Source organism: Gobius niger (genome assembly GCF_951799975.1).
Source record: "Gobius niger genome assembly, chromosome: 10".
NCBI classification, from domain to species: Eukaryota; Metazoa; Chordata; class Actinopteri; order Gobiiformes; family Gobiidae; genus Gobius; species Gobius niger.
In genome coordinates this window covers 10846163-10907427 of record NC_136861.1, presented here as the reverse complement: position 1 = coordinate 10907427, position 61265 = coordinate 10846163, and the positions used below count along the sequence as shown (strand labels likewise).

Here is a 61265-nt window from a genome sequence, read left to right as displayed (position 1 = left end):
TGCATACTTCAGTAGGGAGAATTAAAGTGTGAACTCAACTTTTTGCTAATATTAATGCTATAAATATTACAGGACTCTAATGCAGTAGTTTTCAAACTTTTCACATTCCTATGTAAAAGGCCTGGATCAAAATAACATCAGGACTAAACTGGCTCTAAAATAGTCTAAAACTGACAATATAACTGAAAATATGTGTAAAATACATAAAGAACAGTTTGAGAACCACTGTTCTTGTGTAAAAAAAAAAAATGAAAACCTTTCGATAGCAGATGATGCTCTGGAGCATGACTTAGCAGGACCATTGTAGATCTAGTTTAAAGGGACTAGATGCAAGTTTGCCATTTTTATACTCACTACTGCCACCTCAGGTCTTACGTGGTAACTGCAGCTTCTATATTCAGCTCGTGGCGGCACTGCTGACCCACAGTAACAGTAATCTACACATTAGGACATTACTGGAACATGTAGGGGGAGGAAAACACAACATTTTAACATTTTTACACTCTGTATAGTCCCTTTAATTCTTGGATAAAATTAGTACCATATATAAAATGGTGTAGAAAATGATCCTTATGTTAATTCTTCTGTTTCATGGGCCTGTCCACCTCTGCCCTGGTGCAACGTGGCTTCAGCCTTTTTACTGATAATAACTTGGTATCATGTCACGTTATTATCACTCATGATGTAGATTGGGACACATTTACTCCAAAACAAAATGTAATCTGCTCTTTGTTTCCACAGTTTTTAATTCTTTCTGGGTTCTAAATGGACTAAACCCAGCAAGACTCGGGGAGAACATGAAAAGGAACGAGAAATGGACCTTCCCAGCTCGAGTGGCTTTGTGGGTGAAGTGTCTTGCCCAAGATCACACTGACCCGGCCTCCTTATCATCTCCCAAACTAATCTTGAAAACTAATCTCTCTTTTACGCCTGCCGGGCCCGTTGCCTGTTTAAACACTTCTTATCCAGAGGGAGGAGTAGCTTCACACAAACACATACATACAGCTGTTTGGTAATTTTCCCCGTATATAACGAAAGACGCTGCTGGAGGAGCAACAACACGTCACGTTCTGAAACCATAACACCCTGACAACGCGCTTCCTTCGCAGCAGCTGGTTTTTTTGAAGTCGGACCGAGGGGAAGAGCGGGATCTGGCTGCGGGACTCGAAAAGGGAGGGAGCAGAGGGAGGGAGGGAGGGAGGGAACAAGGGCAGAGGAGGGAGGAAAAAAGAAAGGAGCCAACTCATCTGACACAACTGCGGCTGGAGAGAGAGAACGAACGAGGGGTTTCGGAGTCGCCCCTGGACAAAAGTTTGCACAAAGTTAGGAACTTATCGGAAACAACTGCATAGGAGGTGAGTAGATTCCCTTTTCTTCCCCCCCCCCCCCGCTGCTGCAACCCGGCTGAACTTAGTGAACACTGGCTTTGCACTGGGGAGAGTTTTATGTGACAGAAAGAAATGGGGTCGAGGAGGGGAGGGAGGGAGTGACGTATGGGGCCAAAGCATTACTGTATTAGGGGGCGAGTTTGTGAGAGCTGGAGTGAGTTTCAGACATATTTTTTGAAGATCTCAACTTGAATGGACTGGAAAGTTGGAAAGGATTGTTGAAAGGCATTTGCAAGGTTTCGAGGTGCGGCTTTCCCCGAGATAAAAGGGTGCGATAGGCTTGAGCTGTCTATGAGTGAATGCAGAATGTATTAACGCTCGAGCCGTGCAATCGGATCGTGCGGTCTTGCGTGGTAGTATAGGTCTGACAGCCAGGCGGCAAAGCAATGGTTAAAGTCCCTCCACTGCTCCTTGGCTGGGCTTGGGTTGCACGGCCCCTGCAGCCCAGTCTATACAGTTAAATGCAATGACATGTAGTACACAGTTAGAGCACAAAAGGCACATTGTTCCTCATTCAGGAGGCCTCAGTTTCTGTCTTTGGGAAGCGCTTTATCCGTAGTTAGGGGTTGTCTATATGTGCAGTGAGTGTGTGGCCCTCAGAGTAATAGTAACCCTGTGCATGTATGAAATAGCAGTTGCGTCTGAGTGAACTGGATTTCACCCTGGGCTTGGGTTTGCATTAGGCTTTACTTCTGTATAAAGGGATTCAGCCTTTGCAGGTTGTTGAGATTCTGTGCATAGCTGAAGTGATAAAAAGCACTAAAGAGCAGTGTTTCCCACAGAGTGATGCAGGCGCCACTATCGATTTTCACTACCTGGCGTCACTCAGAGAAATCAATAGTTTTTGTTAAAATTGGAATTGATTGTATTCACCTTTTTGTCCTCAGCTGTGTTAGCCCTTTATGAGAACTACTTTAGTCACGGTGTGGCCCAGTTTCGTCAATAGTCTCATTATTAATGTGGTTTAGATCTGGTGGCGCTCAAAAACTCCACGTGAAGCAAAAAAGGTGTGAGAACTATTGCTAGTGCAGACCATTTTATATTGACTTTGAACTTTAAAAGCCTTACAATGGAGTTATCCTCTCAAAATAATCATTGACTTTAATCAAATTTCTTCTTTATAAGTGCCAAAAAAGATAGGTAAAAGTATCCCAGTAACCCAATAACATGAGGATGGAAATAGCTTTGTAACACAACATAAGAAAATGCTATCATTGTTTTCTTGCAATTTACAATCTTTATGGGTTAAAGAGTAAGAGATTATCAATAATTCTAGAGCACTGGGGTTAGGATTATCCATTATTACACTTTTAGGCTCCATTTCAATCTTCCTGCGCTGTAAAGCAGTGGTTCCCATCCTTTTTTGTCTCTTGTGGACCCCCTGAACCCAAAGATCTTTCATAAAACTCTAGATAGGACATGGCCATGGTAATACATTGGAGCCAATGGCGGCCATCTTGTGACTGGCCCTCGTAACCCAGTGCAACGTAGTCAAATGAGAATCACCACTTATTTCGTTGATAGGCTACTGTTTTTATCTATTTTAAGTTATTTCATGACTCTTTGATCCTCACTGAACTCTGGGAATGAATGGAGTAAATAATACGGCTAAACAAAATTAAATCCTGACTGAGATTCCTCAATTTAAAGGAAATGAACCAATCACAAACAATGAGTGTTTCTCACATTCTGCCGGTGAATCAATGAAAAATGTAGCTCCTGGTTTTGCATTGGTTGCTATACAGTTTGGGAAATTCCACAGTTACCATGGAAATCCGCCATCTTTGCAGCTCTTAGCATACATTTCCATTGACTAACATTAGCTAAAAACAGTATAAAAACAGAAAAAAGCAGTGGAACAACTCCGTTAGCTGCTGAGTTACTGCTGGTAAATACATCAAACTCACTGTGGTGTCCAAGTGTTTTAATGTGAACAATAACTCCTGTATTTTAACTTTAAAAATCTCCATTAGTTTACAAAAGCGATATGACGCCACATTCCCGAACTCCATACGTTTGTTAAGTGGTAACGTCACAGCGCAACTTCCGGGTCCCGAGATGTGCAAGAAACTACAAAAAACTCTTTAATACCACAATCAATATTTCTGAAACTCAAGAGAGAGTTACTGAACATACTTATTTATCAGGCCTATTAGCCAAAAATGCTGTACCTAATGCTATAAAAGTGATATTTACCAAAATCGCAAAAACGGCGCAGCAGCTACGCTAACCCCGGAAGTAGTGACTTTAGTAAATATTACTTTTTTAGCAGTAGCTGCGGCATGAGTATATTGTAGTATTTGAGTATATAAGTAGGCTCAATAACTCTCCGTTGAGTTTCAGAAATATTGATGGTTGTTTTAAAGAGTTTTTTATGTTTTTTTCTTGCATATTTGCCGGTCTGCTAGCACCCGGAAGTGGAAGTCGTGACATCACAATTAACAAACGTTATATATAGGGGTTAGCATCGCTGGCCAGTCACAAGATGGCCGACACGTTTGTCACATCAAGGAGCGCCATGTCTGATCGAAAATTTTATTCAATATCTTTCCATGAACCCTTTAGTGGTAGCCTCAACCGTGTACTTTAGATTTGGCTTTTAGATTTGGGTAAAACTGAACTGGAGGAAATGTGCTTGGTTAAGGCGGTGGTTAAGAGGTTAACACTTCTCTCCATCACTAAAAAGACAATGCTGTGTGTCCAAAACAGTGTCTTTTTAGTCTTTCCAAAATAATGTTCTAAAAGTATTCAGTTTCCCCACTGCTGTAAAAAGCTTCTGTTTAATGTAGTTTTTAATTCCTTGAACTGGTCTGGGAACGCCTCAAGTTATTTTGCCAAATATAATTGCAGTTTTTGCCACTAAAGTCTTTCCCCAGTCCTTTCCTGACAACAGCTCCGCACGTCACTGACGGCAGCGCTAAAGGAAATGCTCGTCGTTATTAATTCTCTGCTGGGGACATCGCTGCTCCCCTGCATCCGCGTTCCCTGGAAACTGGCGGCCATGTTGAGGGGACAGGAAGACGGGGTCAGGGGTCGCACAGGGGAGGCTGTGGGGATGTTATCGTGACATTTCGTTAGCGTGTGGCACAGGCCTGGGAGAGGACAGGGGATGTGCTGTTAGCGGTTAGCGTTAGCCCGAGCATGTGACGCCTTGTGAGCAGGGAATCTAATTGTAAAAGAGAGAGAGAGAGAGAGAGAGAGAGAGAGAGAGAGAGAGAGAGAGAGAGATGGCTCGGGGGAGAGACGAGTCTGTCTACGGCTGCTCTAGAGACGATAAATGTTTGGGTGGACGGCAAAAGGAGTGTTTGTTGTCGATGAAATGGGTTTGACAGAGCACTGATTCGTTTTACTTAGTGATACACAAACATGTCTCTCTACACTGTAAGTACCACCTTTAGGCATTGGTACTGTATTAAAAGTATCTCATAAACAGGTCAAAACCAGGACTAATCAAAATTAAACAAAGATCAATGACTCACCAGAGCAAGACTGAAACACATCATCATAGCCGATAACCAACATTTTTCAGATGTTTGGTTTGGTTAATGGCTTAGATATAGTGTATGGTTTGTACTGATCTCGAGTTGTCGTTTAAAAAGGGACATATGTAAAATGGACTTTTGGTGCCTACACCTACCAGGAGCAGTATTTTTACTTCATTCACAGCTTTGAGTAATCCTGTTTACTCTCTGGATTATGTTGTTTCATACAGTGCAGTCACATGAACATGGGAACCCGAGAAGTTCAATTGGGCGTCCTGTCAGGGCCGATGGTGGTCAGATTAGAGCTGCATGTAACATCCATATCAAAGCCGCATTTTAACATTGGGCCTCATTTCATTTCCTATTTGAAGAGTTTAGTGGTGTTAGGCTAGTGCTAGGCTAGCGCATGTCTATGGTAACTAGTAGCCTGCATTAAAAACAGTCTGACCCAAGCACAGTGCACCTGAGGCAAATCACTTATAACACCAGACTACCCATATAATGTCTGTGTTGACTGAATAATGTTTTAAATTTTGAATAGATCGCTCTGGATGACTTGGAAATGAGGCCCTATGTCACAAATCCTGAAATTTCCCTTTAATGCATATTTGACCTTTCAGTGACCCAACAGCTGTGTGGGTGGTTAACATGGCGCCTTTACTTTCCATCCTTGAAGGTGCCCCAGGACCCAGGACCAATTGTTTAGTTGGGTTTCTGTAGCTTTTCACTGTTGATGGACCTGTCTCCATGGTTACGTATACATTCCATCTAGAAAACCTACCAGAAACCCTAAAATAAGTGTCCTAGAGGCCACTGGGATAGAAAGCAAAAGTGCCACCCAAGCAGCCACGGAGTCACTGAAAGATCAAATACACGCAAATTTCATCACATGAAAAGTTGCAAACAGTTCTCTTCATTGATTTGTTAGCATGCTGTCGGGTAGAAATTAAGTCTTGTATATTGTTTTTAGCATGTTTAATTCCTCTTGCTGTCAGCGGCAGGTGCTTGAACCATATTTAGAGGCGGAAACCAACATACCCTTGTGATAAAGTCTCCTTTTCCATTGGATTTTTTTTTTTTGCTTTATCAATAGATGAAAAAGCTTGTGGGATGAATGAATGATCTTATTACTTTGCTTTTTGAATCCCAAACTCAAATCTGTTGCTTCCTATGCCAGACTTCATGCTCACTAATCCCCTTAATATTGCAATCCGATAAGTTGTGCTGTTGTGGGAAAATATGCGTTAATAGTCCCCGTGTTTTTGGGTGATCTTTTGCCTCTGGTTATCTCAGCGCAGCTCGTGTTTCGAAGCCGGGAATTCTGGGAGGGCGCGGACTGAGCGTGCTCGGACATGCCTCCCCCCGGTGCAGAGGCAGGGCAGCTGGTTCGGATCGACTGCACCGTATCATACAGTCAAGAGCCGAAACTCGAACTGGAGACAGCACGATGACAGGGCTCTGCAGCTGCTGCTTCAGATCTAACCATTGATCATATTCAGAGCTGATGTAAACGGGGAGAGAAGCCAAACTATGGACTCAAGTAGGTTTACAATGATTATAAACAAGTAGAAGGAAACCACCGGGCCGAGTAAATAAAGTATTTGTGAATATATACTGTGCAACATGTGTTTAAAGGAAGAATTTAATTGCAATAACAGATCATCTTTGTTTGAAAAACTGTAGAGACTGCAGCTACATGTATGACCTAAGGTGGCAGTAGTGAGCATAAAATGACCAGCTTGCATCTAGTCTCTTTAAGCTGCAAAACATTCAAAATCTGGTATAACCCCTTAACCCCCGCCTCAACCAAGTGCAGTTCAGCTTTACCCAAATCTCCTATAGGCCAGAGTAACGCCTCATTTGAAAGCTAAGACCATAGCTAAGACCTACAAAACTCATCTAAACGGATCTATTTCCTCACGTTTTTGCCATGTTTTTGTCACATTTATGTAGCTTTTTCATCACTTTTTTGGCACTTTTCTGTTGCTTTTATCGCTCTTTAGTTGCATTTTCATCCTCATTTTTGCCTCATTTTTGTCGCTTTTGTCACTTTTATCTGAAGCTTCTGGATTTGGGTAAAGCCAAGTTTGGATACTGTATTTGGATAAATGGCTTAATTAAATGTAGAAAATAATGTCACAAAATCATCCCGCGACCAGCACTTTGGGAACCACTGCTATAGATGAAACCAGTTAAACTAAGGAGTGATTCAAATAGTCCGAAGTTTGCCGTAATATTAAAGGCGCATTATGCAACTTGATCTTTGTAATTTGCCTTTTTGTGGCCCATTGGCTGTATGGGTGGTTAGCATTGCGCCTTTACTTTCCATCACGATTGCCTCTACAATGCTCCATGATCAATTGTTTTTGTAGGTTTTCTGATGAGAGGGGCCGTCAGCAGTGAAAACCTACCAGAAACTCTGAAAATAGTTGATCCTGGAGTATCACAGACACCACGGTAATGGAAAATAAATGCACAATGCAATTCGCAGTCGGAAAAAAGCTTATTTTTTTCACATTAAAAGTTCCATAATGCCATAATGTAAGTTCAACTTTTTTCTAAAGTCCCTCCTCCCTCTATTTAAGCAACAATTGAGAATCCCCAGGCTGACCAATGAGATGAGCTTTCCTGTTTACCGATCTGTCGGGTCCAATCAAGAGAGAAAGGGGAGGGAGTTTGATCTTTTACTTTTGAAGGTTTGTTCTTGCTCTCCTCATTTTGCAAACTAGTCGTGGTTTTCTTTCCAATCAGGAGGTTATAACTTCTGATTTAACTCTCACACTCTCTCCTCACTTTGGAATCTTACAAACTATCACTTTAATATTCCTATTACCCTAAAATAGCACTGGGCATTAACAATTCTGCTACACCGAGAAAATGGCGAGCATACTTTTAATGATATTGTATTAACTACAAGTTGCAGAAACGAGAGCCCAAGCTAAACCTGGTGTAGAACATCTTTTATTATTGCTTTTGCAAACTGAACCTGTTAAATAAACTAATAAGGCCGTGACCGAAACCCCACGGTGCGTCACTGATAATGATGATGATTAAAAATAAGTGGCACTTATCTGTGTTTGTAATAGAACTCAATACAGTTTTTAGGACTGACAAATTTGTGAAAAATGTGATGTGTCCATAAAAATCATATTCTGGTACAAGATACTCATATTTTCTATATTTTTCTGCAGATTTCAACTTTTGTTTCAGATTTACTCACAGTGGAAAGAGAGACAAAACTTTTTCTCAAGAAAGAGTTGTGCGGACATGTTGAACGAAGGGAGAGGGAAAGTTGTTTTAAGTCTGGGGTCATAGACGGATTGTTAATGGAGCAGTAGTTTAGACTTTTGCTTTCATCTCTCGACTGAACTCGGCTTTATCTGAAGTTGGCATGTTCTCTCTGGATCGGATTCCCTGCTCCCTCCAAAAACTTGCAGATACACGATTGGCCCTTTGTGGCAGTTTCAATCTGTAATATTGTTGTGCAACTTGTTGGTGTGATGACAGATTAAGTAATTGACTTTATATGTTAAGTGGTTCCAATCGATTTCAAGTGCAACTATCATGCTAAGTAAAATAGAATAGTTGGTAGTTGAATCGCAGGATGTCCATGCAGCCAGGGGTTTCTTTTTTCCGAAACAACAACAAACCAAGCGGTGACCGGTTTGACATCTGCTTTCTCATTTACGAAGTCGAGGAAATCCTTTGGAACTTCAAAGTTGTGCTGTGAGGTTGTGTGTTTTGTCTGCAGGACGACACTCTTTTCAGTTGCATTGACGACAGTGTTGACCTCTCACCCCCCGCCTGAACCGAGCGTTATCTCAGGTTCAGCTTTACCCAAATCTAAAAGGTTACAGTGTAATGCCTCATTTGAAAGACCATCAAAAGTGATCATAACTTTGCTGTCACTTTTTTTCCTGTTGTGTTTTTTGTTGCTTATCTGTCCTGTTTTTGACAGTTCTAGCTACTTTTTCATTGCTTTTTGTTGCGTTTTCATTGCTTTTTAGTCATTTTTTGTTGCTTTTTGATCGATTTTTTTTGTTGCTTTTTCATAATATTTTTCATTGCTTTTTTATGATGTTTTGTCACTTTTTGTTGCTTTTTCATCGTTTTTTTCATCGCTTTTTTGTCATGTTTTCACCTAGTTATTGTCACTTTTTGGTTGCTTTTTCGTCGTTTTTTCATTGCTTTTTTGTCAGGTTTTCACCTAGTTTTTGTCACTTTTTTGTTGCTTTTTCGTCGTTTTTTCATTGCTTTTTTGTCAGGTTTTCACCTAGTTTTTGTCACTTTTTTGTTGCTTTTTGTCTTTCTTTTTCATTGCTTTTTTGTCATGTTCTCGCCTCGTTTTGTCACTTTTTTGTTGCTTTTTCAGCGTTTTTTCATTGCTTTTTTGTCATGTTTCACCTAGTTTTCGTCACTTTTTTGTTGCTTTTTGTCATTTTTTTCATTACGTTTTGTCATGTTTTTGCCTCGTTTTTGTCACTTTTTTGTTGCATTTTTGTTGCTTTTCCTCCACGTTTTTTTGTCGCTCTTTTGTTGCGTTTTCATCTTCGTTTTCATTGCTATTTTGCAGTTTTTTCCAAGAAGCTTTCAGATTTGGGTGAAGCCAAATATGAGTAAATATGCTCAGTTCAGATGGGCGTAAAGTGGTTAATACATTTTCCCCACATAATCGCACCTCCATATTCCTAAGTGTAGTTGGTGATTCCATGATTTCTGTTTGTTTTTGCAGAGACCAGCATGTCGACCGAACAGTCCGAGACCAGCCCTGAAGATGTGAATAACCGCAGCTTCTGGATGGTAAGAAAACGGCAAGAACGTTTGTGAAATAAATAAAAGTAAACACATAATAGATGCCAGAAAGCCACAGTCAGTGCTGGGGTTTTCAAAGCCTCACCACACCCACAACGTGACAGCAGCGCGGTTTGATAATTGGCCTCAAATCCTCCTCAACTGAGCCATAGAGCGTTTTACAAGAACTGTCACCAAAGAGCCGCCCCGACCGCAGCCGTTAAAACACGGGTATTCCCCGCTCACTGACAACCAGCACATGTTGGCATGACGAATTACCTTTGGCATAAATACATTTCAAGGTGTTGATGAGCTTTGTTGGAAAAGAAGCAAAACATTCTCATTTTATCTGATTAGTCGAGACTTGTTTGAATATGTTTTTATGTGGTGGACAGAGAGTTCCTTGGTTGGTTCTACTCGCTGCGTGTTAAGTACTTGATGTAGGACGGAGGAGACTCTATGTTTGTGAATGTTGGTGAGACTTATGGCCCTGTGAAGTCGTGCATCGATCCTTATGTCCATGTTTTTACGAAGGCTTTGCTGCCTGGTTTCTGACCCCATTGACTCCAGTCTGTCCCCCCAAGAAGTCGCCACAAAAACTGGTCACATGCTCTAGTAGTTGGTTGGACCACCTGTTTCAATAAGCTTCTGAAGTGGCTTAAGATCCAGTGTTGCATTAACATTCGTCATAAATCTAAAATCTAAAAGCTTCTGGAAAAAAGCGACGGAAACGAGAATGAAAACACAACAAAAACAAGTGACAAAAACTCAACAAAAACGTGATGAAAACTCAACCAAAAAGCAACAGAAAAGCAACAAAAAAGTTACAAAAACTCAAAAAAGAATGTTACAAAAACTCAAAAAAGAATGTTACAAAAACTCAACAAAAAAAGTGATGAAAACTCAACAAAAAAGTAACGAAAACTCAACAAAAAAAATGATGAAAACTCAACAAAAAAGTGATGAAAGCTCAACAAAAAGTAACAAAAACTCAACAAAAAAAAGTGATAAAAACTCAACAAAAAATGATGAAAACTCAACAAAAAAGCAACAGAAAAGCAACAAAAAGTTACGAAAACTCAAAAAAGAAAGTAACGAAAACTCAACAAAAAAGTAACGAAAACTCAAAAAAGAAAGTAACGAAAACTCAACAAAAAAAGTGACAAAATTGTAGCGAAGACACAGCAAAAAGGGAACAAAATGCATGAAAACCCATCAAAAAAGTGACAAAAATATGACATAATAGCGAAGAAAAAAAGATGTTATAGCAACAAAAAACACCTAAGAAATCAGGACAATCAGGTTTGTTGGTCAATTCAAATGAGGCTTGGCCTTGGTATTTAGGCTGTGAGCTCCGAGAAGCTTTTACTGTAGATTCGGGTTAACCCAAATTGCGCTCAGTTAAGGCGGGGGGGTAAGAGCCGGGGTTAACCTTTCACCAAGATCTTGTCTTGATGATGGGAGAGCGTGACCACTGCGCCTTCTCCAGCACATCACAAAGATTCTCAATGGGGTTCAGATCTGGACTCGACCAATTCATGTGTGAAAATTATATCTCAAATGATGAACCCTTGCGTTGTCGTCTTGGAATAAGTGCCATCAGGGAAGAAGAAATCCATTGATGGAATAACCCGGTCATTCAGCTGATCTCGTTCTTTGGGGTCATAGTTTTGCTGAACCTAGACCTGACCAACTGCAGCAACTCGCGACTATTTTATGGTCAGGCAGTGTGTTTCAACATAGACTAGACAGCATTTTTCCCTCTATGAATGCTTCCTGTTGTGTTTTCTGCAATGCCTGAATCAGCTGACTCTTATCAAAGGCTTTGTGTATTGGCTAAAGACTCTATGATCGGCCCAGAAAGTCTCTATTACTGAATCCATTACTTGTCTATTTTTTGACATTCGGAAAGCTCCTTGTTTCATCCTCGCTGCATAAAATCCCTCATTGCTGCATGTCGGGGGGGCTGGAGGGTATTAGCTCAGTGGCTGTTTGCTAAATAAAAGTTGTTGAGGTTGCAGAACAAAGCGCTGCAGAGTGTAGCTCACGCAGCGGGAGGTGAGGCTCGTAAAGCGCTCAGATTTACCAGCAGCCACGTCGGGTTCCTGTCAACATTCAGCAAAGCAGTTTTTCAGCCTTTGAACCAGCCAGGTGTCCAGACCCGACTCCCCCGAGGTTTGAGCAAAGCATTAATAAGGAACGGGTGAACCCCTCCCCCCCCCTCACTGATTAGCAGATTAGCATTTTTACATGTCTCTGTTTGAGTGTTGCTCTTGGACTTCCGCTCTGGTCACCGGAACTCAGAGAAAGAAGAAGGGCATCCTCTTGGAACAATCATAAAACTAAAGGGGGGTCAGGGGCCAATACAACTCTATGGGAGAAATACAGTTATAGTAAAAAATGTCCAAAAAGAAAGTTGACATCGAAACTTTCCTCATCGGTATTTGACAGTGATTGGATTTGTATATTATTTTTATGTCTGAAAGTCTTTTCTACTGGACAACATCACGCTCATGTTTTTTTTATATTGTCTCCACTTTCGGGCGCCTTTCAGGGGAAACTAATTGGACATCGGTTTATATGAGCTGACAGAGGAGACAATGAACTTTGAGATAGTTTCATGTGGATTCTACCAGTAATGACAAAAATAAAGACAAAAAAAATCTGCTGTTTGCCGGTTACCATAGTTACCATCATGGAATTTTCTGCTGCCCTCCACCTCAATTTTAAACTGTTATGATGTTACGTGAACACAACCTATAGGCCAAAGTGAATGTAGTGAGTGAGTGGTTGGTGGTGGTCGGAGGGGCCGATGGCACAGACTGGTTGCCTCGCTTCCGTCAATCTACCCCAGGGGCAGCTGTGGCTTCAACAGTAGCTTTCCACCACCAGGTATGGAGTGAATGAATAATGACGACAGTGTATAAAGCGCAATACAAGTGTACGCCATTATTATTATTATTATTATTAATTGCTAAGGCAACAAAATTATGTTTTTAAGTCTATGTTTAAGCCCCATATGCATGATATGTCCACTTTAAGTAAGCAAAAAATAACATAGTGCATTGTTATTACTTTGTTGCCATCTTACTAGATCTATTATGTTCTTATGGTGCGTTCATGTGATCCTCGGGAACTCGGGCGAACGACTTCTCCAGTTGGGGAATTCACGTGAACGCTTGAACAACTGGGCAAAACGAGCTTCCCGACTTCCGCACCTGACTGCGGAAATCAGCTGATTTGTTCTTTTATCGTCTAAAGTGAGCTTTTAGTTAAACACTGCTACTTTTTTGAGTTTAGTGTTAACTGTCGTCATCCTCGTAGTAACAAAATTGCGTGTGAAATGCCTGGCAGCGAGTGTATTTTTCCTAGGATAGTTGGTAAATGGTGGACAATCATCATCCAATCAGAGACTAACTTAAGATTAGGCGCCAGCCCACTACCCCTAAGGTTATTGGCCAGGGCAGGGTCAGGGTTAAGCTGACTGGTTGATATATGTGTGACGTTTCACTCTCATGACTTGTGACTGGTTGATCTACCATCCTAGGAAAAATAAACTCGCTCAACGTTAGCAAAAAGTGAATTTAATCAAGCTAATCAATGATAAAAGACCGTTTTTATTTGATGACATCACTTTCCCAAAACCACATGAACACAAACCAACTGGGGACGACGACGTCACATCTCAGGAAAACGAGCTCCCCAGTCCACATGAATGCACCATTAATACGACTGGTTTCTTACACACTAAGAAGCAAGGATATGGTTCATACACTGACAAAATAATCCCAAAATGTATGTGTAAAGAAAGCTCGGTTTGTTCTTTGTTTTCTTGAGGCGACAGAATCAGATTGAATTGCTCCATGTTTTCATTTAGACACTTTACCTCAGCATTGATATTTATACAATGTCTGTATAAAAGAAGAGAATTAGCTGGTTAGCATTTCAAATTGACCTGGTTATTCCCTCTGCAGGCAGTAGTGGGAATGATGTGTTAAAATAAACTGTGAAAAACAGCTTTCAGTTTACGTCATGCTAGCAAATCAATGGTGCTGTGATGAACACACGCTGAGTACAGAACTGCTCAGAATCAATCCACTGATGAAAAACACAGATCCGAGCAGTGGTAGAAGCAATCAAAGTGAACAGGTTTCAGTGTGTGACTGAAATATGTGTTAGGCGAGGGCACCGTGCTATAATAAGGTTGTGGTCTCAGTTAATACTATTGTTTGACTATTTGGAGCAACGTGTCAGAGTCTTCCCCCAGCTTCCATTCCAATGCGTCATGTTACAATACGCGAGCCTCATATTAGAGATTCCTCACTTCCCCACATTCGGTCATGCCGCGTCCAGCAGTGATTTGAAGCAGCGTTTTATCAGATATAGGGCAGATTCTGAATGGATAAAGCCTTATAGCGTGCTGTGCTAACCTTTAGGGAACACTCGTGTCTTTCATGGCTCGACTGTGGATCAGTTTGACCCAGATTTCAGACCGTCCCAGCTCCATCTGATTTTTCCATTCTGTGACCCGCACCATCTGTATTTACAAGAGGCCATTTTGTTTTGCCACATTTCAAAGCTTCGAGTACCTGGTAAACAACGGGAATTCGCAAAATGATAAGCTGTGAAACCATAAGAATGTTACTAAAGCAAACAGTCAGGACGAAAATGAGACTTATTTGCTGACTTATTGTATGAGGTTTAGTGAAAAGTATGAGAATCACTGCAGTAATGAATCTCTGACTAACCGCCTTTAACCTCTTAACCCCCACCTGAACCGAGCACATTTTCTCCAGTGTGGCTTTACCCAATTCTAAAAGCTTTTTGAAAAAAGTGACAAAATTGCGGCAAAAATGAGTGACAAAAAGCAACAAAAAAGCCACAAAAGATCAACAGAAAAGTGACAAAACCGATTAAACTGATGAAAAAGTGACAAAAACAAGACCCATTTACATCAATCTTGTAGGTTTTAGCTTTCAAATGAGGGGTTACTCTGGCCCATAGGCTGTAAGGTTTTAGATTTGGGTAAAGCAGAACTGGAGCAGATGCATTCGGGTTAAGAGGTGTATTTTCCCCAGTTCAGCTTCACCCAAATCGAAAGTTTACAGACTATAGGCCAGAGTAACGTCTCATTTGAAAGCTAAGACCAACAAAACTGATTGATACTTTTGTCACATTTTTGAAGCGTTTTTGTCGTATTTTTGTCTTTTTTTGGTCTCTTTTTTTTACCTCTCTTTTGTCTTTTTTGTCTCTTTTTGTGTCTTGTTTTGTATCTCTTTTGTCTCTTTTTTGTGTCTTATTTCGTGTCTTATTTTGTCTCTTTTTTGGGGTCTTATTTTGTCTCTTTTTTGTCGTATTTTCGTTGTTTTTTCCGTTTTGTTTTTGTCATTTTTTGTTGCTTTTTTTTACATTTTTTTTGGTCACGTTTTTATTGTGTTATTGTAGCTTTTCCAGCACGTTTTTGTCGCTCTTTTGTGGCCTTTTTGTCCTGTTTTTTGTTGTGTTTTCATCCTCATATTCGGCTTTATACTACTGGAGAAAATGTGCTCGGTATAGGCGGGGGTTAAAGGGATATTTCATTTCCTAGTTATCCAGAGTGTTGCTGATTTCTGGAGATATTTTTTATGTAATTCATGCAGTTCTTATATTTGAAGAGTTACATGGCGTTAGGCTAGTGCTAGGCTAGCGCATTCCTACGGTATCAGCTAGCCTGCATTAAAAACAGTCTGACCCACTCCACAGAGCACCTGAGGCAAATCACTTGTAACGTGTCAATAGAATAATTTTAACTATTTTGCATTTAAAATACCTTATATTTGAGCAGCATCTGCTTCGTGGTTGTATAAGCTACGCGGCGGCGGAGTGATCTGCTAGAAAATAGTCCCTCAAAATGCGATCGATGCAAGGTCAGTTATATTCCAAAAATTATTCTATCGACACAGACATGGTATGGTTAGTCTGGTGTTTTTTAATGCAGGCTAGCTGATACCATAGAAATGCGCTAGCCTTGCATTAGCCTAGCGCCACGAAACTCTTCAAACATAAGAACTGCATGAATTACAAAAAAAATATCTCCAGGTACCAGCAACACTCTGGATAACTAGGAAATGAGGCCCTATGTCAAAAATCCTGAAATATCCCTTTAAGAGGTTAATATGGACTACACCAAAACTATATTAAAAGTTCTTAATGAGACCAACCATGACTAGCAGGCAAATAAAAATGAAACACAAATAAGAACTTCCAATGACAGAGTCTCGAGTCCTCCTCACTGTAAAACATGGGGCACTTGAAACACCAGCATTACGTGTCATTTCTGAAACCTCCTCCTCTGCCTTTCGGTCTCCATTCCTCCCTCCCCCACTTTCATCTCTCCTGTAATGCGATGTTGGCAGCATCCCGTCGCTCTCTGACCACGTTTCCAGGGAGTTTCCTGTGTGTCATCCAGAGCCATCGCACGGGGCAGGGCAGAGAGGGGCAGTCTGTCATTATCCCGGCTCCAAACAGGGACGCTTCTATCCCGCCGTGCACGATCTGCGAAGAGCCGTTCACGCAATTAACGCGGTGTAGTCAGTGACCCGCGCGCTGAAGGGACGGGGCCCGGATTGTGAGCGCCACTTTTCATGTGGAGGGGAAAAAGTGTGGGGAAGCAGAGGACATTTTGTTTGTCATTGTTGAGTCATCAGTTCATTTTTGTGTGTGTGGTGCGACTGCAATTGGAGCCTCTCGTGTGTGAAGTGAGAGAGACGTGAGTATTTCCATGAACAGGGCTGCATTATATCGCCGCATGATCATTATTGAAATATAAAGTTCTATCTGTGTTTCCAGTCGTTCTGAGATATCTAGGTTTAACCTTGTTTGCGGCAAAAACCAAACTCTGGGAGATCGGGCCTGTTGTTTTAAAATCTCTCCTAAAAATGCACCTTTTTTCTCTGGTGTTTAGCACAGATTGATGTTGCCTGTTGTTGTTGTACTTATTCCTTATATTTTTACTGTATACTGTTATTATCTATTATAGAAAACGCAATCTCAATGGCCGCCGCCTGGGCGCCGCCATGTTTATTTCCCATACCGACTTTGAAGCTAAGCAGGGAAGTGCCTGGTTAGAACTGGGATGGGAGACCGTTCCTCGGAAGCTAAGCAGGGAAGGTCCTGGTTAGGACTGGGATGGGAGACCGTTTGGGAACACCAGGAAGCCTGGCGACAGTACTGAGTGTGTGCGCCTGCGCATCCAAACAGGGCGATGTGTGCGTGTGTGTGCGTGTGTGTATGTGTGTGTGTGCGTGTGTGCCCAAAACCTGCTCAAACACGAGCCTCTAATCACACGCGCTGCTCCGACTGATTTATCCTCCGTGTGAGTAAAAGCGAAAATGAAACTACCACTTAACGAGCGCATGGCCTGCACTGCGTAGTTTTTTTTCTTTTTTTTTTCCTTTGCTGCTGTACCATTTGTTTTCTATTTTGCTTTCACGTATTGTGAGCCCAGAGGTACATTTTATTCTAAAGCAGCTTTGAAAGCATTGCCAATTTTATTGTAAGGTTATAAATACTGTCTAACAACGATCATTAGGCTATTTCAGTTCAAAACCAACTTATTACTTTTTTTATTGTACACTACCGTGATGCACCAAACCGCGGGTCCTGCACCGTGAACCAAACCGTTAGAGCTGAACCCCTAATATTTATCCATAATTATTCCACTGTCTCTTGAATCCTGTTCTCCGGGTTTAGCGAAAATATTGTCGTTGTAGTTTATAAGAAAGGAGCACGGGTGCAGCAAAGACTCCAATTGTAGTTTGTTTGAATTTTTTTTTAGCATTCATTCTTTTACACATTTGTAGTGGCCATAGTTTTTGGAATGGGTTGGGAACCACTGGTCTACAGCTGAACTGTGTGACGTGTTGGACATTTCTTTTTAATCACTCACAATCTCTGAATATCAAATGTGGAGACTAGCGAGGCCCGGGACGAGAGTCTTTAGGCCAGTGTAACGCCTTATTTGAAAGCTAAGACCTACAAAACTGATCTAAACGGATCTTTGTCCTCACGTGGTAGCCGTGTTGTCACTTCTTTTTCTCCATTGCTTCCTTTTTTGTGGCTACATTTGCATATTCAGGCCTACATACTTAATAAGTTAGTATGTAAGTGTTTTATTTGTCATTTTACAACCGTACAGCGAAATAGTATTCAGGTGTTAGTCCTGAGCCACTGCCACTGAGCCGCGCCGCCGCTGCTGGTCAACCTGACCAGCATGTTTTTGGAGGTCGAGGAAACCGTAGCACCCAGAGGAACCCGGCTGGCCGCCTTCAATCTCCTCCTGGGTTTGTCCCTGTTTCAGAGCGTGGTGTCCTGCACTGGTCGGCTCCTCCACCTCCTTCTTCCTCTTCCTCCTGCGCAGCACCCTCCGCCCCACAACAGTCTTACACCATCTTCTGGGAAGGTTTTAGCAGTTAATCTGAAGGCATGTGTGGTTTAACTGTGAGTCTCATCCGAAAACCTCCTTGTTTGTCTCTTCCTTGTTTCCTGTAGCTCCTCTTGTGACGCCTCCTCTGTGCTGCAGCTGTGGGGGCTCTTGGTGCCTCTTCAGTGCCTCAGAAGAAGAAATGTGTAGGTCTCAAATGGGTTAAGCTAATAAGCTAGCTGTTTGTTTAATTTTAAAAAGCTGCTTTCTTCAGGACCATAATGGACTCTCTGCAGTGAAAAAATTCATCGAACCTCCACAAAAACATGGCAAAGATGTACAAAAGCATCCAGTAAAACAATGTGGAACATAGAAACCACAAATGCAGCTGTACCGCGAGAGAGGGAGGTTGCTGTTTGTTTGCCCTTTTGTGGTATTCTTTATGGCCTTTTTGTTGCTTTATTTTGTAAGCCACATGACATAACTTTGGGGAACTTTTTTGTTGCTTCTTTTGCAGCTTTTTTGTCACATTTTGTCACATTTTCATCACTTCTTTGTCGCTTTTTTGTGGTTCTTTGTGTACATGTACATAATGTGTCCAGGAACAACAATATATACATGATTTTATTTTGACAAAAAAGGGGACGATATCGCAATGTCCATATCTCAAGAAGCCACTGAGTCTGGTCTTCCATCTGACTGAGTTTCGCACATTTTCGACTCACACAATCTAAAGCAAAACAATGACTCGAACAATGTTGTACAAAAGTTCAGTTTAGACACAATTTTCCTACTTTAGTTTCATTTCAGCTTTCTCTTGGTTCTGATTTTGTATGTACCCTTGTTTTGACTAGAGGAACAAACTGGATGGCATATACTCTGTTAAGAAAGTTTTGGAATATCTCCTTTATTTCTCAGGTCATACAGATCTATTCATCTCGCACAAACCTATAATCAAATGTTGTGTCTTTTAGTTTGATTTCCCTCTGTAAACCCAGTGACTTGTTTCCCCCGGGCCCCTCTCTCTGTGACCCGCTGTCTGTCCCGCCCTGCTCACTGTTTTGGCCTGTCGTCTGATTTGAAAAGCGTATCTCGGAGTTGGACCCTGACTGTGGATCTGTGCCTGTGTCTGAGCCAACTGGGTCTGATCTGCTGCCTTTGGCCCCGGCGCAGATTCCTCAGCTGCTTCTGCTTAAGTCGTAGAGCGAAAAGAGGACAAAACCAGGACTAAAACAAGACAAAATGATGCCAGGGCTGAACCCTGCAGGACTTACAGCAGGGCCAGACCAGGACTGAACGAGGCCTAACAAGGGCTGAAATAGATGTGCGGGTTCTCTTTTATCCTTTTTAAATGGACAAGAAACATCATAGGATCAAAGTTTGATTCTTAAATGGTGTAATATTATTAATGAAGCTGAAATGTGGACATAATATACAGTTAAAAAGACCTTTTGGACAGATGCCCTCATTAGTCTTTGTTAACGGGTGAAAAACTTTCAAAACACCGGGAGGTCGAAACACACTGAGGTGGCAGTAGTGAGTATAAAATGGCCAACATGCATCTAGTCCCTTTAATTTAATAGATCTTTAACCTCTTAACCCCCACCTTAACCGAGCACATTTTCTACTGTTTAGCTTTCAAATCTAAAAGCTCCTCGACAGGAGCCTAGAACCTTTAGGCCAGTGTAACGTCTCATATTGTTGCTATTTTGATGCTTTTTTCATGAAGCTTTTAGATTTGGGTAAAGTCGAACTGTAGAAAATGTGCCCGGTTAAGCAGCGGTTAGGAGATTAAATCACTAGTACCTTGATCTGACTTGTTGGCTCTGGACCCATTCAATGCACTGAAAAGGCCTCCGCTTTTTGGGCTGCTGTACAAAAACCAGCGTGGTTAAAAATATTTCACCGACCCCAGCGTTGTCACATGGGCCTCCAAATTCTTTGGAACCAGGTTTTCAAGGGTTCTAGGAAGGTCTGAAGTCCCATTAGAATCCTGTTTCGAAAGTGTCTTTTGGAGTCGCCCCTGGCCACCAGGGGGTGGTATTGCACCAATATCAGTTCCCCACCATGAATACCAGAGAGAAGCCCGCTCCTCCTCGTCCATTGGTCTTTGCACATTTGCATTATGAAAAGTCAGCTAGCATAATGCTAACTAACGTACATGCTAGCTAACGTTTTAGCAGACTCACTTCAAAACTTGTTTTTTCTCTCATTTACTTTTGAAAAAATGAATTAATACAACTGTAGCTCATTTACAGATGAATAAACATCACATTCCCCTCCTGGACCTTAACGTGGTGGAGGGGTTTGAGCACCCGAATGATCTTAGGAGCTCCGTTGTCTTAGGAGATCTTTGGAGCTATGTAGGGTCTCCCATGGCAAACAGGTCCTAAGTGACGAGTCAAAAAAGAGCGCTTCAGAAGCCCCATATGAGAGACCAACAAGCCTGTTAAATCATGAGGCCGTCTGCCCGTGGACCCACCACCTGCAGAAGGACAAGTGGAAGAAAATGGATGGATGGATGGATGGATGGATGGATGGATGGATGGATGGATGGATGGATGGACATCATATTTTTTATAAACCAACAAAAACTTACAACAACTAGACAGCTGCGCTTCTACCACAGTTAACACTTCGCTAAATGTCCTCAAGGAGAATAGCAAACACGACTCTCTTTACTTCATACCTGAGGTCCCTTAGTAATTCTAATCCCATGCAAACAAATAGGGTTTAGCACTAATCTTTTCAATATGAGTTGTGCCGGAATCTGATCCATCAATTCCGCTTTTTTTTTTTTTACCAGCAATGCAAAAATATAATATAATATAATATAATATATAATATAATAAAAATAGAGTCCCAAAGTCTAAAATTAGCCTGAAATGCCACCTCGGTCTCTTCAAGGGGCAGGGATACACGTGTGGTTTCTTGGAGCAAAAACAATTGCCAAATAAAGTAGTAAAGCAAATTATGCAATGCTGCGTTGGCACAATCGTGCTCCACATTTCAACAGTTTTACAAGCGACATCACAACACAACACGCCCAGAACCACAATACAAGCAGCTGCATTTCCCATTCATTTTAACAAGCGAGTTCAAAGCACTGTCTATGGGCCACGTTTGGTGGGGCATGACCTGAAAAAGGCCACAGTGGAAGACAGAGTTCTGAAGGAGGACACTGTGCTGTCCCAAAACAAAGCTTTGGGTCAGTTAGTTTGAGTGTCTTTTCATTTCTATTTGCAGACTTTTCTTGATAATCCGTATCAGATTTAGATAAAAAATTGGAATCAGAACAAATACTTTCTGGTGTAACTTGCGCGATGTAAAAGCTTGAGCGTCTTGCACTTGTTTGGGAACATCTTATCAATGTGTTCGACCCCCTCACTGAAAGCTAGAGCTGGGCAATTTCTCAAAATCGCAATCTCATCATAATCGTCATGGGACTTTATAATCAGGTTTACAGCCATTTCTGATGCAGAAACAGAACCTCGTTTTGGAGTTTGGAGACATGGAAGAATGTTGTGTGTGAAATGAAACTAGAGGATGGCTTTTGTTTTTGTTTGAGAAGAACTTTGTTCACCCCCACCTTAACTGAGTACATTTACTCCGGTTTGGCTTTACCCGAATCTAAAAGGTTGTCGACTAGAGTTTAACTTTTTTGTTGTGTTGTCGCTCTTTCGTGGCTTTCTTGTTGATTTTTTAAACCCCTCAACTCCCACTTTAACCTAACACATTTTCTCCAGTTTGACTTGACCCAAATCTGAAAGATTCTTGAAAAAAGCGTCAAATTAGCGACAAAAAAAGCAACAAAAACAAGACATAAGTTAGGATGAAAATGCATCAAAATAGCGTTAAAAAGACAGCAAAAGTTGTATCAAAGCCGCCAAAAAACCAGAACGAGAGAAAATGTGCTCGGTCTGATGTTTCTGTCACTTTTTCAGCGCATTTTTGTCACTTTTTTGTGGCTGTTTTATTGCTTTTTTTGGGTAACGTCAAACAGGAGAAAATGTTCTCCATTCATGTGGGGGTTAAGAGGTTCAAAGGTATAAGGCTCAAGCCAGGGGTGTCCAAACTGTTTTCATTGAAGTGGAGATCCACAGATTGGGTCAATGCAGTGAAAATTCTAACCTGTGCCCCACACATTTATTTAGGCTTGGAACCTTAAAGGAACAGGCCACCGTTGTTACATACTGAGATATGTTCTTTCCTGAGCTTAGACAAGTTGATACTCACCTGTCTGGTCTTTGTGCCCGTGGAAGAGCTTGGTCGCTTCTAACTTAACCCCTGTTTGGAGCTATAGGAATATACTGGGAGAGGCCAAATGCTAACACCATCTTTGGTCTTTTTGCATGACTGAGGGCACACACAAAGACCAGACAGGTACACATGAAATCGTCTAAGCTCAGGTAAGAACATATCTCAGTATGTAAAAACAATGGCCTGTCCCCTTAAAGCCTGCTCTGTCCTGCAGTAAAATGTTTGTTTTTGAGGATATAATCGTGTATAATAACTTGTTGTAAAAAGTACCATATTTGCTGATTGGTGTGGGGCTGCACTTTGAGCAGCAGATCTAAGTTCATGAATCAGCTTCATGTATATTTTTACTATGAAAAAATCTACTCGGAGTCTACTCGGAAATCGAGATTGATCAACTTTTTTTTGCCATATCGTCCAGCCCTTTTAAAAGCGCTCACACTTACAAAATAGTGTCCCATAATTAAAGTATCTGTAAAACAAATGTATCCACGTATTGAAATGAACATCCAGGATCTTTATTATTTGCTCGGGAGGTGGTCTTCTTAGGTCAGTCTCGTCGTGAGTCACAGTTTCTAAATTGTCCATTGTCTGATGATAAGCATTTCTTTTATTACACACTCACATGTCTCCACTTGACGATCTGTATTGTATTAGAAACTAAAAATAGATAAAAGACAGAGGAACTTGAGCTGGATCTGTTTCTCGGATGTTTGAGAGAAATTTTATGGGCAGCGACCGCCAAAACAGGACAATGCTTAATGACGAACAAATGGAGCGAGGCTGTGCTGTTATAAAGGAGCGATTGTGTTCGGGAGACTTTGCACTGTCTCAACTTTACACTGGCTTATGTGGTTTTTATATTTGCAGCAGATGTTGTACCTGGTGTCCTCTGGTTCAGACAAATAGTACAGGCTGACTGACAGCAACATTTGTAGTAAGTATGAAGGCCACCATCTGAGACATACAGAGAGGACTTTATACGAGCCGTGTGGGGAGAATCAGGGATAGTTGATCGTTTATCTGGGCCGTGTTGTCTTTGTCACAGAAGATACTCAAACTAAGACAACACTGTTATCGGTTTTTGCAGCTATCCAAGGCACTGTTAATACTGACAAAATATTTTAATTTACTTTTAGTCTTTTGCCGAAAGTGTCATTTAAGGTATAGTCAAAGAATTGTCTTAAATTTTTCTCTAGTTTTAGTCGACTAAAATTGCATGTAAATTTAGTCGACTGTATCTAAAATGAATTCAGTCAACTTTAGATTTACGGTTTATTTATTCAGACATTTAAACATTTAAGGTAAAGACATATCCATCCATCCGTCCATCCATTTTCTTCCGCTTTATCCGGGGCCGGGTCGCAGGGGCAGCAGTCTCAGCAGAGATGCCCAGACTTCCCAACCCACCCAAACCTCCTTCAGCTGTTCTGGGGGGACCCCGAGGCGACACCAGGCCAGCTCGGAGACATAGTCCCACCAGTGTGCCCTGGGCCTTCCACGAGGCCTTGTCCCGCTAGGACATGCCTGGAACACCTCCCGCGGGAGGCGACCAGGAGGCATCCGCAACAGATGCCCGAGCCACCTCAGCTGCTCCTCAACGTGAAAGAGCAGCGACTCTACTCCAAGCTCCTCCCGGATAACTGAGCTCCTCACCCGATCTCGAAGGGTCCCCCCAGCCACCCTGCGAAGGAAACTCATTTCGGCCGCTTGTATTCGCGATCTTGTCCTTTCGGTCAAATGGACCGACAAAGATATCTGGTTTAATCTCATAAACTGTTTTTGTCTCATTTTAATCAGCACAAAATGACTTTGACCAATATCCAAGGTACTATCAGCGAGTTTCCACATTTTGTTTAGAGAGTTTTAGTCATTTTTTAACGATAAAAGATTATTTTTCTTCTATCAGTGGAAATGGGGTCGATACGTAACAAGATAAATTAGAACTGTCCAGGATGTCGTCACGTCAGGATAAGGCCAAGAGGAGTAATCTGGAAATTATGATAAGATTTTGCACTCTTCCTTGTAAATAGGACTATGCTTCTGTCAAAAAGAGCATTGTGAATAAGCTTTATCTGAACAACTTTGCAAATATATGAAAGATGGCAGATAATAAAACGGCTGGAAAATCTGGTGGACGAAGTTTCTTTTTTCTTTGTATTACACGCGCCCGAGGAGTCCAGATTCTTACAGTGATTCATGGTTGGACAGCTGTCTCTTCGTGTCAATATCACAAGTTTAACCAGTGCAGTAAGCGTTGAGTGGGAGGACACACACACACACACACACACACACACACACACACACACACACACACACACACACACACACACACACACACACACACACACACACACACGCACACACACACACACACACACACACACACACACACATTGCCTGGAAAATTGGAGAAAAGACTTTCCAAAATCAGCAAACAGCACGCTCAGCCTCGGTTCTTGTCTCGGTTTATCCTCGAAAGCGCTGGTCCAGTCCAAATGTCCACCGACCGTCCTCTCAGTCCCAAACCAGAACACACTATACTCTCATGGCACGTGGCTTGACCTCAAATGGCCGCAGTGACAGTGTAATGAGAGGCCTTGGACTGAGGAACTGTTTTCTTGTTCTTACTTCTTGTTTTCTCAGCCAATCGTAGCCTGCTATTTGTCTCCTAAACCTTCTCAAATCCTTCACATACAAAAATCACTTCTCACTTCATTTTCATGCTATCACCTTCTCTTACCTTATTATTTGACAAACATTTCTCATAGCTGTACCCATTTTAGTGCTTGTAGATTGTATAGTGATATTTTCCCGCCTTGCAGTCGGCCTATAGATGGGTTTCAGTTTCTCGAATCCGACATTATGTGTGTCAATTTGGCCTCATTTCCTAGTTATCCGGAGTGTTGATGATTTCTGGAGATTTTTTTTTTTTTCATTCATGCAGTCCTTATATTTGAAGAGTTTTGTGGTGCTAGGCTAATGCTAGGCTAGTGCTAGGCTAGTGCATGTCTATGGTAACTAGTAGCCTGCATTAAAAACCTCTTCAAAATCATGGGGTCGTCCTCCAAACGTTGCCATATATGACTTGTAGAAAGCTCCTTTGTGAATTCCACGTGTAGTAATGCCGGTAAACAAACTACTGTAGATCCGGTAACTTAGCAGATCACTCCGCCGCTGCATAGCTTACAACCAGGAAGCTGATGCTGCTCAAATATAAGTTCTTTTAAATCCAAAATGGTTATATTTCCAAAATGATTTAGTCAACACAGACATTTGTAACGGTATAGTCTTGTGTTATAAGTGATTTGGCTCAGGTGCACTGTGTGCTTGGATCAGACGGTTTTTAATGCAGGCTACTAGTTACCATTGACATGCACTAGCCTAGCACTAGCCTAGCACTAGCACTAGCACCACTAAACTCTTCAAATATAAGGACTCCATGAATCAAAAAAAAAAAAATATCTCCAGAAATCAACAACACTCTGGATAACTAGGAAATGACGCCCTATGTAAAAAATCCTGAAATGTCCCTTTAACACTTCAGTAATTGTCAAATGGTGTTAGGGTTAGGCTTTCTTTTTATGCATTTTAACCTCTTAACCCCCACCTGATCCGAGCACATTTTCTCCAGTTTGGCTTTACCGAAATCCAAAAGCTACTTGACAAAAACGTCAGAATGGAGACGAAAACGTGCTAGAAAAGCAACAATAAGACAATATAAAATCATTTTTTTTTAAAACGACAAAAACATGAGTAAAAAGTGATGAAAAAAGCCCACACAAACAAACAAAAAGCCCACAAAAAAGTGACAAAAACATGCCGGAAAAAGCACCAACAACACAATGAAAAGGTGGGGGAAAAGTGATGAAAACACAACAAATAACTTACCAGAAGAATGTATCGCAGTATTTATCAGATTGGCCCTAAAGTACCGTGATACATATTAGATCGTGACAAAAGTGTCTCGTCCCAGCCCTAGTTTAGTTTAGTGTGTTTTGATGGGATTGATCGGTTAGCATAATAGGCTAACATAATCATCGTAATGTGCCAGTGCCTGATAATCATGAACATAAAAGACTTGAAAATTGGCTGTTTATCAATTTAACTGTGATCAAATGTTCAATGGCAGACTTTATGTCTCGTACGAAAGCCTTTCTGTCTCTGTTCCTCGGTGATAAATCACTTTTGGGATTTCGAAATATTGTCGTGTCGGCATCAGCCCCACAACACAGGTGTGAGCCAGTGCTTCAGGATATTATCAAAGATCCGTAACACAATCAAGACGCCTCACAAACAAGATGGCGGCGTATGGAACTGTGGAAAAATGTGACGTCACCAGAAATCTGTCTATCTATTCATGGAAAAAACAGATTGCAGCATTATTGCATTCAGGAGTTATTTTAGTAATGACGAACCAGGAAGTAGCACAGATGCGCTGTTGGCATGTACATTTACTCCCTGAAAGTTGTTTAAGCTGCACGGTCATTCACTTCTTGTTCTGGTTTGAAAGCTGTGTGAAAAGTGGATTTACTTTGTGTCTACTGGAGGGGCTCTTGTTCTGCCTTAAATGGAAGACAAGAGTGACTGCAGCATTAAATCTCATATCGTTTCTCAGTGTTTATGGCTTGTAGTTCATGTAAACAGTGAGATTAATGCTCGACAGAAATAGCCTAAGCTAAGAGTCATGTGACGTCTGGGCTAAAGTTTCAAAGTCGGGTTCAGTTTAGTTTATAGGCCTTACAGCCGATGCACTCAGAAGTAAGTCATGTTGGTCACAGCATTAGATCTGTAGAGCTGGAACAAGAACTGAAAAGAACCTATGACTGCAACTCAACCTAGTACTACGTTTGTTGTTGCTATTTATGCCTCCAAAAATGTCATTACCACTTCTACTGCAGCTGCTACTATTACAATTCTTCTTTGAAATACTCACTTCTTTGGATAATTTAAGACTTTAACTTTATTTTTTCCATATTCAAAATAATTCATATGTAGATTTTGTATGAATATCTAAAGCCCAAGCTGTCGCCTCAGACTCCGCTCACACTCTGAACCCTCCGTTTGAGCGTCAAACCTCTAGGAGGCGATACCGAGTTCCACTGGTGTGTAAGAAATCTGTTGTTCCCTGTGCTGTGGGAATTCTGAATGAAGCAGCGACACACTCGCCACAGAAATGGACTGAACTGCTGTGTAATATTTCTATTGTATTCTTTTCATTTGCATTTTTCGGTAACACTTTATAATAATGGTACATGAGTTCATGCATGATTTTCATGAACTTATGCATTAATTAATGCATGATTTCATGACACATTCATGCATTGCTAAATCATGACTTCTCAGGAACAAACATGATCACATGTTGGTTCGTGGACGACTTTATCCCTGAATTTAAGGCGTCACTACTGTAATGAATGTACATGAAAATCTTAAATCGTAAATGTTATCCTATAAAGTTATACTTTGTGTTCTTGTCCATAATTTGTAGTAGATTTCCTCCAGGTGAGTCATGATGTTCATGCATGATCCTCATGATCATGATTGATTATTTTATTCTCATTTCATTGCCGTTTTAGTAAATTCATGGTATTCTTATGTGATCCTCATGATCATGATGAAGTATTAAGATCTTCATGTACATTCATTACAGTAGTGAGACGTTTAATTCAGGGAAGAAGTCGTCCATGAACCAACATGTGATCATGTTTGTTCCTGAGAAGTCATGATTTAGCAATGCATGAATGTATTACAATTTATACTGTTACCAAAATGATGGTATACTGGAACCATATTTGTCTCCTCCATTTCATCCAATTTGAAAAAGTGCTTCTTGTTTTTTGTCACTAGAATACAGTGTTTGGGCATTAAAAAGCATTACATTTGAAATTCTTCTGCCTGTAAACCTTTTCCCCTACATGTCAGCGTGAGTGCGGCGAATGAGTGAATAAATGGTGGACGTTGGCAGCCTTGTTTTCATCAGACTACACCAGGGCAGTTGTAGCTATAAAATTACAATTTACCAACTCCAAATGTACAGAGAGAATCTTGTCACGTCAGACTTGTAAAGCACAACAGGCATGTGTGAGGCATTATTATCAAAACAATATGGATTTTGGATTTGTCTAAGTTCAATCATTCATTCAAAATATTCCCAATAGCATTTCTAATCTCGGTTCTCGCCTCCTCTCGTGTCTGCAGCCGGGGAACTTCCAGCGGACGGTGCGGAGGACAGAGGACTCGTTCCAGGCGTGCACCGACATCGTGAGCTGTTTTCAGGAGCGTGCGCGGGTGGAGCGGCAGTACGCCCAGGCCCTCAGCGAGTGGAGCCAGAAGTGGAGGCCCGTCGTCGATTCCAGTCAGTGAGACGCACAAAACCACAGAGCGTTTACACCGAGGAAACTTTCCTTTTACTCATTTAAGATGCTACTGTGAACAGTCATTTACAAAAGATCGTTCACAAATCGTGCCTTTACAAGATAATCCATGGGGGAAAAAGAACTTAACTGCATGACAAGAATGGACATTAGGTGCTTTAAAGGAAGGTTATGTAATATTGTTTTTGTAAAGGTTTGATAAACATTACTGACAACAATATGACTTAGCAACAGTTTTAATCTTGCCATAATTTTAGTCAAAGCCATGTTTGCGTGGACTAAAATTAGACAAAAACTAAACAAAACGTTGCTGATGGATAAAACTATGACTAAAATATACAGATGTTTCTGTTGACTTATAAAAACTTAATTGAGATAGTTTTAAAAAGGCAATAAAAATGTCAACACTCCCAATGACACTGTTTGAAAACCTCATGTGAATTAAAAAATCTAAGCCCAAGGAACAACTGGTACTGGTGAGGGAGAAGCTCCATAAAGTGATTAAATAAGTAGTTATATTAAATAATATAAATCTAAAGTTGAATTAATAAGTTTTAGATTCAAATAAAAATAATAAAAATAAAATGAGGCACTAAAAGCTATAATGGAAATAATGTCAAACTGAACCTGAATTACAATCACAAAGCTCATCTATCCTGCCTTTCTCACTTTTTTAATGTCACCCTGAGACAACGGGAATAACTTCAACTGCGAGGCACTGCACAAAATACAGCGACCGCTTAAATCATAAAAAATGCTACACTGTATTACATTTTTGCCTGAAATGCTAACGATTAATTTTCCTTCCCCTACATGTTTCAACAATGTCCTAATGTGTAGAATGAGCCCAGACCTGTTCACCACAACTGCCTCTAAAATCCTGCACTGTCACTCAAAAAGGTGTTAATTCGGGTCCGAAGTGCCGTCATGCATGAGCTTAATATAGAATATGCAGTTACACGAATGACCTGAGGTGGCAGTAGTGAGTATAAAATGGCTAACTTGCATCTAGCCCCTTTAATGCTTTATAAAAAGTTTCTGGCAACTCATTAGTTTCTGCCTAGACTATACGACGTTACGTCCATGGAAAACTGTATCTGTTATCCACCAACATAATAAGGCTTGGCTAAACAAAACATTTAGCTTAAAATGCTAACGAATAATTAGCAAATGTGATTAGCTTACAGGTCTAACATAATGCAGTATTAAAAGTCTTCTGGCGACTGAAAGATGCCCTTTCAGCGAGGATGGAAGTGCTGCTGGCCCAATTTAAATTTGTCATTTCAAACTTTTAGTGATAGATATTGATCAGTTTCTGCTTTGTAATATGGCGCTGACTGTCCTACGTTACCATGGAGATCAGCTGCCGTACATCTGGTTTAATAAAGTGCTTATTTATTCTCAAGGTAGAATGTGTCCATGTTTACGTTAATGTCTGTTTTTACAATACTCTGAAGGAAGAAACTAAAGTAGAAAAGAGCAATCAGGTACAGGGCGTTGGAGTTTAATTTAGCCCCTGACCTCCCTCTGTCGCCCCCTGTAGGCCCTCTTTACGGCTCGCTGCTGAAGGCCTGGCAGTGCTTCATGAGCTCGGCGGACCGCCTCGCCTCGCTGCACGCCTCCATGTGCCGCGCCCTGGTCGCGGAGGACGGGGACAGGGTCAGGACGTGGCAAAAGGACAACTTCCACAAAAAGGTCTTCGGGGGATTCAAAGAGACGCAGGAAATCGATACCGGCTTCACGCGCGCTCAGAAACCGTGGGCTAAAAAGCTCAAGAAGGTCTGTGCGGCTGTGTTTACACGGAGGTTCAGCTACTGCAGCTACTTTAATGACCGTCCTAATGTTGACCCCACAGCTGGACAAAGCGAGGCAAGCGTACCATAAGGTGAGCCGCAGGGAGCACCTGGTCAGAGAGCGAGAGGCGCACGCTCAGGGAAACCCCGACGTCAACATCGACAAACAGAAGAAACTGCAGGAGGAGCTGCAGCTGATCACACAGGAGGCCGACAAGGTGAGGCTTAGGAAATCCATCACAGTTTCATTACGATTACACTTATTACTCAACAATTACAAAAACAACTTCAAGTGTAAAGTTTAAAGGGACAATACAGGGGGCAATATTTTTCTATTTGCTTTATACAAAACCTGGAGGACATGTTCCAGCAATGTCCTAATGTGTTGAATGAGCTCAGACCTGTTCACCACAACTGCCTCTAAAATCTGCACTGTCACTCAAAAAGTTGTTACTTCGGGTGTTTGACCCCACAAAAAGCAGAAACTTGACTGACACCTATATCTGCTGCTTATACTTAAAGTGATAGTCTGTAAAGTTTGCAACGTGAGGAGAGAAAAGTGAAATTTGAAAGTAAACAATCAAATTCCTCCCCTCTTTAACCAGGAAGCCCTTCTTAGTTTGTAAAATGAGGTGAGCAGGAACAGAATTATCGATTCTAAACGATCAAGCTCCTCCCCCTCTCTCAAGATCTGTTCACAGAAAGAGCTCGTCTCATTGGTCGACACGGGAGGATACTAGATTAAAGTAATACATATATATTATTAACTAGTTTACATCAACATGCAAGACGAGGTGGTTGATTTTGCACATTTGTTAACATTTAGACTTCCAGACTATCCCTTTAAGGCATTGGTACATTTGTAAATCGATTCACGCTGTTGTTCTGCGTTGTTTTTATAGTTTACTATTTATCGCCACCAAGTTTTATGTTTCATGTTGCATGTTTGCGCCGAAGAACATTCCTCGTTCATGAGCCTGTTCACTGACAATGGCAATAAGACCTATTCGGATTCAGATTTTTATTAAGCTCCTCCCCCTCTCTTTTGGACCTGACAGAAGAAAGAAATTTGGTCTCATCGGTAAAAGTTTTAGCCCTGGGGAACATTCTGACTTCTTCTGTGATATGGAGCTTTATGGACGTCCCGTCTTGACCCTCGTTCCTGTTGCCCTCAGGTGCGCTCCCGTTACGAGAAGGTCCTGGAGGAGGTGAACCGATACGCCCCTCGCTACATGGAGGAGATGGAGTCCGTTTTTGACCAATCGCAGGACGAGGAGCGCAAGCGGATCATGTTCCTGAAACAGGCCTTTCTGTCCATCCACCAGCACCTGGACGTCACCACCGACGAGAGGTGAGCTTTCTGACCCTCTCAGGCCGCCATAGCTGAGGTTTGACCCGGCCAGTTTGTAACACATGGGGCAATACTGTATTAGAAATCTCCATATGTTTAATTGAACCAGTAAAATCAAAAGTATATTAGTAAGTATATTGGAAAAATTGTTCTTTACCCATTTTGCTGTTACCAACTCTATATGAGAGTTTGGATCAGCTGAAGCTTGTTTTGTGGGATTCTCTTATATTCTCTAATCTATAGCTACTGTATATATATTATAACAGGGATTTGTAGCTCACCAAACACTTTCCACATTTCTTTATGGTGGCACAGCGGTTAGCGCTCGTGCTTCACAGCTAGAAGGTCTCAGGTTCGATTCCCACCTGGACGGGGCCTTTCTGTTTGGAGTTTGCATGTTCTCCCCGTGTCTGCGTAGATTTCCTCCAGGTAATCCGGTTTCCCCTACCACTAAAAACATGTACATTAGATTCCCCTCTGGGGCCCCTGGAAAAGAGATTCTTAATGTCAGGGACCTTCCTGGTTAAATAAAGGTCTTTATGCACTTGATAAGTCACATTTTAGATGTATTTTTTTTTGTTCTGAGCATTTTAGACACAATCTGCAAACCAATTAGGTAAAACAGTAAAAGAATAAGGGCAAAATGGTCTTTTTTTGTTGTTAAAATATCTAATCGACTAACACCAGGGTGAACTCCTTCGAAGTTACACAAGTGTCTACAAAGCACAAGTAGCTCTTTGATGCAAAAGTTGCTCACCAGGTAAAAAAGGCTGGAGACAAGTTGTTTATAACCTTATTCAAAGAGGTTACATCATTAAAAAATGACTTTCTGAGCTTCTAATCACCAAATACATACTTGTTATATGGTCTTTTGCTTCATTCACGCAGTTTTGAGTGTCTGTTCAGTTTGGTTGTTTGTATTGGCAGTAAACACCACACACACTGACACTGTGGCTGCTCAAATGAAAGGTTCCCAGACACGTGTTCCACTTCTATAAACTTATTTATTTGGCTCAAAAACCCAATATCCACATCCACATGTGACACGGTCAAGAAGAACTGTCCCCGATTAAGCAGCACCTGGTTACATAAGACCACGTTTTAAATAGGCCCAGGGAGGAAAAAGAGACACAGTGCCACATAGAGGCAGGGGGTAAAATAACAGCAGCAAAGCATAAATGGCTCCTACAGTTGTTTCTTCTTCTGGGTCATAAACTAAAAGTGAAAGCTTGTTTCCACTGTTCTATGACATGTCATTCCCTCTCCTGCCTGCTGGGGGTGCTCTAAACCAGATTGAATTCCTCTCACTCCTCACACGGGCATCATCACACCCTCCACTGATCCGGCGACTATTTTTACACCGTCATTTAAATGCCATTCAGATGCAGAAAAGCGCCCAATTTAGTCCAATTTGACACTTTCCCATAAAACAGACCGTCCCCACACTGAGACCTTTACATTAGACGCGGTACATCTGCTAAATGCCAGCGCTGCATAAGTTTAAACGCCCTCGTGAAACCTTGTAAAAAGTGGAACTTGCTAACTCTGCTCTGGAGGTGTTAGCGGTTGTGGACGAGGTGTTGAGAGCTTTGAATGACATTTATTCACCAGGCGTTTCCATGTTCAGCATCCTGGTCTCAAATGAAAACATGAAGCCTCGGAGATGTGCTTCTTTTCTGTTATTTTTCAATGCTTCGACATAAAGGTTAGCAGCTTAAGTGTATTCTGGACTCATGCGCGAATAACCACTTCTTAGCAAAGTTTTGTGCTGTGGACAGTTGTGACTAGAGGGACCACCTGACCCTCTTTTGGCTGCACTGCACAGTCCCACCAATTTAGAGAATGTCATTGTCCCCCTTTTTCCAATAAAGTTAGATTTGCAAAGAGAATGACCTTTTTTTGTTTGTTTTCTGAGTCATAACAGGAACAAGCCACCGTTTTTCCATACTGAGATATGTTCTTTCCTGAGCTTAGACGAGTTGATGCATTCCTGTCTGGTCTTTGTGTGTGCCCTCAGTCACGCAAAAAGACCAAAGATGTTGTTAGCATTCAGCCTCTCCTCCTCTCCTCTATGTGGCCAAAGAGGGGTGAAGTTAGAAGCGACCAAAATCTTCCAGGTTTTCCCTATTTAAATACATATGTCTGGAGTTACACGATTAAACATGTTTAATTTTTTAATCTTCTAAGTGGATAAAAAGGGGAACTTTATTGTTGGGCGTAATAACACCTCAGCACTTTGACGTCCCCGCAGTAAAGTGAAGATATTACTGTGCAGACGCTGAAGTGCTCCTAAGGCCTTAAATGTCACTGAAAAGCATTACAGTTGTTTCAAGTCGGCATTAATTCTACATTTGTGATCTTTTATGCCATTAATTCATAATACAAAAAGTATGGTCCAAAGCACATTCAGTTGCATGTTTTGATGAAGTATTTATTTTGTCCGTTTTGCCCAATTTGTCGAACATCTAAAATTTGACTCCATTCCTCGGCTTAATCTAATGTTTTCACATTTTCAGAACTGATCATTGCTTAGATTGTATTTGAGGGAATTAAAAACAAATGTTGCATAAGATTTCTGCGATTACTTCCTATTCATTGTTATTGTTTATAATGTGCAAACCCAGGGTGCTGCAGTACCCTGGGTCCCCACGGCCTTGTGTGATCTCTTTCTATATGGATGGTAAATGGTAAATGGTCTCAACTTATATAGCGTTTTTCCACATACATTAGGCACTCAAAGCGCTTTACAGCAAGGATCCACTCACCCATTCATACTCTCATTCATACGCCAATGTACGCAGACACTGGGGGCAATGTGGGCGAAGTGTCTTGCCCAAGGACACAACGACAGTGTGCACTTTCAGGAGGTGGGAATCGAACCCCTGACCGATCATGAGACGACCCGCTCTACCATCTGCGCCACTATCGCCCGGATGTTGTGTCCCCCTTATCTTTATTACGGCTCCCCATTAGTTATTACCACAGCACTTCTTCCTGGGGTCCACATAAAACAACAACACAAACATGTACAATAACACACTAGTCCATATTACATGTTACATCATAGAAATTGAAATTGTGCAGTGTCTTAAATATACAGAAATACAATTTAAACACAAACAAGCTTGAATTTGACAATTACTTTAGACTTTAATTTGATAGAATAATGTCCTTCATATGTGTAGCCTTTTTTAACTTAGTTTTAAATGTCTCTTTACTGATCTGTGTTAAATATGGCGATGATTCCACACTGATACAGCTCTATATAACACTGACTTCTTCAAGGTTCCTAATACTGCATATTGTTGACTTGTTTCTTCCCTGTGTTCCAGCGTGAAGGCGGTCTACAGCGGGCTCCACAACACTCTGATGTCCATCGACGAGCAGGACGACCTGCGCTGGTGGAAGAACACGCACGGCCCCGGCATGCCCACCGACTGGCCCCACTTCCAGGTAAAGCTCTTAAAAACCCTCAGGAAACATAAAGACATACATGGAAATAACCTGCACTTATGTTGTTGTTAAAGGAATACACACCAGAGAAGAAGCCCAAGCCTAAAAAAGTGAAGAAGGAAGTGACGGAGGCGAAGGAGGTGATGCAAGTGGAGACAGAATCAATAGAGAAAAGGTGACTTCATGACTTTATTTTGCTTCATTTTTGTGTCGTCATGTTCACTTTTATCTTTTCTTCTTCTACTGCTGAGGCGCTGATCAGCATTTCCCAGATTTATCTGCATAATAGGAAGTGTCCTACACATTTTTAAAGTCTATAAACCGTCATCGCACCCGTTATGAGCCGCACACATTACAGTCATCATGACGCCGTTGCTTTTCTTAGCCCTTTCCCAAAATGGTGGCTTTTACCTTGATTTTACTATGTGTAACTCCCCCTACTGCCAAAGGAGGGCGCTTCAAGCAGCATAGAGCAGGGGTTCAAGATAAGATTGGGGTTGGATACAATTTTTCCGAGGTCTTTTTTTTTTCTTCATGTGAAACAGCATATAACTTGTGAAATATAGTCAAATATCAGAATAAATTGCCTAAAGCTAAGCTAAAAAGGTGGGTCTTGAGCCTGCTCTTAAAAACATGAACGTTCTCTGCAGCCCTGAGCTCCTCCTCAGGTCGTTCCAGAGGCGAGGGCGTAATACTGGAAAGACGCCTCGCCATGAGTCTTTTTGTTGACTTTAGGAATAACTAGGAGACCCCTGCCGGAGGAGCGAAGGGGCCGTGAAGGTTCATAAGGTAAAAGCAGTTCAGATAAGAAGGACCAAGACCGTTAAGACATTTAAAAAACATTTAAAGAACTTTAAAATCGATCCTGAAACACACGGGGAGGCAATGCAGCGATTCTAAAACCGGTGTAATGTGGTCCCGCCTCCTTTTCTTCGTCAGGACACGAGCTGCTGAATTTTGTAAAACTTGTAGACCTGAGATCCTCTTTTTGGGTAGACCATTGGGTAGCAGGGCATTACAGTAGTCGACTGGTGATAAAAGCATGCATTAGCGTCTCCGTGTTGGCCCGAGAGACAATGGGGCGGACTCTGGCTATAAAAACCTTTCTTTGTGATATTCTTAATGTGTGGAATAAAAGTCAGAAATCCATCAGTCATGAGTCAACCTTTCTCCTCAATCGGCCAATCTTCTCTGGTCATCATCTTCCGAACTTCAGCCACATCTTCAAGTCTTTCAAATGTTTCTTGTCTCATGACGATGACTGAGGCTGTACTGACCCGTGTTCTTGATCCGTGTGCAGCGTGATGATCGGGGGAGTGAAGGTGCGAGCTCTGTACGACTACATGGGACAGGAGACTGACGAGCTCTCCTTCAAAGCAGGTAAACCCATCGGACATCCTCGTAAACCTTCGTAAAACGCTTCTGGTGGCCCTGGAAACCGCCCCGCGTACGAGTGCCCAGCCTTTACAGAGCGCTTTTATCTCACAGTAACTCTCAGTCTCCTTGTTCGTTCAGGCGAGGAGTTCTTGAAGATCGAGGACGAGGACGACCAGGGCTGGTGTCGGGGGATGAAGGACGGCGGCCTGGAGGGGCTCTATCCGGCGAACTACGTGGAGGTCGTTTAGTTCCAACCACTTTGTGCCACTTTTTACACGATCAGGCAGAACATTATGACCGCAGTGAGACATCTGAATGCTGAGGAAGACTTTGTACACGCTTTGGAGGTGAATGAACGTAGAGATGTAGAAAAAAAAAGCTCATCCCTGTGAAGAAGTTGCCTGGCCAGCCGTCCATTTCTGCTTTTTGCTTCTCTTCAAAAGCAGAAGCGTCTGGAACCGAATAAACCACTAGTAAAATAAGTTCTTAAATGTACTTAAACAAGAATGTACCTGCGTCATATCTGGCTTTTTCTCTGATTGGTTAATACACTCGAAGAAATCAGCCCTGATCCCATGATACGTGTCTTTGTACAGAATGAAAGCATGAATGGGCTTTATTGTATACACAGTGACCCCACCCCTACTGGACAGCAACATCAGCGGCTACGTTACTGTCCACCTATGTCCTTCTTCCTATCTCTTACATTCACAATTAGCAGGGTCCCACAGAAATGAAGCGAGTAAAGGACAGGATGTGACTGGAGCAGGTTAAAAACATTAGATGGAGTGACTTCACTGGAGGAAACTGGAGGGCGACGGCTAACACGAAATAAAAATGAAAACTAGTGCAAAGTTTTGAACGAGCCTGCACAAAAAAGAATATATATTTATAGTTATATTGTCCTAGGACACTGTGCATTGGCCAGGCAAGTGAAGAAGAAGTGGGATGCGACATGTTTGGAAAGCTAGGAATGAGTTTGGACCACAGCTCACATTTTAATTTAGTGGCTTCCCCTTTCATTGTTTGTCATTAGTTTAGTGTAGTTTAGTTTAGTCTTTATTGAAGGGACAGTGCAGAGACATTAAACTCAAAGACACATATGTTCTGCACCAGATTATAGCTAAATAGCTAGTTTCCAAATGCAGTCCCTGTTTACATGTACAAATGAAATAATAACAACAACAAATCAGGTATTGCTGGGGTTGCAGGTGCTAGAATGTGATGATGTCACTGGACCCAGCGGGGGGCAGGGGCCAGTTTTTCCTATTAACAGCATTGCACTTTCACAAGTCGTAGCTAAAAAGAAAATGTATGAATCAGAAAAATCATCATTAATATCAGTCACTGGGTCTATGATCTCTCTGTACAAGACCAAAAATGTCCTCAAAAATAAAATATTTTTTCCTCTAGAATGTTGTACCTGCAACCCAGCATAGGATGGTTTAATGTATGGGTTCATTTTGTCGACATACAGTATTCGTTACAAAGATTTTTACTGCAGGGATTTGGGACGTCTTGTTTAGTTATAGATCTGTAAAACTGTAAATGTAGCCTTGTTTTTTTGGGAGTTCAAATCTCAATAAAATCCTCGTGCTCAAAGCTTCAAAATATCGTTAAATGCAAGACTGGTAAATTTGGCGTCTGCAGGAGCTATTTTAAGTGTAGATGTTGCTTTGTCGGAGAAACGTTGACTCGGTGCAATAATTAAACACATTCTTGTATCCAAAAGTCTGAAAAGAGGATTCCTGAACATTTAACGCTGGTTTTAATAGAAATATAGAACATAGAAATAGAAATAGAATAGAAATCCCCATACGCACCACCACCCTTCACAAAGCGTCGTAATGTTTTGCCTGATCACTATTGTACTTCATTTTACTGTGGGCCTCACAAACCAAAGCTGCCATGTTTGCCCGTGAGGAGCTTAAAAAAAGATGTGAAAAGTCGCAGGTTGTTCCTTGAAGGATTTTAGACGATGTTTTTATTATTATTATTATTATTTTATGCGTAGACCACTTATACTGAAGCCATACACTTTGCTTTAATGCTGGACTTTGCGGTACATCTTTGGTGCTAAAACGTCATGATAGGATTTTTAAAACCACCTCAACACGTCGCTATGAACTGATAAATGTGTAGAAGACGCGGAGACTGTGATGCAAACGCACTTATGTTAGATGTCTAATGACTAATATGACGTTTTTATACCGAAAAGTTCATATTTTTTTTGTTTTAATTAGAAATGTTCATGTCATTTACTTGAGCTCAGGCCCCCATTTATATCAAAACGTTCAAAAAGTCAGCACTAATGAGTATATTATGTGTAAGATGTTTATTAAGATTATTACAAACCGTTATGAATGCTTTGTATAGACATTATATGAAAAATATGTATCACTCTTTATCAGCTTCATATTTACCTTGTACAAAGTCTGCCCCAAAGTAACAGCCTTGTCTTTGTTTCAAACTCTTGTAACAATGTTTATGTTGTTTTTTTGATATGTATCGTGTCCAACAAACTTCTTATTACATTTTTCCTTTTCTGTCTTTTTTTGAAATAAACTTGCTTTGCTGCAGTTGGTGAGTTTTTAGACTTTTTCACCTGCTTTAAACTCTTTGAGCCAACACAGAGGAGGTCCAGATGTTGTGTTTCAGGATGACACTGAAGTGGCCTGTTTTTGAAGAGGTTCAGCTACTTTTTAATTTGCGGCTGATGAAAATGGTCTCTTTTATTCATTACTGTCGGATTTAAAAGTCTATTGTAATTTGCAACAGGGGTTTCAAACCGCCATATTAAAGCAGAACTAAGTAACGTGTTGACCTTAATAAATCCTTTTCGTGGCCCCTGTGGGGGTAATACAAGTGTTTATGGGACGATTGGAGGGTCTTTCATCTCCCCCTGGTGTCTCTGGCCAGAAAACCATGTTTGCAACTTGACTGCCGCCGGACCGGAGCCACCAATACACACTAATAGAATCACGAAGAAGAAGCTAACAGGCTAACGGGCAAAGCTAACTGCGGGCTCGCGTCACTTTAAACAGTATTTACAGCCAAGTTTGAGTGAAAAAATGATTTCCATTGTATAATTGGATGTACAATATCCCTCTCTCCCTTTGCCTTTTTTGTCAGCGTAGTGTTTACTCTCACGGACAATTAATAAGTTAAAAAATTGTAGCTTGCTACGACACCTGCAGTTACGCTTATGGCCTCTAGGGGCAAGAGTTGCTTAGTACTGCTTTGAAGGAACAGGACATCATTTTTACATATGTACATTTTGCGATATGTTCTTGCCTGAGCTTAGACGAGTTGATGTGTACCTGTCTGGTTTGTGTGTGCCCTCAGTCTCGCAAAACGGACCAAAGATGTTGTTATCATTTGGCCTCTCCCAATGTATTCCTATAGCTCCAAACGGGGATGAAGTTAGAAGCGACCATGGACCAGAGTAAGTATGTAAGTATATATCAGCTCGTCTAAGCTCAGGTAAGAACATATCAGAGGGTGGCAAACGATGGCCTGTTCCTTTAACGTGGTGGAGGGTTTGAGCGTCTAATGATCCTGGGATCCCAGTTGACGGGTCAGACAGCGGTTCAGAAGCCCCTCATGAGAGGCTCAAAATGTGGCCGTTTGCTTGTGTGGCTTGTGCACTTTATAACACCGTTGAGACAAAGGGCAACTTTCAAGCAAAGAAAGTGAACAATTTTATAAACAAAACTGCAGTTGTATATTTTGGACAATGTTTTGGATTTTCAACAAACTGCGGAGGAAAGTTGTTGGGCAAGATCACTGTTTTCCAAGGAATGGCAGTTGCAATCCAACTTAATGCTTTTTAATGACATTTAAGGCTGTGATTGTTGGCACAGTTTAATGACTTGCTTTTGAATGCCTCACAGAAGCCCAGTGGGTTTAGCTCCTTGTTAAAGTAAAATAGAGTAACTTTTGTGTTTAGTCTTTAACCATGATGTAACTGATTTTGCCAAATGGAAATCTTTATTTCAAGATGCGTTAAATTCAAGACAGTCATCGAATATCGCAACTTCTCTCTCACATTGTGTCACACAGATCTGTTTGTACATCTACACAGAAAAAACATCGTAATTACTCAAAGAATACAGTAGTTTTGACTTGCCAGTGGAAAATGCAACAATCCAGACCATTTTTCCTGATATTTGTAGCATCACAGCGTATTTTATGTTGTAGCTATGGACACATGTTAGAAAGACGAGACTCTAAGTTCTCCGTAGGTGAAAACAGTTTAATTCTACGTTCCTCGGTTCCTGTTCTGATTAACTCCTCTCTCCATCTCTCTCCTCTCTGAACGGACACTAACGTTATGTGAAGAGGCAAATGCCTAAATATATTAGTTTCAAGTCAATTTTCAAGGACAACATTGTTGAAACGTTTTGAAACACTGCGTGTTATCGATCGCTTTTTATCACGTGGGATTGAAGACTCAGCCCAGATGTTTCTCAGTCGTCCTTGGACCAATATTAACTATTTAAAAACTCAGAGAAATGTTAAAATCTCAACTGTTTCCATCTTTGGGAAGCTGCTCTGCTTTATCAAATGTGCTCCAGAGAGGGAGAGAGAAGTAAGATATATATGAAATGTCCAGATCGTTTTCACAAGTTTTTGATGGTTATTTATTTCACTTCTGTTCATCACAGAGCTCCCAAAACCACACATAAGGAGTGTCTAGTTTCGTAATCAATAAAATAAAAAACAGCAAAGAGGCACTCACTGTGTTAAAATAGGACCAAAAACATTGCATTTATTTTATTGCTTATTTGGTTGGGACTGTGCAGTTTAGGAGCGGACTGGCCATATCTCCATTCTGGACGAGCACAGAAGGGCCATTGGCTCTCGGGCCACCGGTCTGGCCTTTCAACCTTCTCCTTAACCTCTTACCCACCACCTTAACCGAGCTTTACCCAAATCTGAAAGCTTAAAAGAGAAGCATTGAAATAGCGACGAAAAGGAGGGTGAAAAGCAGTGAAAAGTAATGAAAAAGCAACAAAAAACAACATAAAATGTGACAAAAAGGCAGCGATCACTTTTGTAGGCTTAAGCGTTACACCGTTGCTTTCCAGTTGAGAAGCTTTTAGATTTGGGTAAAGCTGAACTCGAGAAAAGGCACTCGGTTAAGACGGGAGGTCAGTTGTTAAAATATGTCTTTGTGGAAGTGCTTGGGCCAGGCTGGTCAGAGTCCAGGGACGTTTTTCCGTCCCAGTCCGCCCCTGTGAACACACATGGGGTTCCTGCCACACCAGACTAAATCCATGGGTTAAAGCCACTCACAATCTCAATTACACTCATTCATCCTGGCCTATTGTACATGTTTTTAGTGGAAGGGGAACCTGGAGTACCTGGAGGCGACTTACACAGAGGTAGACACACAGAAAGGCCCCATCCAGGACTTTAACTTATCAAGATTGTTTGTTTTTTTGCACTATATGGTTCGATTTATTAAATATCTCTTTATTTCATGAATATAAATTATTGGAGTCAGTGTTTACCGCACATTAACAGGTGTAGCAGAACACAAAACATGTAACATACAGCAATAACAATAACAACAACACAATAAGATTCTAAACAGTGGAGCCGGAAGGATTGTAGGACCTAGCGCAGTCGATAAGGTAATAATAGTGCATTTGTTTTTGTTCCCGTCTCCAGTAGAGAATAACGTCTGACTGACAGGCCGCAGCCTCGTGACCCGCTCCTCACCGGCCGCTCACAGGTCGAGTCCTTGACGTTTGGTGAATGTGAACAGGAGCAGAGCTGCGGGACAGTGACTCACGTCGACTCAGCTCAGATTGGCGACTAACTCTGTGACGGTTGTTGTCGTTCGAGGGGACGTTTATAAAGAGCTGGACGGACAGATTCTTTATAACCGTGACGGGTTCCAGGGCTGGTCAGTCAGAGCGAATAGCCCGACTTTAGAAGACGAGATTTCACTGAGCTCAAAGTGGAGACGCTCTCTTGTTGTCGTAACAAAGGTGTACATAACATCTCACTTTAGATCACAGCCAGCGCTCACATCTAGTTACACATTAGGCATGGTATATTATATATATTATAATATATTATTATACACATCGGACTTCACATACAACACGGACAGCTGTCATCTCCAGAAGTTCTCTGATGACTCCGCCATCGTGGGCTGTGTGTCTAAGGGGAACGACCTGGAGTACCGGTCAGTCATCATAGACTTTGTGGACTGGTGTGAGCGCAACCACCTGTGCTTGAACATCAGTAAGACAAAGGAGATGGTGATCGACTTCACGAGGAAGCCACTGCCGTACACACCGCTGAACATCCAGGGGGAGGACATTGAGGAGGTGGACAGTTTCAAGTACCTGGGTGTTCACCTCAACAATAAACTGGACTGGTCCCACAACACCAACGCCCTGTACAAGGTACAAGAAGGGCCAAAGTCGCCTCCACCTTCTGAGGAGACTGAGGTCCTTCGGAGTGAGCAGGCCTCTGCTCAGGACTTTTCATGACTCTGTGGTGGCCTCTGCTCTCCACTACGCTGCCATGTGCTGGGCCCCGGGCAGCACAGAGCGGGACAAGAACAGACAAGCTGGTCAGGAGGGCCAGCTCCGTCCTGGGCTGCCCCCTGGACTCTGTGGAGGAGGTGAGGGACAGGAGGGTGTTAGCCAAGCTCACCTCCATCATGGACAACACCTCCCACCCACTGCACGGGACTGTAGAAGAGCTGAGCAGCTCTCTCAGAGGCAGACTGAGACACCCTCAGTGCAGGACGGAGCGCTACCGCAAAGCCTTCATCCCCACTGCTGTCAGACTGTACAATAAGACTGTGAAGTAACATCTTGAACGCCGACTGTAACAAGTGAATTTCTCCTTTGTGAGATCAATAAAGGTTTATCTTATCTTATCTTATATTGTGCGCTACTTCATAAAGCTGGCACATCTGTATGACGACCAAAGCACCTGCAACTACACACTGTACAACTTTGTTACACTTTATTAACGTCTTAACCCCCACCTTAACCTTAATCTAAGTCAGCTTTGCCCAAATCCTTAAGGTCACAGCCTATAGGCCAGTGTAACGCGTCATTTGAAAGCTAAGACCTACAAAACTCATCTAAATAGAGCTCTTTCCTAACATTGTTGCTGCATTGTCGTCACTTTTTGGACATTTTTATCCATTGCTTTATTGTTGGGCTTCGTCACATTTTTGCCACATTGTGATTTTTTGTCACTTTTTTGTTGCTCTTTCATCCCACATTTTCATTGCTTTGCTTTGTCTCGTTTTCGTCTCATTTTTGTTGCAATTATTTGGTTATTATTTGGTTATTTTCTATTATTTGTTGCTATTATTTGCTATTATTATTACACAAAACTTCAAATCAAATCAAATCAAGCCCTCCCTTTAAAACAAACGAAGCCGAACTAGTGAAAAAAAAAAAAAAATCACACAATGCCAAGTAAAATTCACAAACCAGCATATATTTCAAAAAGGGTTGCCAGATTTCTATTTTTTTTTTACCTGTACTTACATGTGTAATTGCTCATTCTTGTTCCCTGTACCTACACATGGAATTTGCGGGCTGTAATCTAAAGTAATTCAGCTCCAAAATACTGAAATATTGCTAGTATTGTTCCTTTGATTCATGGAGAACCCCTAAATACTCCTTTTAGATCGATATGAAGCACAATAGTATTAGTAAAATTCATTTGTCAGTGTGTTTACATGCGCTCGAGTAATCTGGTTATTTGGCATATCCTGGTTATGACAATGTTCTGGATATGATGTTTACACGTGGACACTGATCCCTGTTTAAATGAGCTACTCCTGGATATTTAGGCTCCAGAGAGGGGCGGAGCTAATGAGCTAATTTCTGACATTTCTCCAGCACAGGGACAAGAACTATCCAAGGAAGAACTTAAAACAGTAGAGTTCTTTCCCAGCTTCAGCGACAGACGTGAGAATGACAAAAGATAAAATAAAATTGGCTTTATCCAAGAGCAGCGCTGACTTCCACCACGGAGCAAAAAGATACAAGATTTAAAAGACCAGTTACCAGATAAAATGGCTGCAGGAAAGTTTTTGCTCCTGCCGTATCTGTTTCAAAAGTTCACACATGCTCAGTACGTCAGCAATGGTGAAAAAACAGGATACTGTGTTTACATGGTACAGTATCCAGGAAACTGTGAATATCCCAGTGGGAATATCCTGGTTTCCAATAACCTGTTGGCTCATCCAGGAAACTGAAACCAGGATTCTGTGTTTACAAGAACCAGACAAAAGCAGGAAACTTAAAGTCCCCAAAAATAAAACTGTCGACTAAGACGGGAATAAGACCGAAAAGAAATTGATTGAGACTCTTGACTGACACTAAATCCTGAATCCTATGTTTAAAACAATACAATTAAGAACTCAAATTAAGGCGCTTTATTATGTGTGATGGAGGTGGCGATTTATTTTTCCAGCAAACTGTTAAATTAGTAAATCAGAATTATAACTAAGTCTCTTTATATGTATGAACTTATTAAACATAAATGAACTTGAGTTGAATGGATATGTATTGTATGTGTGTATATGTGTATACATGTGTACGTGCATGTGTGCGCAAATGGGTGTATATATTTGTGTATGTATTTGTATGTGTATGTACATATATGTGCTTATGTGGCCATACCGCCTTTGCTCTGCCCAATCCCGTCAGACCTCGGAAGCTAAGCAGGGAAGGGCCTGGCAGGACTTGGATGGGAGACCGTTTGGGAACACCAGGAAGCCTAGCGAATGTAGCGAGTGAGTGGTTGGTGGTGGTCGGAGGGGCCGATGGCGCAGACTGGTTGCCTCGCTTCCGTCAGTCTACCCCAGGGCAGCTGTGGCTACAATGGTAGCTTACCACCACCAAGTATGGAGTGAACGAATAGTGCAATGTAAAGCGTCTTTGAGTGTCCAGAAAAGCACTATCTACAACCAATGCATTATTATCATTATGTGTTGTGGATGCATGTATGTATATGCAGTGTTAATTTTGACAACATATTTTAATTTAGTTTTAGTTTTAGTCTTTTGATGAAAATGTAATTTGATTATAGTCTAGTTTTAGTCAAAAAAATATCTTCAATTTTAGTCTAGTTTTAGTCGACTAAAATTGCAAGTAAATTTAGTCGACTAAATTTAAGATGAATTTAGTCGACATTGCATTGATAATATTCATTCTAATCATATTTAATCTTGTTCCTCTGCTTCATGGAGCTGCTCCACATGAACAAAGCTCAGAGCTGATCCTTTGGCAGAGAATTTACATGATCTGAGGCTCTTTCAGACGGTCAATACAAGTTTGGATGATTTTAGTCTCTCCTTTTCATTTTTATTTAGTCTTACTTTAGTCGACTAAAATATCTGGACATTTTAGTCATAGTTTTAGTCTCATGAGAAACTTTTAATTTAGTTTTAGTCCAATTTTAGTCGTCAAAAATAACACTTTGACTAAAATTAAGACTAAATATTTTAGTCGACGAAATTAACACTGTGTACATATATGTATATGTGTCCATGTATGTATGTATGTATGTATATGTTTATAGGTGTGTAAGTATGTATGTATATGTGCTTGTTACAGAGGAACACTGTTATGTTTATAGGGTGTGGAGATGGACTATATATTTATTTACTTTTATTATATAGGATTTATTATTATTGTTGAGATTTTGTTATTTGAGACACACAAACCCAAAAATGCACAAAACCCCCCCCCAAAAAAACGTCCCCAATAATAACCAGGATACTCGAGTGCATGTAAACACACTCCTGCATTACCACCCAGTGCAATGTGCCTTTCCCCCGGTGTAAAACATGCTAAAAAGGTTAAAAAGCATATTGTGTGATGGTGCTGACTGAACGAGCAGCTCTTGTCTCCGTCTGAGCTCATGAGAGAGGCATAAATCCTGCTTCAGACACTAAAGTCACTGAGGAATGTGAGTTTCCACTAACACAATGCTCAACTCTCGACAGAGCGAGCGAAAGAGGAGGGGATGTAATGGAGTCAGTGGAAGGAATTCACTCACCTGACGACAGCGCTGTTCTTCAACACAAATGCACTAAAGCCTCTGAAAGTGGATGAAATACTGTCTACTTTCTCCTCACACTTGTTGAATACTGATGTGAGGATTCTCTCTCTCTCTCTCTCTCTGCTTTATTTAACAGCTCGTGTCAGGCTACATAACCTCGGTGACCCTTTTATTACGGGGCTTCTTAGAGATCTCCTCAGTGAAATAAAACGTATTACTCACCATGGAGCCGCCTCTTCAAAGTGCGCCCTGGTTCTTTTGAAGATGAAAGTTAGACCTGGCGTCATTCTCGCACAGGGAGACTGGACTAAACATGTCTGACCCCTCGCCAGTTAGAACTTTCCTACACTTTTCATGTCTTTGTCAATATCGGTGATCCACGAGAGCGAAACCAAAGGACAGTATCAGAGGAGGGCAGAAAATGTTATGTTTATTCATTTGCATGGAAATAGATAATGCTGCATTATTATTTTTAGATAGTTTGAAGTAGTTAGATTGAAGTTTTTACAAGGGGATCCCCAGTCGTGATCATTTTAGGAATCCGGCCAGAAATCCTTTCCAAATATAACTCATTGAGCTTTGAACATTTAAAAAGCTGTTAATTTACAAAAGCTTGCATGGGTCGGCTCCACCACCTTTAACAAGATAAATTAAATACAGAACAACTGCCTAACAACTATTTGGCCCATGAGCAGAGGCGACTGTGAGGTTCCTGTGAGGAAAACCTCCTTTGGTCAGAGTGTCCTGTCCTATAAAGGCAGTGTCCAGTGGAGCAGACGACTGACTGTGAGGGAGGCCCCCAGCTCTAAATGATTTAAAGTCACTTAAAGGAGTGGCTAAGATCAACCCAAACATGTCAACATGAATGTAAAACCTTAAAGCAATGTGCAATGCACCACAGCACTTTAAAGGGATAATTCAGGATTTTTGACATAGGGCCTCATTTCCTAGTTATCCAGAGTGTTGTTGATTTCTGGAGATATTTTGTTTGTAGTTCATGCTGTCCTTATATTTGAAGAGTTACGTGGAGCTAGGCTTGTGCGAGGCTAGCGCATTTCTATGGTATCAGCTAGCCTGCATTAAAACAGTCTGACCCGCTCCACAGAGCACCTGAGGCAAATCACTTATAACGCCAGACTAACCATATAAATGTTTGTGTCGATAGAGTAATTTTTGGAATGTAACTTACCTTCAGTTCACATGAATGATCGCATTTTGAGGGACTATTTTCTAGCAGATCACTCCGCCGGTGCGTAGCTTATACAACCACGAAGCTGATGCTGCTCAAATATAAGGTATTTTAAATGCAAAATGGTTAAAATTATTCTGTTGACACAGACATTTATATGGTTAGTCTGGTGTTATAAGTCATTTGCCTCAGGTGCACTGTGGAGCGGGTCAGACTGTTTTTAATGCAGGCTCGCTGATACCATAGAAATGCACTAGCCTTTCATTAGCCTAGCGCCACGAAACTCTTCAAATATAAGAACTGCATGAATTACAAAAAAAATAGCTCTAGAAATCAGAGACACTCTGGATAACTAGGAAATGAGGCCCTATGTCAAAAATCCTGAAATATCCCTTAAAGTAAGTTAGAATTGTATGAAATATAATGTGAATTTATTTAGATTTTAATATATTTGTAGAAATTAATGAATTCAGTGCATATGAGCTGACTTGTGAGCGTCTGACCCTTCCCCGTCCTCTGTCCTGTCCAGTCTCTTGTCCCTGTAGTTGCCTGATGTCAGTGCATCTTGTGGTCTCATTGTTCCTTGTCCTGTAGTCGTCCTGATTCCTGTATTGTTTTGTGACTTTGATGTGTCTTACTGTTAAATGTTCAATGTGAAGTTTCACATCAGCCGGTTCAGGGACAACAGATGGAAATTAGCCTATGGCTAAAATCCGACATATTTACATATTTAATATGTTCATGTACTGTCACAACTTATATGAATAAATAAAAATAAATAAAATGCTTATGGGATCCTCTGTGCTATAATGACGTTGCCAAACCCTAATCTACTTGCATTAATGCATCGCAGAGACTTCATAGATAGCACAGAATACATGCAATTACTAATTAAATCAAGAGAGGAAAAAGGAGTTGCCATAAACAAGAAACATCCAGTTGTTCATGAACCACCAAAAAGTGACAAAATAAAGCCACAGAAGAGCAACCAAAAAAACCTACAAAAATGTGTCAAAAAAGAGGCGAAAGAGCAGCACAGAAAGTGACAAAAACTCAACAAAAAAGTGGCATAAATGAGATGGAAAAAGAGCGTGAAAAAAGTGATGACAACACGACAATGCATGGGAAAAGATCAGTTCAGACCAGTTCTTCTAAGTCTTAGCTTTCAAATGATGCGTTACTCTGGCCTATAGGCTGTGAGCTGCAGTCAAGAAGCTTTTAGATTTGATTAAAGCCGGGGTTAAGAGGTAGAAGCGTGCTGCATTATCATCTTGGCTACTAAGTGTCCAGGGTTGCACTCTGCCAAAGGCCCATAGTTCCTCCAGGATCCTCAAACACTCCCCTGGTTGTCCAGCAGGGGGCCCCGTTACACCACTGTTTGGTTTTGTTTCCTCGGACGCTCCTCGCACACGTGAAGCACCGACACGGGCGTATAGAATATGAAAATGTAATAATAAAATAAAAAACTATATTTGCTCCCTCGTCGCCTCTCACGCGCTGACAGGCAGGAGTTGGGGTTGCCATGGAGACGGCGCCGGGAGGGGACGTAATTAACACGGTGCACGCGACGCGCTTCAGTGGCTCATCACATTTGGATGAAGTTAATGTAGAAATCACAAAGGCACGCGTCTCCTCCGTGTGACAGCGCGCCGCTGGAACTAATGACGTGACGGAGAAAGAAAAAAAAAAGAGTTAATAAAGAACTAATAATGGGCCAACAATGGACTGAGCGTTAATACATGTAAGTGAGAAGGGAGCTAATGATACTATATGATCTCTATAATGTCATTTGTAAACCTTTTTGAACAGGTAAAGGGGTTTGTTTCTATTTAACCGTATGTGGCGTTGAAGGGATGGGTGAAAATCAGTCAGACGACGTCCCCATGAGGACAATAAAGCATCCGGTTTCAGCATAATCTTCATCACCATTGGTAATTCCTTGCACTCCTTTGTGGTCATTTTGCCTTTACATGTTTCGACTTGGTTTATGGTTTATCTCTCTGTAATTATCTGACACAAAGTTTAACAAGTTCTTTGTCGGCACATATGGAATGGATCCGATTCTTTTCTCATAATGGTGGCCCCAAGTGGAGGAGTTCAAGTATCTCGGGGTCTTGTTCACCATTGAGGGAGGGATGGAGTGTGAGATCGACAGACGGATCGGTAAAGGCGTTGGCAGTGATAATGACTGAAAGGGCAAGATCGAGTTTTCTTGGTAGGGTAGCTGGGCGCATCCTTCGAGATATGGTGAGAAGGAGCTGCTTCATGTCGAGAGGTGGCTGTTCCGGATACCTCCCGGTCGCCTCCCCGGGAAAGTGTTCTTAGTGCGTTCCATCCGGATCCGCCCAGAACAGCTGAAGGAGGTGTTCGTGGATCAGGAAGTCTGGGCATCTCTGCTTGGATGGACGGATGAGGTCCAAAAGTGATGAAAATATTCCACAACTTGTGCTTCATTCAGTTTTCAATTCTTGTGTCCAATATTTTTTAAAGGAACAGGCCACCGTTTTTCTATACTGAGATATGTTCTTACCTGAGCTTAGACAAGTTCATACGTACCTGTCATGGAAGAGCTTGGTCGCTTCTAACTTCAGCCCCTTTTGGAGCTATAGGAATATACTGGGAGAGGCCAAATGCTAACAACATCCAGACAGTCTCAGTATGTAAAAACGGTGGCCTGTTCCTTTAAGGCAGGGGTGTTCAAACTTATTTCATGGGGGGCCGCATATTGAAGTGTACACGGGGTGAAGGGTCATAGATCAGTAGTTAGTGCTGCAAAACCTTTGACTAGCAGAGGTTTAAATTGTGCCCCATACCTCTACTGAAGCTTAAAACCTTCATGCCAGCTCTGTCTCACAATAAACTGTTAGTTCTTAGGTTAGAATTGTGTGGAATTATTACATTTCAAATAAAAAGGTCCATCTCTGGTGATGTGTACCGATATAGCAAGAGGCCGAGGGCCACCATAAATTGGTCTGAGGGCCGCATTTGGCCCCCGGGCCGCACTTTGGACACCCCTGCTTTAAGGTTTATTCAGAGGGATTTTTCAATATTTAAATGTTTAGCCTGATTTATTGAGTAAAGGTAAAATCACAATAAATATTGATGTCTTCACAATTAAGTAACTCATTCAAAAAATTAGCGAGCACATTTTCTCCAGTGCGGCCCAAATCTAAAAGCTTTTCAACTGGAGGGCAACAGTGTAGTGCGTCATTTGAAATCAAAGACCAACAAAAGTGAACGTAACTCGCTTTTTTTTGTTGCTTTACCGGCACGTTTTTGTTGCTCTTTTGTTGCTTTTTTAATAGCTTTTTTGTCGTGTTTTCGTCACATTTTTTTTGAAATTTCATCCTTGTCTTCGCCGCTATTTTGCTGCTTTTTATTTTGAAGATTTATTTTTGGGTAAAACTAAACTGGAGAAAATGTCAGTTCAGGTGGGGGTTAAGAGGTTAAACATAATATCCAAAATCTTCTCTGAACAAATCATTGTAGCTAATATGTCAACAACAAAAAAACTATAAATTCAAATCCATTATTTAGATTTAAATATGTTGTACACATGATATATTCTTAAATGACTTGCCACTAACCTACAAGGAAAGTTTCAAATTGATAACATTCAAATTACATCTCACCTTGAAAATAGGAATGTAAAATATTTTTGAAGTATAAAAGGGAAAAGAAAGATCCTGTACAACATCTGCAGCTCCAGCCCATTGCCCTCAGTCCCTTGTGCTGTTTTCAAACATTCATAAAAGTTTGGCTCTAAATACCATTAGCTCCAGACTCCGACATAATGGACTGAGAATAAAAGGTGCGGGCTGAACATTCTCTGAACCTTTCCCTTGGATGTAATGTGAACGTGGAGACTGTTGTGAAGGGAAACACCGGGCATTAACATCTGCGTAACGTTCGCAGCGTCCCGCCGCCCCCTCAGTGCAGAGTGAGGAGCGTGACTGTTGGAGCGCGTGACTCACTCCTCCTTCACAGACACAACATATGAGCCATGAGCAGCTCCAGCCCACAGAGGTCCTCCCGCTCCCCCTGCACTCCCAGAAGGAGACTGAGGATGCCCCAAGCACGGATAAATAACAAGAACGAGGATGAGCTCTGAATGTGGGAGTTTGCTTGTGTGACTTGCACATTCATTTAAAGGTGAGACACTGCAGGTGAATTGGGAAAAGTCACATTTATAGGTTTGGAACTCCGCAGGGCTGCCCTTTGTCACCGGTTCTGTTCACTACCTTTATGGACAGTATTTCTAGGCGCAGCCAGGGGTCAGAGGGCGTCCGGTTTGGGAACCTCAGGCTCTCATCTCTGTTGTTGTTCTGTTGGCTTCATCATATCAGGACCTTCAGCTGACCCGGGGCGGTTTTGCAGCCGAGTGTGAAGCGGCCGGGATGAGGATCAGCGCCTCCAAATCCGAGGCCATGGTTTCTCCACCGGAAAAAGGCAGATTCAAGTATCTCGGGGTCTTGTTCGCAAGTGAGGGATGGATGGAGCGTGAGAGTGGCTGGGCGCACCCTTCGAGATCGGATGAGGAGCTCAGTTACCCGGGTGGAGCTTGGAGTAGAGTCGCTGCTCCTTCACGTCGAAAGAGGTGGCTTTTGCGTCTGTTCGGATGCCTCCTGGCCGCCTCCTCCTGTCTGTATTGGACACTGACAGGAAGTGACATAGAAGAAGGCAAACAATTTTAAACCGTTGTCATGCCAACCCGGTTATGTCAATGGGAAGTGAGTCAAACTGTTGTGGAACTTTACCTCTATCTATGTCACTTCCTGTCAGTAGCTTAAAGCAGAACTAAGTAACTCTTGCCCCTAGAGGCCATAAGCGCCACTGTAGGTGTTGTAGCATGTTGCGTTTTTTTACTCATTAGTTGTCCGTGAGAGTAAATACTACACTGACAGAAAAGACAAAGGGAGAGAGGGATATTGTACATCCAATTACACAATGGAGGTATTTTTTTCACGAAACTTGGCTGTAAATACTGTTTAAGTGGTGCTAGCCCGCAGTTAGCTTTGCCCGTTAGCCTGTTAGCTTCTTCTTCGTGATTCTATTAGTGTGTATTGGTGCATCCAACCCGGTGGCAGTCAAGTTGCAATTGTGGTTTTCTGGCCAGAGACACCTGGGGAGATGAAAGACCCTCCAATCATCCCATTAACACTTGTATTACTCCCAGAGGGACTACGGAAAGGATTTATTTAGGTAAACAAGTTACTTAGTTCTTCTTTAAGAATTAGAAAAAAAAAATACTTTTATTCCCAACATTTCTTCATTAAGTTGCTGCTTCATTGGAATAAAATTATATGCATTACTTAGCCTTAGAACCTGTCATATGCTCTCATGTTTAAGCTGAATGCTGAAATATTACTTTCACAATAATGATTGTTTTATTTGACATAATTAACCCTCTCCCTTCTAAACCCCCTACAAAAAAATCATCAAAAAGTGTTCGCCTCAGAATCCCCCTTCCAGACTGAGATTTTCTTTACTATTTGAGACTATTACCTGGAGAAAAGCAGATCTTGTTACAAAATACTTAATAAAACAGCCAGAGCAATACTCCCTGATCTCTCTCTATCTGTCAAAAGGACCTTTGGCACAGTTTGGCAGCCGGCTTATACTTTAAACTCAGCCTGCTCCACTGATCTGACTGACAAAAGTATTATAGTTTTTTGTCATAGTCGCAGCGTCAAACCCCTGTCTCTCCTCCCCACAGGCCTCTCCCTTTCACAGACTGGCGCCCACAGCCACCTGCAGACCTGCCCACAGCACTTAGCGTCTGAGAGAGGCCTGGACAGCTCCGATCGGGCGCTAAACAACATGGCACACCTGTTTTCCCCCTGAGACGAGAGCCAGAGCGCCTGATACCAGCGCCGCGGAGCACACAGCATTCCGCCCGAGCAAATGGATCTGTGTGACAGCGCTGCACGGCACTCTTTGGTAATGTCCTATCAATGCTGACAGCTAATCTTGTAACGCATCATACCGGCCCGCTCGCAAGCACTAATTATTTCTACATCTGATCAGACTCCTGTGAGCAATAAATGGACAAAGATGTGGGCAAGCAGAGAAAAGCGAAGGCTGGTTCATTTTGGCTACGGGGAGGGATTTGGAGAAGAAGGAAGAAATAAGTCTTTGCCATTTTTCATGTCAAAGTGATTGAATAGGCCGGTGTGCTAATGAACATGCACAACAGGATTAGGGACTGTGCTGCTGACCAAGATACTTGGAAAATGCATTCAGGTGCAGTTTGTAGGTGTGTAGTTTCTACAAAAGATGGGTTGCATGTGAAACAAACAAACAAATGAACAAAAATAAAAAGAATAAATGTAGTTGAAAATTCCTACAGAGTACATGTTCTGGTGAAACTCTGAAAATTAGAATATCGTTCAAAAGTTAATTCATTTCTGTAATTCAACTTAAATGTGAAACTGATATATGATTTAGACTCAGTACATGCAAAGTGACATACAGTTATATGCATTAGTATGGGCCCCCCTTTAACTTTTCGCCATTTTGCCATACTAAACATGATACATGATTTAGATTTTTTTTTAAAGAAGTGGCCTGATGATTTCTGAATGATCACATGTTGACCTAATGACTAAACAGTGTCTACCTGTGTGTAATCTACTGTCAGTTCAAATACAGCTGCTCTGTGATGGTCTCAGAGGTCTGTTCAGAGACTATTGTGAAGCAGAAGCATCATGAAGTCCAAGAATACACCAGACAGGTCCGGGATAAAGTTATTATATAAGTATAAAGCTGGGTTAGGTAATGAAGATTTACAAAGCTTTAAACATCTCTCAAAGTCCAGTTAAATACACCATCCAGGAATGGAAAGAGTATGGCATCACTGCAAACCTACCAAGACCCGACCGTCCTCCTCAACTTACTGACCGAACAAGGACAGCGCTGACCAGAGATGTTACCAAGAAGCCTATGATGACCCTGGATGAACTGCAGAGAGACACCGCTCAGGTGGGGGAAACTGTCCACAGAACTACTATTACACTGCACAAATCTGGCCTTATACATTCTAAATCATGCATTCATTTCATTTGACTTCACGATTGTCTGTCACTTAGTCTGGCAAAATGTCGAAAAGTTATAGGATGCAATGCGTCTATATCATATATTAGTTTCACATCTTTTTAACAATATTCTAGATATCCGACTTTCACATAGCTAATGAGTAAATCTTTCAGGGCCCAATCTAATTTCTAAACACAGGCTGTAGACTAGACTTTTGTCAGTAACCAGGCAGGTCATGGGCTGGACAGACACTCATACTGAATAGCGATGTGTAAAATAGTGGTCGCTCTCCAGGCTTTTTCCAACTCTGGACAAACGCTGTTGTTGCGCCAGGCGGGGAATCAGGCCCTGTTTAATTGGGAAGTGGAGGGAAGTGAATCTTTTTTTTGCGCCCCCATAGTCCTTCACAAGGAACGATTTTTCATTCATTCCACACTCGGTGATGGTAAGGTGAGGTGAAGAGCTTTATTCATCATTATTGTAAGCTGCTGTATATAGCCACAGCTGCCCCTGAAGCTCATCTGTGCCAACGAACCCTCTGTCTACCACCACCTGCTCGCCCACCTCTCACAGGCTCTCAAGAGCTGACGAGATCAGCCATTCCCAAGGTTATATGGATTGGACACCTTGTCTTGGTAATCCACAGTGCCACATGTGATTCTTTTGGAAAGGGCTAATCCTGATCTTCTTCAAGCTGTCACCAAACTTTCTCTGGATCTTGATTCCTCCTCATGTTCACTACCTGTGTACTTAATATCATCAAATCTGACAGTAGAAATCCAAAGAATCTGCCGTGGAAAGGATTTATGTTAATTCCTTTTGAGGTGACACAAGACTCTCAATGGATTATTATTCCTCGTCATGGTAACTAACTGAGTACTTAATCTCAACCCATTCTACTGTAGAAATCCTGAGAACAGTCAGGCTGAATAAGCCGTCAATGTCAATGATTATTGTGAAGGACAGACAAGAGAAACGTCTGAGAGGTTCAAGGAAAGATCCACTTCCACTCGGATGGACAGGCAGATGTGCACAAGACGTATCAGTGTGAGTTCCAGAATCCACAGTTTGAGACAGAACACAAGTACTTGAGGCTTTATTTTTTACATTTTTATTTCATTTTTGTATTATCATTAATGTTTACTACGTTTTTAAGATTTACAGTGCCTCTCGAAAGTATTAATACACCTTGAACTTTTGCACATTTTGTTTTTTTAAGTAACACAACTGTGAAAGCAAAATGATACATGATTCTGTTGTTTTTCAAAAAATAGAAAAGTGAAAAGTGGGGCGTGCATAAGTATTCTTTGTGGAACCCCCTTTTACTGCAATAACAGCACAAGTCTTTTGGGGTCTGACTGTACAAGGTTTGCACATGTAGAGACTGACATTTTAGCCCATTCCTCTTTACAAAAGCTCAAGCTCTGTCACATTAGAAGGAGAGCGTTTGTGAACAGCAGTTTTCAGATCTTTCTACAGATTTTCAATAGGATTTAGGTCAGGACTTTGACTGGGCCATTCTAACAAATTAATATGTTTTTATTGAACCATTCCATTGTAGATTTAGCTTTGTGCTTTGGGTCATTGTCCAGCTGGAAGGTGAATCTCCGCCCCAGCCTCAGTTCCCCCCTCCCCATATTTGACACTGGGGATGGTGCACTCAGGACGATGAGCAGTGTTAGGTTTGCTCCATACATAACGTTTTGCATTTGGGCCAAAAAGTTAAATTTTTGTACCAAAGCTCCTTCTTCCACATGGAGCTGTGTCCTCCATATGACTTCTAGTAAACTTCAAACAGGATTTCTTATGACCTCCTTTCAATAATGGCTTCCTTCTTGCCACTCGTCCATGAAGGCCAGATTTGCATTTCTTACCAGTGTCCTCCTTGTTCGGTCTGTTATTTTAGGTGAACGACCGTGTCTTGGTAAGTTGGCAGTGGTGCTACACTCTTTCCATTTCTGAATGATGGATTGAACAGTGCTCCGGGAGATGTTTAAATCTTGGGAAATCTTTGTATAACTTAATGTTGCTTTAAACTTCTCCACAGCTTTTCCCCTGACCTCTCTGGTGCTCCTTGACCTTCATGATGTTGTTTAGTGACCAACACACTCCGACCACTGCTCTGAGGCCCTCACAGAACAGCTGTAATTATACTGAGAGTAGATTACACACAGGTGGCCTCTATTTAATGGCTAGGGCAAGGTGTGAACATTCTGCAATCATTAGGAATGTTATAAAAGTTGTAAATGGTTGTAAACAAGACAAAATGTGCAACATTTCCTGGTGTATTAGTACTTTCGAGAGGCACTGTAGGCATTTGGTCTGACCAACTATTTTATATTTTAGGTTTGGCTCCAAGCACTGGCGGAGGACCGTCTTGTTTATTTTACACCTTACACCACCCCCTCTTACACATACGCAAAACAACCAAGAAAAGGGATCGTCTGAAAGTGCAAATCTAACACCTTCTCCAATCAGGCCGCCGTGAGACTTAAGCTCGTCATCACGCCGCAGCTGATTGTCTTGTGTTTGACTTTGACCTTCAGTAACCCCTCTGTCCGGCTCCGGGTCGTCTGAGGCGAAGGTGCGCACTTATGTTTTGATGAGTAAGCAGCCTCTTCAATCTGCCTCCCAAATAATGAGCAATCATCGAAATGGTTATCCCTGCGCCTCAATTAGCCTAATTAAAGCCGGGCCAGAGGTGGCTGCTGGGAGAATGGCATTTGCGCTGTGAGTGAGAGGGAGGGAGCGAGGGGCGGGCGGCGCGACTGCGAGACTACATCAGCAATTGGCCGGAGACGGGAGGTACGCAATGCATTTGGAGGAGATTTTCAGTTTAATCTCATTAATGGCGCAGATAAATAAACACGGGCCGCGGTCAATTGTCTCAGGAAAAGACACCGGGAAAGAGGAATCGTTTTGTGTTTTGTCTCGATGGAACGGGATAGTGGCCAGAAGCTTCTTTTTTTTTTGTATTTGTGCTTCTTTGTAGCCTCATACATAAGCAATCAATTAGGAGAGAGGGGAAAAAAACAGGGAGAAAGACTTAAGAGGCACTTAAAATTAGCAATGACTCGATTCTCTCTTTGTTCCGGTCGACTGTCACTGACAATCAATCATGCCGAGCCCTTCACATGAATGCACTCTCTCTCCTCTCCACTGCACCATGTCCCAAAGCAGCACAATCATCAGCCTTAACCTCTCCTTATCCTCCTCCGGTTTGCCTATATTGTTTATCATATAAGTTAACTGTTGATCGATTTAAGGCTTTTTAAATGACTTAGAAAACAACAAGAATTGATAGTTCATGACGGTCCAGAAAGTGTTCATGCTAGTGAAGCTTTTAATCGTCAACTGGACTGACTTAGTTGAGGATGTTTTGCTTCTATCCGCAGAGGCTGCTTCTTAGCTCTTGTTATCAGAAAATGTGAAAGTAAAACCCAAGAGAGGTCTGAAATAAAACTGGCCGCTCCTATTGAAGGAGGGAGCAAAGCTATCAACCTCCATCTCCAGAAGTTGTCTTCAGTAAACTGTGTTGGCAGATACACATTGTACTGCAAACAACTTCAGAAGGTGGGGTGGCCGGGAAGGGACAGGGGGTGGTGCGTTTCAGAGCCTCACGTGCCCATTAACTACAAAAAACAATGAGTTTTAAGGGGGCTGGACACAAGTTAGCCTTTTTGTACTCACTGCTGCCACCTCAGGTCATATGTGTAACTGCTCCTTCTATATTTCGGACCCCAAGTAACACAGTTTTTAGTGACAGTGCAGGATTTTAGAGGCAGTTGTGGTGAAAAGATCTGAGCTCATTCTACACATTAGGACATTGTTGGAACATGTAGGGGGAGGAAATTACTTCATTTTAACATTTTTAAACTCCTTATAGTCCCTTTAAGTATTCAACCAATTCTAGGTGTTGTTGCCAGTCAAATTCCAGGAGGGCCTCGTGGACTGGGGTGCTCATTTTCCCGAGATAGGACGTCATTGTCCCCAGAAACAGTCTTTTATCACTAGCTAGATAATTATTTAAAGATGTTGTTAGCATCTCAAAAGCTAAACAGTAGTTTGTTAGTTCTAAAAAATATCACATCAATTCATTTTTTCCTAGCATTGATGTCGGTCATTTCACTCGCAATTTTGTTACTACTAGGTTGACGACAGCTCACACTAAACTCAAAAAAGTAGCAGTGTTTAACTAAAAAGCTCACATTAGACGATAAAAGAAAAAGTCAGCTGATTTTCAGCGGTCAGGTGCGGAAGTCGAGAAGCTCGTTTTGATCCGAGTTCCCCAGTCGTTTTCCTCAGTTGAGCCAGCGTTCACATGAATTCCCCAACTGGGGAAGTCGTTCGCCCGAGCTCCTGAGGATCACATGAACGCACCATAAGCCCCCCCTCTAGTCCTGCCCCTGTCCCTTAGGAAGAGCCAGTCTTATTTGACCTGTTACTTTCCATCTTCCATCTTCGATCAGGAAGTTAGGTTTAGGGTCAGGGGTTAGGGTTATGATTAGGGTTAGGGACGTTGTTGTGTTTCACTCACACAGACCTGACACATATTTTTAGAAACTAGAAGGTCTTGGATTTCAAATTTGGTATCACACTGGCATGTAGGCTGTAAGCTCTCCTGTCAATACACTTTGAGATTTGGATGTGCACGATTGGAGAAAATAACTCTAGCCCTAAACCTAACCCTAGATGGCAGACAACAGGTTAAGACCTCTTCTTTGTCCTCAGTCCAGTCAACGATTCAAAGTTTCTCTACAATTAGCTGCTATCGCTAACAAGACGTGTTTTGTAATGATTAAGTGGTTAGTCTGAGAATTGAAATGAACAAGGGAAATACGTGTACATCCCTTTCTATACTTTCCTCTGCCATCTATTGCACATTTGGTTATTTGTACTTTGACAAAAACACCACAGTAGCTGATTACAAACCAATCCCTCCCACTTCTGTCGTGTCATCCTCTCCATTTAAATGATAAAAAGTGGGTACATTCACCGCGTGCTCTCGTCTTGTGTGCACATCCGGAAACTCAATCTGGATGGAGCAGTGGACAGAAGGAGCCTCTCCCTCCGCTTTCCTCTCCCTCTCCTTCCATCTGTCACACTCCGGATCAATGGAGACGGACACGGTTTGCGTGTTCGCATGTGATCGACACAGAGAGAGAGAGTGGCACATGCCTGGACGACAGGAAGTGCTGCTCTATTGATGGGTTTCAGTTGACATCGCAGCCTAACATCAGTCTGCAGTGTTTGGGGCATGGTGACAGCTTCATTCAGATTCCGTTTGATTTAGAAATATCTTATTATTGTGCATTTATTCAACACATCCACAGATCTATAACAAAACATTTGACCGGATGTCGCCATGGTAATAAACTGATGAATGTCCAGCTCCGACGGTCATATTGTCCAGTCTGCTTTAAAGGAATAGGCCACCGTTTTTACATACTGAGATATGTTCTTACCTTAGCTTTGACGAGTTCTTTAGGACCTGTCTGGTCTTCACCCGTGCCTTCAATCACGTAAACACAGCGCAGACGGCGTTAGCATTTAGCCTCTCCCTCTCTCCACTATAGCTTCAAAACTGGTCAAGATAGAAGCTACCAAGCTCTTCCACGATTTCCCTATTTAAATATGGTTACGTGAAGTGTTCCACTACAAAGTATAATCACACAAAATTAAACAATGTGGATTTTCTAAGCGGATAAAAGGGGGAACTATATTGTAAGGCGTAATAATACCAGGAGTAGTTCGAAATCCGCGCAGTAATCTTCACTTTACTGTGCGGATGCCAAAATATCTTGACCAGTTTTGGAGCTATAGTGGAGAGGGGGAGAGGCTAAATGCTAACGCCGTCTGCGCTGTGTTTACGTGATAGAAGGCATGGGTGAAGACCAGACAGGTCCTAAAGAACTCGTCAAAGCTCAGGTAAGACCATATCTCAGTATGTAAAAACAGTGGCCTATTCCTTCAAAAACTTATTAAACTAATAGGAGACTAAACTTATTGGGATTTCTTTTGACTTGCTGCTAAAATTGAACTTTTATGTACAGTAGGTGTGTAAATATAACATCTATGTCCGGCCATACATAGATAGAGTGAAAATGTCTTGAAATGTCTAAAGAAATCTCTACATTTTGTGCATAACAGTCATTATTTTTTACCAATAAATGCATTAATGAAGGATTATCCTGGATACATGTAAGTAAGTGCTTTATTTGTCATTGCACAGGCGTACAATGAAATTCTGTTCAGGTGTTAGTCCTGAGCCGCTGCGACTGAGCCGCGCTGCCAACCTGACCAGCATGTTTTTGA

General features: G+C 41.7%; 1 protein-coding gene across 1 annotated transcript; it reads left to right on the top strand.

The window, feature by feature from the left end:
• Window positions 1–1231: 1231 nt before the first annotated feature.
• Window positions 1232–37244, top strand: LOC306968940 (protein kinase C and casein kinase II substrate protein 3). Its single transcript, XM_079564530.1, has 10 exons — window positions 1232–1355; window positions 9603–9670; window positions 28521–28677; window positions 30240–30475; window positions 30552–30707; window positions 31665–31840; window positions 35173–35293; window positions 35368–35468; window positions 36594–36673; window positions 36809–37244. The coding sequence occupies exons 2-10, from the start codon at window positions 9611–9613 to the stop codon at window positions 36916–36918; spliced, it is 1197 nt and encodes a 398-aa protein (XP_079420656.1). The 5' UTR covers window positions 1232–1355; window positions 9603–9610; the 3' UTR covers window positions 36919–37244.
• The last annotated feature ends 24021 nt before the right edge of the window (window positions 37245–61265 follow it).

Bases quoted from the DNA above. Each gene is read 5' to 3' on its own strand.
- LOC306968940 (XM_079564530.1), top strand. From the start codon at position 9,611: ATGTCGACCGAACAGTCCGAGACCAGCCCTGAAGATGTGAATAACCGC. The intron at 28,678-30,239 runs GTCAGTGAGACG...CGCCCCCTGTAG, and splicing joins GAGGCCCGTCGTCGATTCCA to GCCCTCTTTACGGCTCGCTG. The intron at 36,674-36,808 runs GTAAACCCATCG...TTGTTCGTTCAG, and splicing joins CGAGCTCTCCTTCAAAGCAG to GCGAGGAGTTCTTGAAGATC.